Source organism: Rosa chinensis, chromosome 2 (assembly GCF_002994745.2).
Source record: "Rosa chinensis cultivar Old Blush chromosome 2, RchiOBHm-V2, whole genome shotgun sequence".
Classification (NCBI taxonomy): domain Eukaryota; kingdom Viridiplantae; phylum Streptophyta; class Magnoliopsida; order Rosales; family Rosaceae; genus Rosa; species Rosa chinensis.
Genome location: NC_037089.1, coordinates 73,955,455 through 74,027,543, shown reverse-complemented (window position 1 = coordinate 74,027,543; position 72,089 = coordinate 73,955,455). Strand labels below are relative to the sequence as shown.

The 72,089-nt window shown below is 37.2% G+C and overlaps 1 protein-coding gene and 3 long non-coding RNA genes across 5 annotated transcripts; 3 read left to right on the top strand and 1 right to left on the bottom strand.

Moving 5' to 3' along the window:
- The first annotated feature begins 38,276 nt into the window (after nucleotides 1-38,276).
- Nucleotides 38,277-42,679, top strand: LOC112184784 (probable lipid-A-disaccharide synthase, mitochondrial). 2 transcript variants are annotated; one of them, XM_024323026.2, is made up of 9 exons: nucleotides 38,277-38,421; nucleotides 39,000-39,253; nucleotides 39,531-39,630; nucleotides 39,776-39,881; nucleotides 39,964-40,187; nucleotides 40,368-40,440; nucleotides 40,965-41,203; nucleotides 41,841-42,067; nucleotides 42,203-42,679. In XM_024323026.2, exons 2-9 carry the CDS (start codon nucleotides 39,018-39,020, stop codon nucleotides 42,402-42,404), a joined length of 1,407 nt encoding a protein of 468 aa, XP_024178794.1. In that variant the 5' UTR covers nucleotides 38,277-38,421; nucleotides 39,000-39,017; the 3' UTR covers nucleotides 42,405-42,679. The 2 variants fall into 2 exon arrangements, with proteins under 2 accessions (XP_024178794.1, XP_024178795.1); XM_024323027.2 differs by having other exon boundaries at nucleotides 42,215-42,675.
- Nucleotides 42,680-49,158: 6,479 nt separating this feature from the next.
- LOC112184785 lies at nucleotides 49,159-50,566 on the top strand. Its single transcript, XR_005805220.1, has 4 exons — nucleotides 49,159-49,211; nucleotides 49,957-50,037; nucleotides 50,230-50,327; nucleotides 50,525-50,566. It is a non-coding gene; the product is annotated as an uncharacterized LOC112184785 (long non-coding RNA).
- Nucleotides 50,567-62,982: 12,416 nt separating this feature from the next.
- LOC112189395 lies at nucleotides 62,983-65,166 on the top strand. Its single transcript, XR_002931907.2, has 3 exons — nucleotides 62,983-63,212; nucleotides 63,798-63,876; nucleotides 64,800-65,166. It is a non-coding gene; the product is annotated as an uncharacterized LOC112189395 (long non-coding RNA).
- A 492-nt stretch (nucleotides 65,167-65,658) lies between these two features.
- Nucleotides 65,659-67,174, bottom strand: LOC112189441. The gene is made up of 2 exons (XR_002931926.2): nucleotides 66,894-67,174; nucleotides 65,659-66,027 (listed from the first exon to the last, which is right to left on the bottom strand). It is a non-coding gene; the product is annotated as an uncharacterized LOC112189441 (long non-coding RNA).
- Between the last annotated feature and the right edge of the window lie 4,915 nt (nucleotides 67,175-72,089).

Below are 72,089 nucleotides of genomic sequence, written 5' to 3'. Positions count from 1 at the left end.
GACTAACGGGGCTAGTCTGATTTTCATTATAACCAACGGGGCTGGTCTTATCTTCTTAAGAAACGAGATTTCGATTTTACAATATATTTTTCGAATATTGTGACTAGCGAGGCTAGTCGGTTTACCGTTTTGCTAAATGTGTTTTCTAATTGTTGCATGCATCAGTTTTTAAATGAATAATTGCGGGAAAGTATAAACTTTTTTTTTTCCGTTGTGTTTATTTATTTTGTCCACTCACGCTAACGTTTTTATGTACTTTCCCCCTGGGCCATTCAGTTTCAATTGCCCAGATCGCAGTGTTGCTGACCGGCTTAGGAGTTGAGGCTAGCACCAACATTGCCATCTATCCTCAATAGGTTATTTATTAACCTACCTTATGTATCATGTTTAAATTGTGTTCTATAGATTGCTCTGATTACCTTGGAAGGATGGATTTATACATTTGTATAATTATGAGTGTATGGGAGTTGTATAATATTGGAGGAAGTAGAAAGATTTGACTTGCTGGGTTGTAATTTATATAAGTGGTTATGTTTGTGTAGTACGATGTTTATACTTGGAAATTTGCGGATTGTTGCTAGGAAGCAGGGTGGCTTCAAGCATTGAAATTTATTATACCTAGAAGTGTTTTCAACAGGTTTTGGGTTGTCCACTCTTAGGGGAAGTTCTGTCGAATTTTCCTGAAAAGTGGGCCCTGCAGGTCAATCTTGGAGTTAGGAGGGTAATTCCGGGGTGGGTCCTGACAATTTTGGGCTGAAATTGAAGATAGAAGAGCACCTATGCTAGTAATAAAGTTGTAGTAGTGGAAATCGGAACCGGTTCTCTCCCTCTGCGCGCCCCCCTCCTCCTCCTCCCTCCCTCCCTCCTGAGGAGATCCCTGACAAGTTTTCTCCCTCCTCCATGTTTCTCTCACTTGGCTTTCATGGGGATAATGTCTATTTTTCTAGACAGTTTTGTTCTGCCTTGTTAGGCAATGTTTATTTTTCACAGTGTTGTGATGTTGAAGGTTATGTTCGTGTTTTTTTTATTTGCATGGAAAATCAAGTACAGTGACTATGAATGTTTGTTGCGACCAAGTTGTTTACCAGAGGCTATGATTCTCTCCCATCTTAATCGAATTGGTACGGTCATTAACGCAAAATATTTTGTTTTTAGATTTTACGTTGATATCAATTTCACGGTCGGTACTATTGGTTTAGTTTCTTTGTCTGCTACTTATTGCCTTCTTTCTAATTAGATACTCTAATTATACCCATTTCTTTATGTTCTCATGTAACAATGGTGTGTGGGAACGTGACATCGTTTGATTTTCAATCATTTACTACAGAGGAGCAATGGAGCAAATGAATGGTGATCGGCAGTTGTTTGGCTTTCGATGAGATAGTTGGAGTACAAGGATAATGGCTCCACCAACACAGCGGTTATGGATTGGATTCATAGTTCTCCTATCTGCACATTGTCAAGAACTTGAGGAATAATGTACAATAGCATCTTTTTCAGGGGTGGACCCGTCATTCGGTCTGAAGGGGTCCGGACCCCCCCTCTCCCCAAATAGCTTTTCGGCAGATACATATAACTATATATTATTATTAATTAAACTAAGGCATTATGTATGTGTTTCCGCTCTTTTTGCCATCAGAACAAGCAAGCAAGGGATTTTCTATTGTTGGGTTGATTAGAGCATCTTTAGCAATGCTAGTTATTTTTGAGTCAAATTTTAGCCAAAGTAGCTAAAAAGTCATTTTAGCCAAAGTAGCTAAAAAGTCATTTTAGCCAAAGTAGCTAAAAAGTCATTTTAGCTAGTCACTTTATAAATTCATCTGTATCAGTGCTCTATATTTTAGCTAATTTTGAATTTATGTTATTTCTTAAATTAAAATTAAATGGTTTAAAGTATTTCTAAATTTCATAAAACAACTCGAAATGAATGTTTTAAATTATAGAGAGCCTCATCTCGCTCTCTATATTTATGAGCGAGATAGCTAAAAGTTATAATAGAGAGCCACTTAAGAGCATATTTAGCAGACTCTATATTTTAGATATTTTAAAGAGCATGTTAAGCTTTTTATCTATTTTAGCAGCTGCACCAGACTCCTAAGTGGCTCTCCATTATAACTTTTAGCTATCTCGCTCCTAAATATAGAAAGTGAGATGAGGCTCTCTATAATTTAAAACATTCATTTTGAGTTATTTTATATAAATTATAAATACATTTAAATGTTGAAGGATATCGACATAATGTGTGCCTCTACAAACTAGGGTTTAGAGTTGTAATAGGAATGTGTTTTAGGTATTCAATTGTAATCGGATTCTATTACATTTTGGGTACCTTGTAACTCCCTATTTAAAGGGCTCCTATTATCAATGATAACACACAATTCTATTCTCCTACAACACGTTATCAGCACGAGTTCTAACCCTAGCTTCTGAAAAAGAAAAAAACTTTTCTCTCTGCCGCCAACCCAAAAAAAAAAAAAAGGAGAGGCCAAACCTCAGCCTCACCGGCCTCCGAACTGCAGCCCAGCCTCCTGCCGAACCAGCCCAGGCCACCGAGCAGCAACAGAAGCTGCAAACCGCAAGCCTGCAGCACCGACCCGATCTCGACCCGCCTGCAGCACCAGCCCACTCCAGCGCCTCCCCATCTGCCAGCGCCCTGCGACCTTACCTGCAAACCTCCCATCACTGCACCCAGAAGAAGACCAGAAGAAGAAAAGAGAATAAGAAACCGAAAAAGAAGAGGGGAAGACGCGGCCAAAAGAAAAAAAAAAAAAGGAGGGGGGGGGAGGACGGGCTTGGGCCCGAAAAAAAAAAAGAGGAAGAAGAAAAAAAAAAGGAAGGAGAAGGGCTGGGCCCGAAAAAAAAAGAAAGAAAAAAAAGGGGAAGAAGAAGAAAAAAAAAGGAAGGGAGAAGGGCAGCCCACCAACTGCCAATTTTCTGACCAGATTCCAGCAATTCTAATTTAGCTACACGTCTGCATCAACACGCGCGTGTATAAAGAATTGTGAAGCAAAACTTCAAATTATCAAGTAAGTTTTTACGATTAAAGTTCCTGCTTTCTTGTATTTAAATTCCTTTTTATTTTCTGCATAATATTGGAATATATGTTGCCGAATGATTTTGAGTATTTAACAAAGCGGAATTGTGGGAATTCACGCTTAATGAACTAAGAGTGTTCGTATGAACTAAGAGTGTTCATAATTAAACGAACTAAGAGTGTTCGTGTGAACTAAGAGCGTTCACAATGTTCGGACTAAGAGCGTCCGTAAGCATCAAACTGTGACCATATTAAAACATCAATGTTTCGGTCGAAATCTAAATATTCTTGGAAATCGGTTTCCTGGTAGCATTAAGGCTCGGAAACCTTATATTAGTTGTCGTGGAAGTTTTTACTCCGAAACTAATTTGTTCTCCTTCATCTTTGAATGTCGAATGCAAACATGCAAAAACCCGACTTCACTAAACCGGATTCAATTGACATTTGTTATCACCGATGGATAGATAACATCAAGAATCACCTCACTACTAATGATATTCTGTGGAGTAGAGCTCACAGACTATGAATTAATTGAGAAATCCTCTCAACCTTCCCCGTCTCAGCACTAGGCTTGTGTGCAATACTAGATGGATTACGAGGTTTCATCAACTTATGTCATTTACTGAGTAAGTTGACAACATACTTGTGAAAAACCATAATTCAAAGGCCCGTTGGAACTAAGAGCGTTCACGAGGCGAATTATACTAGCGCATCGAAAGAAGGGCGCAAGGCGCGGAACCCTAAAAGTTAGAGGATAACGAAATGGACTTGTGGGTCCATACAAACCGCCCTACAAAGGAAGGAAAACTTCGAGATACGTAGACACGTGGCAACATTGGCCAACGTGGGATCCATGGAGGATGTCCAAATGCACAAGGTGCATCTCAATTAATGGGTGAGGTAATGCTATAGATATGGATCTTCAGAGCATTGGTTTAAGCACTAAAATGCGAGTGACAAAACAAAAGCTGCATAATACAAGGTGTATAAAAGATATGAGAAAGCATGAGGCTCATCTCGCAGCCGAAGGAGATGATGGAGATGACAATGATGTCAATCTCATCATTACGGACTTCAAATCTGGCCAGGAAAACAACAATGTTGATGCCGCAGATTTTGATTAAATAGTCTTTCATTTTCCAAGAATTATGTAATGGCAATTGTGCCTTAATGACATTTGGTTTGAACTCTTTCTCACTAGAATTTGATGTCTAGGAAAGTAATTGAGATTAGTGGTACTTGAGAGAGCCTCGCTCCACCGACATCTCTCTCTACTTCCCTGGTCATATTTGATTGAAATTACCAAAGGGATTGAGTGACTACAATTTGTCTACATTTCATTTTATTTGGATTAGATTTGATCAAGAAACTTTGATGTAATCATTGGCTATTAATAAAGTGTCTATTCTTTAATGTCTTGGACATACCTTAATTCGAACTTTATTATATAAGAGCCAATGATTTTCATGTGGAAACACATTACAAGAATGGACAGAGTTCCTTTGCATCACCTCTAATGACTACGAACATAAACGAGTATTAGAGAAACTTATGTGTCGCTCTAGTGGGTTGTATGCAACCACTATTTGAGTTATTGAATCCAACTATGTCATGAGAGATGACTTATGGGATTTCGACACATATAGGCTTTGACATGATGATCTGTGTATTAAAGACTTTACACGGACATCCATTTTCAGAACGAAGAAAAGTAAGAACCAAGAATTGGTTGGAGGAGATACACATGCGCCTCATGGCGCCATGATTGTGCAAAGATAGGTCATACATGGCCCGTGCCGCCTACCCCCTGCGGCAAATACATGGCATTGACGCCATAAACTCCTCTATCTACTTCTCAAGTATATTGTGACACTATGGCTTCACCAAAACCTTTATTGGTTGATTATAAAGCCCATATTTCGTTCTGTAAAGCCTGTTATTTAGGATTGAGACCATCCTATGCAAAGGAGATGAGGAAATAATTCCATTCTCACAAAGAATCTAAGGGAATTCTATGGATTTGATCAACCAACTTGCGGACCATATAGATGTTTTATGGTGTTGGTTGATACGCAAACACGATGGTCACGTGTTGTGCCATTATCCACTCGTAATGCTGCTTATACTACACTCCTAGCACATAACATATGGCTACGGGCTCACTACCCAGATCATCCCATTCAGTCAATTTGACTTGATAATGCTAGAGAGTTTACATCGACAATTTTTGATGACTATTGCATATCATTGGGTATTGATATCAAGTATCATATTCCCATGTAAACACCCAATTGGTCTCGCGGAAAAGCCACCATTAAACGACTACGATGGTAGCCCGGACATTGGTAATGCGCACCAATATTTCCACTTGGGTTATGCAATAACGCATGCAGCTATGCTAATTCGTCTACGACTCATAGCAGCCACTCAACTTTTATTTGCGTTACAGATAGTGACTGGGTTCGAGTTTAATATCTCGTATTTATGCATATTTGAGTGTGCGGTTTTATGTGCCAATTGCGTCGCCACAGCGCATCAACATGAGTCATTGCAACGAATGCATATATATATTTGTTGGACATGAGTCTCCAACTATAAGTCCGCTATGTAGAACCCTTGACAGGCGATCTCTATTTTGCTGGATTTGCGAATTGTCACTTTGATGAGACAGTCTTCCCGTCGTTAGGGGGAGATTAGAACATCAATGTTCAACAGAAACGACAGGAATTGTCGTGGTCTGTCCCCACTATGTCTCATCTTGATCCCCTAAAAGTGACGAGATCACATATACCTGCTGCAAACATGCCTGCAAGGATTGATGTCCCCACAAGAGGACATGGTGCCACCCAGAGAAGATGGGTACTGCACCACTACTATGGATGGTTGTATGGTGATGCCACAAAGGTGGCATAATGGCGTCATAGGCCATGGGTTCCGCTAGAGAGAGTAGGAGACCCATAGGTTCGATGGATTCTCGCCCTAAAAAGAGAGCGAGTTTGGCACAACTTGATCTATTGATCATTGATACTCATGATCCGTCTCATGAGAATATTTTGGATTGTGGTTATGTCCAAGAGACATCGTTGGGGGACGCCTCAATGTTAGAACCAATTCCTGAAAATATAGAGATCTCTACGAACTACACTAGTGTACATGAGGACGTGGAATTATTGAGACCAATAACATCGAACCTTACTCCGTTGAAGAATGCCAACGTAGAGAAAATTGGCCTAAATGGAAAGATGCGATCCAGGTTGAATTGGATTCACTAACGAAGAGGAATGATTTAGGGCCTGAGATGCCAACACCTCCTAACATAAAACCTATTGACATTAATAGGTCTTCGTTAGATAGCGTGATGAGAAAAAGAGATGGTAATCTCACCTTATGGCGCAAGGTTTCTCACAACGCCCTGGAATCGACTACGAGAAGACATATTCTCTCGTAATGGATGTCATTGCACTCCACTGCCTTGTCAGTTTGGTAGTTTCCAAATAACTGAACATGCAGCTTACGAATGTGGTCACTACGTATCTTTATGGGGATCTAGATACGGAATATAATAAAAGTTCTTGTGGACTTTATTTACCCAAGTCAAGTGGCTCTAGACCACGGAGCGTATTTGCAACGAGATTGAAATGCTCACTAAAATGACTACTTGATGGGGAAGGGATATGATGAACTATGCCCACGCGTTTCCATGACAAGTTCCGGATTTGCAATTGTCGCGGTTTATAATTGGAACCCTTGAGAGTTAAGGGAAACCGATGAACACCTGAAATCCGAGTTTAAGAAGAAGGACCTTGGGAGAACACGGTTTTGTCTAAATTCAAAACTTGTATACCGTGTCAAGAGACATTTTTGATAAAGTCAAAGATGCACCATGGTCGTCCGTAGTCTTGGCCCTAAAAGGGATCCGTTTCATCCCAGGGATGATGACGAAGACGTGTTAATAGCAGAAGTGCTTATTTATGTACAATATGCGCATTATTGTACTTAGCACAATACAAGACCGGACACCTCAATTATTATGAACTTGTTGGCTAGACATAGCCCTGCGCCAACGCAACGCCATTAGATTGGTATAAAGACAATCTTCCGATATTTGAGAGGTACGATTGATATGGGCTTGTTCTATCCCTACAGAGAAAAGAGATGACGGAAGTGTGGGATCGGACCCCACAAGGCAGAGTGCCACCTTCCGTGCTCCTCCTCCCCTCCATCAAAATGACAACAAGCACTTCTAAATACTGAAGTGAACCAAATCCGATAAGAGGATAATGTAGCGGACTTATTTACTAAGTCGTTACCAAAATCCACTTTCGAGAAACATGTGAAGAGCATCGGATTGAGAAAGTTATCCGAACTCCCCTGATTGTAGCAATCAGGGGGGAGATATTGACATCAGGGGGAGGCATGATGTCTACATGTTCGATCTCGAAGAGTGAAGGACGTGTTGTGCTCTTTTTGTCCTTCGACCAGGGTTATTTTTGTCCCACACCTGGCAAGGTTTTTAACGATGCAACAATCAAAGCGTCATCACCAAGTTTAAGCGGCACAAGGGGGAGTGTTGAAGGATATCGACATAATGTGTGCCTCTACAAACTAGGGTTTAGAGTTGTAATAGGAATGTGTTTTAGGTATTCAATTGTAATCGGATTCTATTACCTTTTGGGTACCTTGTAACTCCCTATTTAAAGGGCTCTTATTATCAATGATAACACACAATTCTATTCTCCTCTATTCTCCTACAACATTAAACTATTTAATCTTCATTTAAAAAGTAATATAAATTCAAAATTAGCTAAAATAGAGAGCATTGATACAGAAGTATTTATAAAGTAGCTAGCTAAAATGAATTTTTAACTATTTTAGCTAAAATTTGACTCAAAAATAGCTAGCATTGCTAAAAATGCTCTGAGTCTGGTGCAGCTGCTAAAATAGATAAAAAGCTAAACATGCTCTCTAAAATAGCTAATGAGCTAAAATAAAGAGTCTGCTAAAAATGCTCTTAGATTCTAGAAATTCTGAATAGGCCTTCATGCCTCTGAGTTGGACCTTGATGCTTTCCGAAGTCCCGTGAACAACCGGAGTTAAATTGTTGAAACGGTTGTCATTGCAACTGCTGCGATTGGTTCTTCTGAGTGGTTATGGATGGTTGTGGCATGGCAGTTGTTTGTAATTTGAAACTTGGAATATCAGTTACATGACTATTGTATCTTGGGCCACATATCCATTGCACTCACATGACTATTTTGAGCCTCTTACCTCTCACATGTTTACTCCCATAAAGACGGTGGATGATTCACTATCCAAAATGCTTGAAACCTTACTAGTGGCTGTTTCAAAAATAATTAACGGCTCTTTCTTCGCAAAGGCAAGAGAGTTATACATGATGATCTTGGGATTGCAGGTAGCAAGACAACGTGGTATTACTCACGTTATTTTGGAATCTGATGCAAAAGGAATTGTTTCTGCTATCTAATTTTTGGAGGAAAATTAGCCTGCGTGGAAGGTGTTCCTATTGGAGAAGTTTAGTCTGCTTTGTTTCTTTTGTTTCAGTTCTTGTAATTTTTTCCCACGTGATTATAATCGAGCGGTGCACTTTCTAGCAAGGAATGCGCTTATGGTTCCCGACTTTCATGTTTGGGTCAATAATAGTCCTCATTGACTATCTCGTATTTGTACTCTCTAATGTACGGTAGTTTTTTTTTTTTTTTAAAGGTTGTAAGTAGAGTAACTAATTAGCTATAATCGAATTAAAATTATACAAGAAAAGTACTCGCATTATCATAATGACAAAAAATTTGTCGTCACATTTACAAATGCCTATATGATATACATGTATGTACTCTAAAATTGTTCCCTAAAATAATATATGAGCACTAACAAGATTTCGATTTCCTAATGAGATTGTGGCGTTTCATAATTTAACTCATTGATTACCGACTGTATTATACAGAAAATCACATATGATTATGACGTTAGCTAGATCCAAAACGTCATCGATGCCTATCATTTTTCTATTGTGCCAAATGTTAATTTAGTGGAAATTTACTATATACTAAACGTGAGTTCCATTGTACTACTGTTCATAAAGGGAACAGTAGGGAATACTGCATGTGGTTCGAATTGGAGAGGATTGTATGCACCGACAGTGCACTGTCGGTTATTTTAATCTCTAAAAAAATAACAGTCACTCATCTAATCTACTCCTTTATATATTTTAATATCAAAAAAATTATATCCATTTAAATTGTAAATACCCATACACTGATGGTGCATGAAATACACTCTCGGTTTCTACGACATCTTTCTACACTACCGTCATTCAAAACGTCATCGATGCCTATCATTTTTCAATTTATACAGTTCGGAACTTCGGATCAGCCAAATTCTTTGACATTTTGTTGTCTTAGCCCCACATAAGGCCACAAATGCCATATAAATCGGCAGTACCGAGTACCGACCCGACTGTGGCTTAGCTAGTTAGCTTCCAGGAAACAGCAACTTAACTCGAACAATGACACTGGGTAATGTGTCCTAAACTCGGTAATAACGACCATATATAATATTCTTCTTCTTCTCATCGTCGGCCACCTCTTCATTAATATAATATTTCTTCCTCCTTCATGTCTTTGCTCGATCTATAAAAGCAAAGTAGACTAGGATTCCTTTACCTAGTCCAGGCGATATGACCTTTACTTCTGCTATCACAAAAATGCTCCGGCTACTTCAGAAACTTGGCCCATTTGATGCTCCTCCCGACCCAGAAGCAGTGCTGCCTGATCAAGCACCAAAGCACCAACACTTGGACTGGGCAAAGATACTTGTGGTGTTCAGCTTAGCATCAGCAATTGACATAGCTCTCCTATCCGTCCAGATTCACCCCCAGAAGCTCCCTATAACCTTTTACTTTCTCGAGCTCGCTCTCTTGCTTGCATTTTCTTGTTTCTTCACCAGCAAGTCAGTTCATTCCAGCTCTCCACTAGTCGCTCGAGTGCTCGAGCGATTTGGCATATTTTTTGGAGTGACTGCATTCTTCATATCCATCACTATTCCATTTCCAGCTATGTGGTTCAAATGTATTGCGTGCTTCGTCTACGCAGTTTCTTGGCTTGCAATCTTGTTTTGCAACTCCTCACCATCCTCTGTTCAATAAGATTCGATGAGCTTGGAATCAATGACTTGGCATGCATAGATCCCCACAAGAGCTGGTCGATCATAATATCATTAAACATATTATATATAATATATCTGAAACTTTCCATTATAATGAATTCCATGTCTTTTGTAAGCAATTTTTTTTTTTTTAATGTAGTACAACAGAGATGCTTTTGGTGAGATTTACTTCAGGGTTTAATTTCATTCAAGTGGATTGAAAAATCTTGATGGTTTGATCTTTTTTCTTTTCTTTATGGTTTGATCTTATTATGGTTACAACTTAGAACTAGTACATAAATATCTCAAAGGACAATTCTTAGGAGGGTAAACGGGCATATTCACCCCGTTGTCAATTAACATATTTTTACTCAATAAATTTATAATCCAACAGTCTATATCTTAAATTATATATTCTTTCAAGATCATATCTGTAAAAAAATCAATCGAATCAAAAATCGTTTAATTATCAAATTGAATTAAACAAATGGATGGTTCTAATATGATGAACCGTCCATGTATTTCATAGAAATGAATAACTAAAAGGTTTTCAATTTGATTGATTTTTTACAAAGCTAATCTTTGTATTACGTTATACAACATGAACGGTTAGATTAGAAAATTATAAAGTTATTATGCGTTAATCGCTAGAGACGGTGAATATGTTCATTCATCTTATAAGTAAACCTAAGAATTGTTCTATTTAAAATATGCTTGATTGCCGCAAGACTCAAAAAGAAAAACCAACGTTTGACTTGCAGCTCGAAGTCAAGCTGCAGAGTTTTAGTCTGTGGGCCTTTGACTCAACTCTCCTCTTTCACACGTAGGAATAGAGTCACGTCAATACAGATTTGAAGACTGGAATTCTTAGCTTGCTAAGACTAGCTTCACAAAAAAAAAAAAAAAAAAAAAGGGTTCGATTAATAGGTGCGCAGTTTGAAAAGTCAAACACAAAAGGTCACAAATTCGAAGGACACTGCTCTTTTACACGTTGGAATAGAGTAGCAGAGCTTGAAGACTTGATTCTTAGAAGAGCTTCTCTATTTAAATACCATAGATAAGAGCACCCTCCTTATTTTCTGTGCTGGAGGGTGCAGAGCTCGCTAGAGAGAGCTTGAGTTCCCATAGAAATAAGGACGCAAAGTAGACTAATGTAAATTATTCATTGCATATCATAACATCTTTATATCTTGATTATGTGTTGTCGAGATCCAACTATTTCCACTCAGTCTCAGGCGATATGGCCTTTACTTCAGCTATCACAAAAGTGCTCCGGCTACTTCAGAAACTTAGTCCATTTGATGCTCCTCCCGACCCAGAAGCAGTGCTGCCTGATCAAGCACCAAAGCACCAACACTTGGACTGGGCAAAGATACTTGTGGTGTTCAGTTTAGCATCAGCAATTGACATAGCTCTCCTATCCGTCCAGATTCACTCCCAGGGTTTCATTCAAGTGGATTGAAAATCTTGATGGTTTGATCTTATGTTTTTTGATGGTTTGATCTTATTATGGTTTACAACTTAAAACTAGTAAATAAATATTTCAAATAGGCTTAATTGCCGCAAGACTCAAAAAGTAAAACCAACGTTTGACTTGCAGTTCGAAGTCAAGCCGCAGAGTTTTAGTCTGTGAGCCTATGGGATTTTGTTCCTGACGATCAGAAAAATTGATTAAGCAAAGTCATGATCTTGTGTATGAATGACCTCAGAAGAAATACTATTGCATATATGTGCAAAATTTTAGGACAATAAAAGTGAAAACCTTGATTATCTATAAATCAATTTGTAAGTATATTGTGCTATTGCCCTTCAACACATGTTTTCCCAAAGCTATAAGGAGAACAAGCTCTCCTACCTTACCCGTGATTCAAGTCAATAAAAGAAGATCGCAGAATCGGATCATCAAAGAAAAAATCAAGGAGGATCATTCTCACTGATCTTGAGTACAAGTGGTATTCATTTCATATCATGCTAGATGATTTAAATTGATATGCATGTCGATTAAATTGATTTGGCATTTACATTTGCATTTAAGATTTTTAACATGCATGGCTGATAAATAGGAAGTGTAGATTTCTGTTTTAACATCCTTCCATATTTATCTTATTTGCTAATTAAGAAAAAGATTTGATTGAGGGGGAGTTTTCCTCCCTTATAAAAGGTTTCGAAAACTGAAATTGTAGATGGGTTTTTTTGCATAAAATCGTTCTCTCTTGAACTACTAGTGTTTTTCGTTCAAATCTGTTTTAGAAAACTCTCTACTTGTTTCATGTATTCTATTGCATAATCTCTCACGTTCACAATTCATTCTCAAGGTCAGTGAGACGTGGAGATCAAGGAAGATTGGTTGATTGGCTCTTGTTGAAAGAGTGATGATTAAGTAATAAGTTAGAACAATTAGAAATCAAGTTAGCATTTGTTGCTAAGTGAATGTGTTTGTTATGAACAACACTGCTTGTATACTGTAAACTCATTTGATTCATATTGGATTGATTTCTCGTGTTGGCTACGTTAAAAGCCACGCAGTGAAGTTTCCTCAGTGGAGAGGTTTACACTGCATCAGCAAAAGCTTGTGTTCTTTTTACTTGAGTTGTTTGATTATCTAGTCTTGTTCTTTATTCAAGTCATTGAGTTTTTGTTCCATCTAGTGTTTTCAATTGGCATCAGAGCGGGTTCTAGAACTTTCTAGTGATCCCCGGAAAGATGGAACATTCACGTGATAGGGCTGCTGGTGGATCTATAAATAGTCTTCCATGGTTCGATGGTGGGTGTGAAAAATATACTCAGTGGAAGATATACATGAAATCATATCTCTATGCTCAAGATGAACATGTGTGGAATATTGTAGAAAATGGCTGGACCATACCTATGGTAAAAGCAAAAGGAGAAAGCTCTTCCACTGCTAATCCCAAACCAAGGAAGGACTAGACTGAGGAAGAAGTTCGTGATCTGCAAGCAGATTTCAAGGCTAAGAATAGTATTTTCACAACCCTATCTGAACGGGAAAAACTGAGGATTAGTCACTGTGATACTGCCAAGCAGGCATGGGACCTTCTACAGACTACATATGAAGGGAATAAAAAGGTACGTGCACAGAAATTACAAGCACTGATCTTTGAGTTCGAAACTATGACTATGGGAGATGATGAAACCGTTGATGACTTCCATGGTAGAATTCTTAAAATTTCCGGTCAGTGTCATAGTCTGGGAGCACCTTTCGATGAAGATAAGATTGTCAAAAAAATTCTCAGGGCCTTGCCAGAAAAGTTTCATTCAAAAGTCACTAGTATAGAGGACTCATTTGACATTGATGAGTATCCACTAAATGAGCTCATCGGCAATCTCAAAACCTATGAGATGAGATTAAAACCTGAGAAGAAAAATAAGGGTGTAGCCTTCAAGGCTGTAAAAGGAGTAGAAGAAGAAGAAGAAACACTAGATCTTGCTCTACTGATGAAGGAATTCGAAAGATTTCTCAAAAGCAAGAACTTCTCTAGAAATCCCAATGCTCCTAGGAAAAACACTTACGGAGGAAGCAGTAGCAGCAGTGACTACAACAGCAAGAGTGGAAAAGGAAGCTTCAAGGGAAACCACTCAGGAAAGCTTAAATGTTATGAGTGTGGTGGCTATGGTCATCTCTTTACTGACTGTGGAAATAGGAAGCATGGAAACAGCAACAACAAGTCTCTTCTTTCAACTTGGAGTGATGATGAGTCTCAAGAAGTTGAAAATTTGGCTCTTGTATCATCACTTCCACCTGATTCAAACAGTGATGAGACCTTCTCTGATGATGAAACAAATGTCCGGTACAGACAACTCTACAAAGCTTCAAAGGCAACTCTGCTTAGAAACTTGAATTTGGAAAAAGAAGTAGAATTTCTGAGAACTGAAAAAGAGAAGGTGGAGCATCTATTGGAATCCTCACAATCTGCATGGAAACCAGAGAAAAGCAAACATGTGAGTGATCTACAAGATGACCAAGAGTTATTGACATGGAAGACTGAAAAAGATGAGTATCTCAACAGGATCAAATTACTGGAACTGGATGTTAAAGGACAACAAGCATTGAACTTAGAATTGTTGGCTAAAAATGAGTCTCTGCAAGATGAATTAAAATTGACTCAAGAAAGATTCACCAAGTTTGATGTCAGCTCTAGCTCCATGTCAAAATTGCTCGGATCAGGAAAAGCTCCTCATGACACTTGTGGGTTAATACACTGGAGAGAATTCCAAAAGTACCAAATTCGTAAGAGCATCAAGACCTTCTGTAGAAAAAGAAGAAGTCTCCACTAATGATCATGCCAAGATTGTAAAGGAAAGCAAACCAAACCTAAACTTTTAGGTAAAAATTGACCAAGAGTTCCTCACTGGTCAAAACAGGTACGCAAACTCTAGAACCTTTGTTCCTACTTGTCATCACTGTGGTAAGATAGGCCATATCAGACCTAGGTGTAATGAAAGGCTTTTAAACTCACAGTTTTCTCAAGAAAAATGTACGGTTGAATCCCTACAGTTTGAGCTTAAAGAACAAAAAGAACTCATTAACAGACTAGCTGAAATTGTATCTAAGAAGAACTTTCAAACTGAAAGAAGAAAAGTGGTTTGGACCAAGAAAAATGAAAGTAAGTGTCGTCGGTCTTATGAAACTAATGATACATGTCTTTTCGCGTATGCAAGCAAAGCTCAACAAAGCTCTCACATTAAGGCAACTTGTTTGGTAGCCTTGATTGCATTAGCTGACAAGCGACGAGATTTCTGGTATGTTGACAGTGGTTGCTCTGGACACATGACTGGAGACAAATCTTGGTTTACATCTTTTGAGGATGAAATCACAACTGGATCAGTCATGTTTGAAAATGGAAGGAAAGCAAATATTCTGGCTCGAGGCACAGTAAACACTCCAGGTATACCTAACCGTAAAAATGTTTTATTCGTTGAAGGCTTAACTGCAAATCTAATTAGCGTCAGTCATTTGACTGATGACTATGAAGACGTGTGGTTTAACAAACAAAGATGTTTGGTCTTAAATCAGAAAGGAGAAGGCATCATGGGAGGTAAGAGATCTATTGATAACTGTTATCATATTCAAGCTAATGAATCTTCCAGCTTGCAGTCTTGTTTGTCTGTAAAATCCACAGAGGAGACCTTTGAACTTTGGCACAGGAAGATGGGACATATAAACTATCAGGACTTGCTGAAATTATCTTCCAAGCAATGTGTCAGAGGCTTGCCAAATTTAAGGGGCAAAACTGACAAGATATGTGGGGAATGCAAAATTGGAAAGCAAACAAAGGCACCTCACAGGGTGATGAATTCTACAACAACCATAAAGGTATTGGAGCTATTACATATGGACCTCATGGGACCAGCTTAATCTGAAAGTATTGGAGGTAAGAGCTATATGCTAGTAGTTGTAGATGATTTCTCAAGATACACTTGGGTAAATTTCTTAAAAGACAAGGCTGAAACGTTTGAGTCTTTTAAAAACTTGAGTCAAAAATTGATCGTTGAGAAGCAATCATCTAATACCAGTATAGTGAGAGTAAGGTCAGATAATGATACTGAATTTAAAAATGCCGATTTTTCTAACTATTTTCATGAGCTTGGTGTGTCACATGAATTCTCAGCTCCAATCACTCCACAACAAAATGGCATTGTGGAAAGGAAAAATAGGGTATTGCTAGACATGGCTCGAGTGATGCTACATGCTGCAGGTCTTAGCACAAATTTTTGGGCTGAGGCTGTCAGCACTGTGTGCTATACAATAAATAGAGTCTTTCTCAGACCAGGTACTGCTCAAACAGCGTATGAGCTGTGGAAAGGTAAGAAACCAAATGTGGGATACTTTCATGTTTTTGGAAGTCCTTGCTACATTTTACGAGATAGAGAACACCTCGGTAAATTTGATGCTAGAAGTGATAATGATGTGTTCTTGGGATATTCTCCGAACAGTAGAGCTTATCGGGTTTACAATAAAAGAACTCGAATTGTTATGGAATCCATTAATGTCTCTATTGATGATCAATGTGTGAAACATGAAGAATCATTTGCAGATCCATCTCCCTCTTCTGTCACACAACCACTGAACACAGAACCTCCAATTGAGGAAGAAGGAGAGGGAATCCCTGACAGCATTTTTGAACCGGCTCCAACTCTAAGGAGAGGGTTCAAGCAAGTTCAAAAAGACCACTCCAGTCAAGATATCATCGGAAATCTAACAGATGGAACGACAACTAGGAGAAAAGCTGCAGCACAGGTAAGCCCCTCCAAGGTAAGTCAAGAGAATGTGTTACTGTGTTTTGTTACCAAAAATCTGCTAAGCATGAATATTATATCCCATTTTGGTTTTGTGTCCATTATTGAACCAAAAAATATTAAGGAAGCTTTGTTGGATGATAACTGGATTAGTGCTATGCAGGATGAGCTAAATCAATTTACTAGGAATGATGTGTGGTACTTGGTACCTCGACCTAGTAAGTGCAATGTTATAGGAACCAAGTGGATTTTCAGAAACAAAAGTGATGAAAAAGGGAATGTGATTAGAAATAAAGCCAGACTAGTTGCTCAGGGATACTCTCAGGTTGAAGGTCTTGACTTTGACGAGACCTTTGCTCCTGTAGCTAGACTAGAATCAGTTAGGTTACTTCTTTCTATAGCATGTCATCTCAGGTTCAAATTATTTCAAATGGACGTCAAAACTGCCTTTTTGAATAGGATTCTTCAGGAAGAAGTTTATGTGGAATAACCTCCAGGTTTCAAAGATCCACATAACTTAGATCATGTCTATCGGCTCAAGAAAGCCCTGTATGGACTGAAGCAGGCTCCTAGAGCCTAGTATGAGAGGCTTTCTACTCATCTTGTGGAAAAAGGATATACTAGAGGGTCCATTGATAAAACATTGTTTGTCAAACGAACTAAAAATGATATTATCATTGCCCAAGTGTATGTTGACGATATTGTTTTTGGTTCCACATCCAGATACCTTGTCAAAGAGTTTTAATCCGTCATGGAAAGTGAATTTGAAATGAGCATGTGTGGTGAACTAACTTTCTTTCTTGGATTGCAAGTAAGGTAGATGGATACAGGTTTGTTTCTCTCTTAAACCAAATATGCTGAGAATCTGATCAAGAAATTTAGTCTTGAATCTAAGAAGACAGTGAGCAATCCCATGAGTACCACTACTAAGCTGCACGAAGACCAGGAAGGGAAATCAGTTGATCCAACACTCTTTCGTAGTATGATCGGCAGCTTGCTCTATCTCACGGCTAGCAGACCTGACATTTCCTACAGTGTGGGAGTGTGTGATCAATTTCAATCCAATCCCAAGGAATCACACTTGGAAGCTGTCAAAAGAATCATTCGATATATTTCAGGTACAATTCATTGTGGTATTTTCTATACCTTTGACACTAATGTGGAAATTGTAGGATATTCTGATGCTGACTGGGGCGGAAACTTAAAGGACAGAAAGAGTACCTCTGGGGGGTGCTTCTTCATTGGCAACAATCTAATTGCTTGGCATAGCAAGAAACAAAACTGTATCTCTCTATCTACTGCAGAAGCTGAATGTATTGCAGCTGGAAGTTGCTGCACACAAATGCTCTGGATGAAGCAAATGCTTCATGATTATGGCATCTCTCAAGGTAAGTTGTCTATCTTCTGTGACAATACCAGTGCCATCAACATGACAAAAAATCATGTTCAACATTCTCGAACAAAGCACATTGACCTTCGATATCACTTTATTAGAGATTTGGTTGAGCAAAATATACTTGAGTTAAGCTTTGTGCCCACTGAAAGTCAACTTGCTGATTTGTTCACTAAGCCACTTGACACTGCTAGGTTTGAGAAATTGAGAAATGCTCTGGGGATATGTTCTAAGTGTTAAGGCACTATAATGTATGTCCGCTGTTGGGGGAGAAAGTTGTGATCTTATGAAAATAATTTTAAGTTTTCTATGTCTTTTATGAACTTTAAACAACCAAAACAAGAACAGTTCAAAAAAACAAGATCATACAGAAAACTTAATCAATCAATACTTGCATTCATGTCAGTCTATACAAAAACAATGTTAAGCAACACTTTTGAGCGGAAGCATAACAACCTGGAGTTCTTTATCAATATGTCATGTTTAATGAAAATAAGTTATCCACATCTTTAGACAGAAGAAAAATCTCTAATTATCCGGATTTAGTTTCATCCAGCATGCATACTTCTGTTTTGTATTCTAAAACCACATTTGACCACTTCTTTGGAAGATAAAACTGAAGCATAATTTTAAAACACAAAACACAATTTCAGTTTTGTTATACCATATGTTTTCTGTCAACATCAATGAAGGATGCTTTGTGCATCATAATCACTTATGCCAACAGAAAACCACAAAACATATGAGCTCTTTAACTTTATATTCTATCCAGATTCATCCTTGTAAGAAAATAAGCTCTTGCATCTGTCAATTTTAACAATGTGGAAACAATTTCTGGGAAATTTTTATTCTTTATGCATTGTTACACGATCACATATACAATACTATATTATCAATCAATTCAACATGCATATCAAAACATACAAATTCAAGCACAGACAATTGTTTCGATTCCAAGAAACCACATAACAATCAAAATTGTAAATTTCATCCGGTCAGCATCTACTCTAGACTAACGTACGCCGGAATGCAACTAGGGTTCTTGAGCATAATCAAAAACTTAATAATCATGCTATGAATCAAACCAATTTCACAGAAAAACCTGATTTTGCTTTTTCCCCAATTTGCTGCTAAAAACTCAGTGGAAGCATGAATACGATATCCAGATGCAGCAATAAATTCTCTTGGCGTCTTGATTCACAGCAATTGGGGTTTGAATCCCTTCTAGAGATGAAAACATCTAAAAAACTTCTGAATCCAATCCCATACCCTTTTCTTGATCGAAACTGACCGTTGCAAAGACAACGGTCCTTTGTTCTTAAGGTTTCGGGTCGGGTTTTGGGCCTGGTTTTCATGCTTGCTGTGACTTGGGCCAAAAGATGTTAACAGGCAGTGGCCTGTTAACCCGTAAACCAAAAGAATATATTTTATTTATTTTGTTTGTTTTGCAAAACCCTAAAACGATTTCATGTCAAGCAAAAACTAAAATCATATTTGTGAGCCTATGCTCTGATACCAATTGTAAAAACATATACATGCTCACAATTATATGCATACAAGCTCGACAACAATAACACAAGGATCAAGACTTACCTTCAGCAATTACTGGCATGGATTCCATCTCTATAACTGCACAACAATGATCACTTGAAGATGGTCTTCTGTTACTTACCAACTTGCTTCTCAATTGACAGAACAATATGCAAAATGTGGTAGTAATCTGGGACCAATTCATCTGTGTGTGTGTGTGTCTATATATATATATATATATAGGAGACTTAAACCTCAAGAATCTTCCCATTAAAACAATCCATATCGGTGTTGATTTCCTAGTTAGATTCTTAATGCATCGCATCATTGTAGTCTTTCTTGCAAACCAAGAATTGGATTACTTAACTTAATGAATTGATAAACTCTTTCATTTAGTTACAATATTGATTTACAGTTTGTGTCCATGTTGACATTAAGCTAATTATCAATTTACTATATGTTAATGTGGGACAAGTCCATGTTGATTCTAACAAATTTGCTACCCTTCCATCCTTTGATACTCTAAGCTTTCAAGATTGACCAATTTACTTCCCTAAATTTTTTAAATTAGCCATTTGCTACCTTAGATTTTTTTAAATTAATCCATGTTTGGAAGAAGAAATAGACAAATTAATATGACAAAAATGTAGCAAATTGGCATAAATAATACTTTTTTTTTAAGGGTTTTGGAACCCAGCCTAACTGGAAGGGTTAGCCTCACGCTCGGTTCTATTTATTATATTAATATTAAAATTTTGTAACCCTTGGGGGGGGGGGGGTGACATAAAACTGGAACCCCTTGCTACAATAGAACAATTACAATAATTCTCGTAGAGTACATCCTGAATGATAGCAGGAGTCTCCTCTAACCAAACATCATATATTCCAGCAACACTAGTAAGGTGTGCAAACCTATATATGTGCAACACCATTTGCTTCGTGATAGATATGTTGAATTCTAACTTATTGAAAAACAGTTAAATAAATATTTACAATCATCTAAAACTCGACTTACCTCCGAATAATTCACCTAAAAACTTTTAAGCGCAGCAATCAAAAGGGCAGAGTCACTACCAATATCAATTTCTGTCCAAGAAGAAGAAAAGCTTCACACGCCTGACCTTCTATATTAATCACCGAGTTTGCATGCAGAAAAGGCATCGCAATAGCTGCAACTCCCGTGCCCAATTCATCTTTGACCATCACCCCAATGCCTCGACCTCCACAATCCCCTTTATATGCACCATCAATATTAATTTTCAGCCGGCCGGTAAGAGGACATTCCCACTTAGTCTGGACCCTCTTCTTTTTTCTCGTTGCCTTTGGGTGATATCGTTGGCAATCTTCCAACCTCTGTCTACACCATTTAATCATATGCATGGGTTGGAAATTGTCACCTTTCCGGACCAAATTATTTCTATCACTCCATAATAGCCAAAGAGCCATGAAAAAATAATCACACAAGTCAGCCCCTACCAAGTCCATGACGTCAAACACCCATATGCCCAAATCAGGTGCAGCATGCTCTTTTGGCTTTATCTAAAAGTTCCAGAAGCATTGAATTGCTAAACAATCTTTAAACACATGTTTTGTTGTCCCCACAAAAATGCAGCAAAACACACAACAAAAATAGTCATATGAACAAACAATTGAATAAAAACGTGATGATATTAATTAGTTAGGGGGCTTTGGTCTATAAAATCTTCTAAAGTCGTACCTTTTTCAATTGAGAATGAAAGAATTTGAGAATAAAAATTTAGTTCCACACCATTATATATAGTCGCATATTCACAATAGAGAAATAGAGGCACAAAATTGACAAAATTCTCGCATCCAAAATCATTAAAAATCCTAACATTTATGGCTTACTATGCCTTTTTTTTTTTCTGAACAATTGTTAATTATATATAGTTAACCAATTAATTCAGTAAAATATTTTATAAAAAACAGTCACGTGGACAATGCCTTTTTGTTTATTTCTTTTACCTATCAAGTGGCACGTGGTAGTGTACAATTGGGTGGGGTGGGGTGGGGTGGGAGGGGGGGGGGGGGGGGGTGGTGGTGTCCATGTATTAAATGAAGTGATTTTCTTCTTCTTTTTAGTAGGGCTGGGCGTCTGGACCCGAGAACCCGGCCCGAACCGATCAAAAAAGCCCGATTCGGTTCAGTTTTGTATTGGAAAATACCGGTTCGGTGCAAAACCCGATCCGAATTACAATTTATCTGTCAGTGTCAGACTTGATATTTTTTGGGACCGAAAGACCGATACGAACCTAATCATCCTTCTGCTCTGGTCTTTCTTCACTCCCCTCTTTCTTCACTCCCCTTCTTCCTCTGCTCTCTCTTCTGCTATCCTAGGTTGGATCACCTGCAAAAACTCCTTAAGCTTAGGATCATCAATCTCATCCTCTTCTCTTCCATGCCGCCCCGGCTTTTCCTGATGGCCTCCTGAGCTTGACATTGAAGTAGATCGAAGTTGATTGATGAAGAATGAACTACAAGAAAGAGGAGAGTATTCTGCAGTTGGTGAAAGACGAGGAAGAGGAAGGAACTGAAGAAAGAATATGGGATTATGGGTTTTCGGTGAGGATGATCTAATGGTGTTGATTTGATCAATATATGGTAAATAGAAACTGCATAATGGGAGTTGCTGCAGCTAAGAAAATAAAGGACCGGGTGGAAGTGGAGGAGAAGAAAAGTTGTCTCCCACCACCAAGAAAAGCTGCCTCCCAAGCATTAAACAAAAGAAAAGTTGATGCAGCTACCAAGGAGAAGAAGTAAACAAGGGACAGGTGGAAGGGAGGAGAAGAAAAGATTTTGTCTCCACTTTCTTTGTCTCCGCAACCAAGAAAAGCTGCCTTGGAGGAAATAAATATAAACTTTGCAGGCAAAATGTCGAGAGCGTCTCATGCTCCAGTGGTTGGGAGTAAGGCTTTTGTGTTAGAGGTTGGCGGTTCAAACCTCACCTCTTACCGAATTTTGTGTGTATATTTTGCATATTATTGAACTTGCAGACAAAGCTGGGAATTTGGGCCCGAAAAACCCGAAGACCGAACCGGCCCGTTTGGGATCAGTTTCCATAGGGTTTCACTTTTGAAAAAGCCCGAACCGGCTCGGACCGATTTTTTTGGGCTCGGTCTCGGTTTTACTAAATTTCAGGCCCGGCCCGACCCGAACCCAAGCCTACTTTTTAGTACTGCACCATAGTAGTGAATGAGGATCTTACAAAAACTGGGGGAAGGGGGGAGTTCCACACTGGCAGCTTTCCAGATTGTACCCTGATAATGCCATAAATGACCACCTGCGTTTGTAGAGGATGACAGAGTCTTCTCCTCTATTCTCTATGAATTGGAGTACACATGGTAGCCACTTTTAACGTTATACATCGCTTTGGAATCATAGAGCAATATTACTGAATGTCAACAGCCGGCCTCATAATAAGTGGGATGGTAGTAATTTTTTGTATCTCCACCTCCGTAAAAAGCTCCTCTAGCAGAAAGTCTTTTCAGTGTTTAAGTTTTTAGTGAGAAATTTATTTTCCTCAATAAATATCACATTCTACGAGGAATATTTCGGTTCTTCACTAAATGCTATTATTTTTTCTACGAGGAATATATTTTCCTCACTAATATATCATTTTCTATGACTGACGAAGTGGTGTTAGCTCAATGGTTAGAGCACCCACTATCTAAGATTAAGGTCATGGGTTCGAGTCACCATGGGGGTAGAAGTGAAATCATTTGATCCTCTTTATAAATAAAAAAATCATTTTCTACGACGAATATTTTACTTCATCACTAAAAGTGACCATCAATTGGTCTTCAAAGTGTCATGTTATTAGGGAGGAAATATGAGACTTGGCTGACGAATTTTTTCATTGCAAAAATGATATTCAGCGAGGAAATAACGATTTCGTCGTTATTTTTTTTGCCCAAAATTGTGTAAGACCCACCAAATTCAATAGCGACCAAACTATGATTTCCTCGCTAAAAGTCAGTTTCTACGATGAATTATTTCCTCGTCAAAAGAAGCAATTAGCGAGGAACTAACACTATCTTCGTTATAAGTTTGGTGAAGAATTCTGTAAGACCTGCCAAATTCAATAGCAACAAAATTGTGGTTCCTCGCTAAAAGTTCACATTCTACAAGAAACCATTTCCTCGCTTCGTCGACAACGATTAGCGAGGAAGTAACAGTTTCCTCATTATTAGTTTGGCAAAAAATGTATAAGACCGACCAAATTCAATGGTGACAAAACTATAGTTTCCTTACTAATTGTTTGTGTTTTATGAGGAACCATTTCCTCGTCGAAAGATGCAATTAGCGAGGAAATAATGCTTTCCTCGTTGTTTGGTTGGGGGAAAATTATGTAAGACCCACCAAATTCAACCGACAACAAAAATTATAGTTTTCTCGCTAAAAGCTTGTGTTCTACGAGGAATCATTTCCTCGTCTATAGAAGCAATAGTGAGGAAACAAAGCTTTCCTCGTTATTATTTTGGATGAATATTGTGTATGTCCTACCAAATTCAATGGCGACAAACAATGAGTTTCCTCGAAAAAAGTAAACTTTTAGTCTTTGACCATGAATAATTTTTTCATTAATTGATTATACATTTTGCAAGACACTTATTATGTCATTGTTGAAATTAGTTTTATTTATTTATTAGATAAATATCAAATGTTACAACTAGTTTTTCGTGAGTCGAACTCACAACCTCCCATTTACGAAGGAGAGACTATGCCACTAGATCAAATGGTACTTGGCATTGTTGAGATTAGTTGAAACCCATATTTTATTATTTACCAAAGATTTTTTTATTTTTTATTCTAGACGACAATTTTTTCCCACCCCACCTCTTATGTCAGTGAGATTTGAACTCATGAATAACACTGTTAAAGTTAGGCTAGCTAGCCAATAAGTCTCGGCTCACAAACACCATAAAGATTTCTTTTTAATCCGTTGAAACCCATCATTGTATTATTTATTGTAATAATACCATAATTAATATTTTATTATATATATATATATATTTTTTTTTTTTTTGTGGTGCTATTCACACACCCATTTTCTCTATTCACACTCCCCTTCTTTTTTAATATTACTTTAATTCAATTTATTTTTACAAGTTACCCTAACTACCCTCCCTCTTTTTCTTTTTTTCTATTTGGCAAGTCAATCATGAATCAAAAATCATTTTACAATAAATCAAAAAAAATTTACCTATAAATGAAGGAAAAATAATACATTCACTAAGTGGAATGACCTGTGTTATTAGACAAGGAATATGCATCCCAGGTAATTACGTTCATCCAACTGAATTTAAATTGCAAAGTTTGTCCTTATACAAGTAGGAGGGGTAAGACGCATGCTTTACTTCTTTGTTGTCTCGGGTTTATTGCACCTAGCTTATTAGAGTGTCTTGTCTCTTAAAGATTGGCAATAAGCTATTTTCAAACGTAGTCTGCAAATTTGGGACTAGGTACAAAAATAAAAAAATAAAAAATAAAAAATTGGAGTATAGTTCAAAATGAAATTATTGAACAAGACTTACTTGAGGACCTACACAAATGCAGACACACACATAATCAATGGTATGAAACTCTTAATATAATGTATTCTAGATAACTGTATTGAAAGAAAACACCCACAAATAAAAGTTCAACATTAGGCTGAAAAAAAAAAAAAAACTAGACTTTGGAACATTATTTTCAGTATGTAACAATTAATTAGATTCTATGCAATAACATCTCAAATGTTGCAAAGTAGCATAGTACACTGATCAGCATGGAATCAAAGCATCTTATAGTGAACTAGCCAAAAATCCACAGCCGTATATACATAATGATGAGTATGTAATTGCTAATCTCGCAATAAAAAATAATAAAAATGTATTATGCAAGGCCAGAAAAACAAAAATACGATTGAACATAGTCAACTGCGGGAAAACAAGGAATCACAAAGAGTTTTGAAGTCCTCGTATGTGGGAAAATAAAGGTTTAGGATTTAGGGATCAACTTGCCAAATAGAAGAAAAAAAATTAATAAAAAAAAATTCAAAATTGCAAGGGAGGGTAGTTAGGGTAATTTGTAAAAACAAATTGAATTAAAATAATAGAAAAATAAAGGGGGTGTGTGAATAGAGAAAATAGGTGTGTGAATAGCACCACCCTTTTTTTAAACCGCATTGTATTATTTATTATGTTATGAGTGACTAATTTATATATTAAGTCAATGTAATTGACATCGCTTAAAGTTTTGGTTTGTTTGCTTTGTCTAGAGGCCGAGCCCTAACCATTGTAATTTTGTTTTCAAAACTATATTTTATATAAATACAATGATTGTAATCCAACACTTTCTCATGTGAATGTGGGAATTGGCTTTTTGCATCTCTATGATCATAGGACTACTAGGAATGATTGCTTGGTTAGTTAATTTAACCATTCATCTCTATACTAATTCCATATATATATATATATATATATATATATATGTATACATGTATATAAATATATGTCCCCCCTCCCCCACATATATATATATACACACACACGCACACATACAGATTCTATTCAGAGCGAGGCCTCGCTTTGAAATGGTTAGGGTTTAGGATCACTTTTCGGTCGCATATCCACATCTCAACCGTTCAGTTTCTAGTTACTAATGTATATATCATCTCTGTAAAATTTCAACCAAATTGATGGTTGTTAAGGCATTGATAACTGCCTTAAAGCTAGTACGGTTCAGGTTAGACAGATTCAGTTCGTCTATTGGTTTAAGCGAGTTAGATACCTTAAACACAATCAATTTCGTTGAAATTTTGCAGAGATGATCTATACATTAGTACCTAAAAACTGAACGGTTGAGATGTAGATATGCTACCGAAAAGTGACCGTAAACCCTAACCTCGCTCTGAAATTTCAAAGCGAGGCCTCGCTCTGGATAGGATCCGTATATATATATATATATATATATATATATATATATATATATACCCTTCTAGTGAGGAATCCCCTTTTTTTTTGTCTTTTTTAAGGATAGGACATTAGACCAACTTTTCGATCATATTTTGACATCTTGACAGCTCAGTTTTTATATCCTAATGTGCAGATCACTTCTGCAAATTTTCAACCAAATTTATTATCGTTAAGGTATTTAATACGATGACTGAAAATTATAAGTATGAACGGTTCAAGTTTGACAGATTTAGTTTGTTCATAATTAAGTTTGATACCTTAATGATCACCGATTTGGTTGAAAATTTGCAGAAATGATCTACGAGATGCCGAAATGTGATTGAAAAGTTAGTCTAATACTCTATCCCAAGAAAAGACCAAAAAAAGAGATCCCTTAGTGGAAGGGCCCTCTATATTTGTGTGTGTGTCTATATCTTCACATGTTAATGAATGGCGTATGAAACCAATATTATTGGAGGATCCAAACTGTTACAATATACCAACGAATTCATTGTTACGGACTAGACCATTACCTTTAAGCAGGATAAAATATGCATCGATTCAATTGTTGCAGTATTGCCTACGACATTTACCAAACATGGCTTCCCTCGATGTCACCAAATCTTGCCTTGACTCAATCAGTTACTTTCCTTTCTGGATGAGCTTTCAATTCAATTCAATGATGTTTGTGTTTTGTATTTCAATACCAAATAATCCTGGTTCTCTTTTCTTTTCTGCGTATTGATAGATCATCAATCGATGTATGACGCGGCAAGTTATTAATATTTGCCTGCTTACTTAGCTAGATTAGGGTCGGAGCATGACATTTACAGTCTGCCATTAAGATGCTCCGATTGCACCATCGTCGTCTGTTCATCATTCTTCATGTATTAGCTCTATATTACACGAATTTATGTTCAATTAAAGTTTCTGGGGTCAAGTTTCTCAGATTTGTCAAAAAGGTTTTGGCTTTTTTTCAGTGTTGATGTTGATTTAGGAGAAACCTGTGTGAAATTGGTGTACTAGGGACTTTTGGGGACAATGGTCTTAGATGAATAAAGGGTTGGGTTAGATCTTTGATGCCTTGTGACTGATCAGTTGGGTTTTGATAATGGGTGTTCTATCAATGTCTTAGGCCAATCACACAAACATAATATGGTGTTTCTTGGAGTTGATTATGTTAGATATGGGAATTAGGTTTTTGTGATTTAAATTGTTCTTGCATGTGTGTCTTTGATTGTTACAACTCAAGCTAGAATATAACAGGAAAGACTGCATGTTGAGCATGTTATAGGCAATTGATTGGTTGTGGGTGTTTATCTGGTTGGAAAAGTGTTGAGGATACAATTCAGATTAAGCAACTTGCACGTGTTATATTTAGAGGCTTTGCTCTATAAAAGCAGGAATTAGATTGTATATTAATTCAGTAGTTACTTATAAGAAATCCTAGAATTATCAAAGAGAGGACTTGATTATCTGCATCAAGCGCTCTCTCACGCAAAACCTCTAGTGGTAGGAGACATATAACAATTATTTTTGCATTGCTGGGAAGTTGTGAAGTGAAGATGGTGAAGTTGACAATGATTGCTCGTGTTACTGATGGTCTTCCACTAGCAGAGTGATTGGATGGTGGTCGAGATATTCCAGTATCCTTTTCTCTTTTTGGCTATTCTTCTTAATTGCAATCGAACTGTATTCATTACATTTTTTTTTTTTTTTGGGTTAAACCCGTTTTTGCCCAAAAACACTATGTATTTTGCCCAATTACACAATCTTTAGGGGAAAAAGACTAAGAAGGGTAGTTCCTTTTAGGGTAGTGCCAAATATATCTTATGCTGACTTTTGGGTCTAAAACTCACTTTTTCTTAGAAAAACATGTTCAAACTTCTAAGAAAAACAAAACTAGCCTTCAACATGCCCAAGTTTTTCACCTAACTGTTACTTTAACAGGCGGAATCACTGCTGCTTGTTTCTATCCTAAGCTGAGGCAAATTTTCTTAAGAAACTGAAAATCTGAACTTAAAGGTAGTATAGGATAAAGGCAGAACATAATTAACAACAACATATAATTTGTAGATTTAAACGACTTGATGAAGTGGATGAGCACACTGAAAATATTTATTTAAACATAATTACAAGCACAAGCTAAAAATCCAGAGCCTCATTCTCAGGTAAACAGCTAAAAAGCTGTTTAGCTATCCATAAGAATGATTACAGATACTTACTTGCAATGAAAGCACACTACTTCACACTTCTTGAGAGAAAACTCTTATGCTCAAGTTCCTTATCTAGAACTAATTTAAAGATTTTTCTGATGGTAGGATTTTTCGATGCCTCTACAAATGACGCCTAAAGCTCCTTATATAGGGAGCGGAACTCAAACTGGAATTCAAAACATAAAAATGTACAGAACAACTCCGTGATTATCTGCTTTCGTGAGTGCTCCTGATGATGGAGGTCGTTTGGCTAAAAGCATATTCTCTTAGGTGAAATGTTTTTCACCTTTATCTTTTTGAAAAGTAAAAATAGCTTTTGAGAAAAGTCCAAAATCACTTTTTGGTGCTTTCTACACCTGCTGTTTCACATGTTCTCGTCTGTTTCTGAGTTGTGGCCGAGGACAAAGGAGTTGCTATCCATCCTGGCCATTCTGGCAGTAGTAGCATTTTCTGGGATTCAAGCTTATTCTGGAAATGTTTGAGGTTATGCTCATGTATAAAACTAGCTTCTTCATTTTCACTAGTTTCTTCTTCTTCAGAAGATCCTTCAACAAGTAATTCTTGTTGTTGTTTGATTTGGAGTATCGGTTCAAATTTGGGCGTGTAGGGGGTAAGATCACCACTATTCTGTTGCGATCTCTGATACTGCTTAGTGAAATTTGGACCTACTACACTTTTTGCTTGTGTAAGTCGGTCTGCCCAGAACACTCGTTCTCCTTTTCTGAAGCCTATCGCTTCTTCATCTTGGATGAATCTCTGTTGGAGAATAAAATCATTTCCCAACAAGAAATCAGATCCTTGGCCTTCAGATTGCCAAATGTTGTGGATGATAAACGTTCCTCCACCAATGGTGATGGAACATTTTTTGCTACTTTATTCATTGTAAGGTGGCTTCCGTCAAACGTGACGCCAGTAGCTGTTCTTTTCTTATCTTCTTTCCAGAGTTCTTCTGGAATTGCAAATCTCTTTGCAACAGTGAATCCCGATCCATTATCTACAAATGCATGCATGTGATATTTCTTGTGATCAGAGAATTTTAATCCAATCTCTATGTAGTTGCTGTATCTACTAGTAGAGACGATTTTTAATGGTTGTAGCTCTTTTTCTTGAGCTTGTTCTTGAGGTATGAATGGTTTGCATTCTTCTGGAACAATTTCTGGTGGTTCAACCAGTTCTATATCTTCATCAATTTTTTCTTCCTGTATTTTTGAGGAAGATGGTTCCATGATTTCTTGGAACAGGGTTCTATTTCTTTTTCTTTTTGTTCAGAGAAATATTCTTCATCATATTCTTGTTCAACCAATTGGCCAATAAGACCATGCTTGCTTTTTCTTCTTGCTTCAGCTATGAAGCATTCTTTGTGATAAGTCTTCTTTGACTCTTCACAAAACATAGGAAGTCTATTCTTTTTATGACATAGGCAGTAGTCACAAACGTATGTACCAGGGTTCACCTGATAAGAAGACATTATTGCTTATGTCTTACTTTCGTCCTAGTTTTTGATTTTAAGAACATTCATCTGTCTAGATTCTAAGTACTCTACTTCAGAATCTGTCTCAGAGTCAGATGATTATTCTTTTTCAGACCAGGCAGAGTAGACTAACCCGTCATTTTCTTCGCATCAGAATAGGCTATTTCGTAGCCTTTCATATTTGCTGTTTCTACTATGGGCTCATATTCTTCAAAGAGAGCTTTAGTAGATCTTTTACCCTTTTCCGGGCATTCGTTGGCATAGTGCCCTTCAGCTTTACATAACCAGCATCTGCAAGCTTTCCTGCCTGGTTGCTTATTCTGATAGTTATTTTGATGATTCGTCTTTTTCTTGAAGAATTTCTTTTTTGGATCTTCATCCTATTGTTTCTTGAGGTTGGAAGTTTTCTTGAATTTCCAATTTTTTTTCTTATTACTCTTTCTGAATCTTTTCGAGTAGTATTTTTCTTTTCTTTTCTTATGGACCTTGGATTCATGACATCCCCAGTTGGTTGGCATATCCAATATTTCATAACAGAAATTTTCAACTCCTTTGAGTTGTTTCTTAGCCATCTTTGCTCTAAGATTGGCTTTGCATTGCTCTTTTAGTAATTGCCTGATTCTATCGGCAATTCCTCCAACTGAAAATCTTTCAATTGGTTTTTCAGCTATGCTTTCTCTCACAGCTGTTCTCTATGGTTCGGGGAGTTTCCTGTGCAACAGGTTAACTAGATCAGTATTCTCTAGTTCACCAACCGTACAGTAGTATTCTTGAAATTCGTTCAAGTATTCTTCAAAATATCTCATGTCACAAATTTTGAGCACATAGATATTTGATTTGGCCATTTCTTTATCCTTTTCACTCAGATTTGAAAGGTCTCCACAGAATTGATCGTACAAGAGTACTGCAAAATCATACGGAGATTTCGAAGTTTTGATCTCTTCGAGTCAGTCTTTTCCTCTGGTAGTCTCTTTGAAAGAGAAGTAATACTTTTTTGTTACTCCGGTGAGAGTAGTTTCGCAGTATACCTGAAGATCTGGTGCTTCAAACTTTCCAAGGGTTAGAGCAGAAGCCATCATTAGGCTATGAACCCATTGGTCAAGAGTTTTTCTCTTGTCTAGAGCTTTGTCTAGATTTAACCAGATAACATGAGAGGAAATTGGTAGTCTAGGTATATTGTCCTCTGGGACAATTCTTTGAGAATTTCTTTCTCCATTTTTTCCCGTAGGGGCTTTCTGTATAGGGAGTTTTATTTTTCCCTTTTCTCTTACGATGAAAGTTTTGGAGCTTTCTCCTTCTACCATTTCAATATCCTGATAGGGAAGGAGTTTTCTTTCCTTTTCTGGTTTGAAAATTTTCATTTATTCGATTAGTTTTTCTAATCGTTCAGGATTTTCGCAGGATTCTGCTTCATCATAGAGATCATAGAGCTTTTGTGCTCTAAGCATATTTACTGGTCTGTTCAGATCAGCTTCTAATTCTTCTTCAGTGATGGGCTTTGTTGGTTCTTCAACAGAGAATTTGGTATTACTAATACTAGCTTTTCTAGTGATGTAGCTTCTTCTAAGAAAATTTTTGTTTATCCTGACATTTTCAGGACAGACGTCACTTTTTCTGTGATCGTCGAATTTTAAACTAATATCTCCATTCTTTCTGCTTTCATAAATTGCCGCTTTGCCATTTTCTGCTGGTTTTTTTGGACCAGAAAGTTTCCATTCAATAGGAAAAGTTACTTCATTCCAATTAACCTTGTGAATCTGTTGTAAATGATTCTTCTGGCTAGTGAAGAACCCAGTAGTAAGACCTGGGATGTTTGATATCCTTGTCTTAGGCTCTACTGTGGTACTCATTAATTTATAGTATATTATGTATACTATAGCCAGTTCTTGCATATCTTTTTTCATTGATATGTCATCTATCTTGACTCTCAGTCTTAAACAGTGAGCTGCATCTTTCAAGCTGGTTGAGAAATTTGGAAAGCAGTTGAAATATGCCACTTGATTGCATAAAGATGCTTCAAGTGTTCCCAACAGACTTGCTTGAAAATCTGTTTGTCTATTGTCTTGTAAGACACATAGAACTGAACAGTTTATACCTTCTCGGGCAAGAAGTTTTATGCTTACTTGGACTGCTCCAATATGCATAAATTGATAATTTTTTGTTCTTGCTCTGGACACTTCATCAAGAGTGATCATCAAGAGATATATTTCTCCTGTTGTGGAAGGGGTTGTGAATTCCAACAATTTGAAATGATGGTTGTCCATCAGTTCAAACTTTCCCCTTTTGTAGATTTGTTTAAAATATAGTTTAGGAATCGAGGAGTTTTTCACCTCATGTTCAATTTCATTGTATTTGAACTCTTCAGCATTTAGGAGTTGTACTCCTTTCTTTTTCCAGAAGATGCTCATCATTTTGACATCTTCGTACCGAATACTAGTATGACTAGTAGATGGTTCCAGAGAAATCAAGTTAGGAACATGATTCTTATCTGGTCTTTCTAATAGTTTAAATCCATTAGTTTTCTTTGTTTTTATTGTAGGGACTTTCTTGTCCTTCAATATATTTTTCATAGAATCCAGCGTTTTTTGTTGTTCGTTGATTTTTCTACTAACACTTGTTAGCTTTTCTTCTTCCGTTTTTGGAAGTTCTTTGATATAATCTATTTTGTTTTCCAATTTTTCTAATTGGTAGATTATAGAAGGTAGTTTTTCTAGATGATTTTGACATCTAGACAATTCTTTCTGCAGGTTCTGATGTTTCTCATCAGAGGATATAAGTAGAGAATTCAACTTCTCTAATATTAATTCAGACATTGTCCACATTAGGGATTCCCCTTTTTGAGCTCTTTGCAAGCTCTGATACCAGTGATTGACGGATCTAACTAATGCTCATGTAATCAAGAGGTTTTTGTTCCTCTTTAAGAGTATATAAGAGATTTTCAATATTCTGCTTTGTTTGAAGCCTAAAGATGATATCCCAGTAATCAGGAGTTTCTCTTTTAAGACTTTCTCTATAGTCTTTCAATTTTCGCAACTTTTCTCTTTCTTTCTTCAATTCCTTGCTCGTAATATTACAGATAGCAATTAACTCAAGTCTGTCAACAATCGAAATTATGAATAGTAAAATTTAACTGTTTACCTTTGAATATAGAAGATGAAGTTTAGCTGCAATTATAATCTAGACAAATAAATTCAAGATGGGCCCACCACGTTTCATCAAAAGGAAAAAAAAAAGGAAACAAATTAATAGTAAAAGCAAGAACTAGAGAGAGAGAGAGAGAGAGGGGTACTAATGGTATAAACATTAATGACATATTTACTTAATTGGAATGGAAAATAATCATGAATCGGAGACAAGTGGAATGGGAGAAGAAATGAATCGGTATTGATTCCGGAGGATTGATTCCTAAACCGATCTCCCCCCTTCGTAATCAAGTTCCTGAGTATTCAGGAATCTATTCTTGATAAGGAGGTGGGACCTACATTCATTCCGATTTCTTCATGTGTTAGTAAACGCATGAATTCTTTTACCCGAAATTATTCTGATTCCTTTATGTGTTAGTAAACGCATGAATGCTTTTACCCCGTAATCATTCCCTCCCATTCCAAGTAAGTAAACGTGCCCTAAGTGAAAGGAATAGTAGGGGAAAAAGGAAAAACTTTTGTGTGAATGAGGATAAAAATAAGTTGTTGAAGTGTATGAGGTGTATTTTGGTATTTTGTGGGTAAGTGGTCATAATCCCTTTTTTTTTTTGGAATAGATACAAATACAATATACTAGTTATAGATTCATGTAATCTCTTTATAGTTTCTGTACAGTAATCAGGATCTCAGCACAAAGTGATAGAAATCTCATTATAGTTATAGCTACAACTTTTAGAGTTTCTTCACCTTGTTCATGACTGTTCTTTTTAATGTAGTTGTAGTTGTGACGGAAATAATATGCTTATCTTTGGTTCTCTGAACTTAGATATAGGTGCCTTCATAAAAAAAAGGGTTTTTGTCCATTTACCCCATTTTTAGAGATTTTTTTCCCACTTACCCCATTAAGTTTTTTTAATTCTCTCTTACCCAAAACACTCTAAGGAAGTATTCCCTAATACCCCATTAAGATTTTTTTTTTGTTTTTTAATTTTTTTTAATACCATTTTACCCTCACCCATTTGAAACTTAGAGAAAGAGAGAGAAAATGGAAGAGAGAGAAATCATATGAGACTTCGCCGGAGTCCAGTCATCGACCGTCAGAATCCAGTCACCCGCCGCAGCCCACCGGAATTTGCTGAAAATCTCACCGGAAATATTTTTTTGCTCCCAATAGACATCTATTGCCCCTCAATAGACGTCTATCAGCCATGTATTGCCCCCCAATAGACGACTATCAGCCATGTATTGCCCCCAATAGACGACTATCAACTATGTATTGCCCCCCAATAGACGTCTATTGCCCCATAATACCTATTTGTTTATTAAAATTAGATAAATAAAACTTTGATTAAAGAAAAAAAAAGATTACATCAATTCAAAACGTCTACTGCCCTCCAATAGACGTCTATTGCCCCCCAATAGATCTTTAAGATGCCTCTATTGCCCCAATAGAACATTTTTTCTTTCTTTCTTTCTTTTCATTTTGGGCTTTTGAACCAATTTACAGCAGAAAAAAAAAAAGAATTTGATTTGGGCACCCAGAGAAAAGCTCTAGGCACCAAATCGTGGTTCTCCTCCACCACCGGCATACCAGATCCATGTTCTCCTCTGCCACCTGCCTGTGTCGAGGCCGTAGAGCCTGGGTCGAGCACTAGAGGTCGAGCTCGAGCACCAATTCCCGCCGGAGATGAGCTGCGGTTTTGATTTCATGATCGGCGAAGCCAAGCAACCGGTGACTTCAGTCTTCAGCACGAACTCGCAACCGGTAATGGATGGCGCGAATTCCGAGTTCGCTGCATGAACCGGAACTCCGACCTAGCTGCACGGAGGTGACGTAAAGGAACTCCGAGCTCGCTGCACAAACTCGCCGCCGGCTGTACGATCGATGGCGCCGGTTGCACGAACTCGCCGCCCTCTTCTCAGCTGCACAAACTCGTCGCAGACTGCACGAGGGCCGGCTTCTGGGCTGCACGACTATCGCCGGATGAGTGAGAGAGAGAGAGAGAGAGAGAGAGAGACTCAGATCAGAGGGGGGAGAGGAGAGAGAGTTCGATGGCATATGGTGTAATTTATTAATTTGACTGAGGGTAAAATTGTCTTTTTAATTTAAATTGGGTAGTGGAGAATAAAAATCTATTGCTGGGATAAATCGGATAATTTTGGTTCATTTTGGGGCTTTGGGTCAAGGACCCTAAACAAAAACTTAGATATATGTGCCTAAACTGTACTATTCATGTTACAAAATCATTTTGTGGTTTCCAGTCATTTAGTATATCAGACCCATCAGTCAGACCTACGTTCTAATAACATAGATGCATGGCATATGATATGGCCTGTATGCGTTCTTTTGGTTAATTAGCTTAAGGTCACTAGATCTATTTTTTTCAAGCTTTTATTTTGTAAGTCAGGTAAATGTGAGCTATACATGCAACCTTTATGGTAGTATCTTTTGCACTATGCTAGTATTGGATTTTATGCATATTTTGCTTCTCTGATGTGGCTTTCAATAACATTTTGTTTGTTAGTTCTTGCTTTATTAATGTTGTATTATGATTTTTCTTGTCTGTGGAAGAGCATACATCTATTGGCCTTGCCTTGACCTTTGTTATTAGTTATATAATTGAAGGGCGTGTCTGTTACTTGACAATGTGTGACCAAGCCAATCCAAAGAAACTTGCCTTTCAATATTTTGAAGATCTCAAGAATGAATCTGAGCATATTAATGGAGCCCAGATCGATTGAAATGGCTGCAAGACCATATGCTATCTTTAAATTCTGTAGGTTTACTGTCACAAGTCCATAATTTAAAATCTTTTATATGTCATGTGCAATTCTGTACTTTGCCTTTTGTTTTGGTGCATATTTTTCTGAGTTTGATTTCCTTTTACTATTTATGTTTAAAATATATATTCATACAAAATACCAAGAAATTGTAATACGACACTCGTACTCGGGGGAATATTTCCTAGTGCAAGAGTAGAAGAGATTCCAAGATTTCGGAAAGTGATCAAGAGGATGCCAAAAAAAAAATTGAGGAGTTCACCAATAACCAAATGATTTAGTTACTTCTCTATTGGCTCTTTTGAATAAGTATATTATATTAATATAACTACTTTGAATTAGTACTTATTGTAAGGGAATACTATGAGTTATTACTTTAACTTTAATATATATATATATATATATTTTTGTCTACTCATCTTTATTATCTACATTATTATTCCTCGTTCTAGACAAGAGAATTTAAAATGACAAAAGTAAAATTTCTCGAATTGACTACATTTAGAGAGGAATGGTTTTCCCGCTAAATGGATACATAGTACAAGGAAAATAAAATTTTCTCGTTAAAGATAGCTTATAGCGAGAAAAAACTTCCTCACCCAAAGCTATCTACAACGACAAAATTATTTTAGTCTCAAAAAGTGTATTTTAATTTTTTATTTATTTATAATTTCTAAATTATTACTAATTATTAGCGAGGAAATAATAGTTTAGCGATGAAATTGATTTTATTGGGAAATATATTTAACGATTATTTTCTAGCCTTCAAAATTTTTCAGTGAGGAAAAAGTATGAGTTTTTGTGAGGAAAAAAGTTGTAGCTAAAGAATAACGGTGAGAAAAAAAATATTTTCATTGGGAAACCATCCTACTGCGAGGAATTGACGACCAAAATGTTTTCCTCACAAAAACACTACAGCGAGGAAATTTTGATTTTCAGTGACAAATATTTTTTCTCACAAATTAGCTTTTCTGTTGTAGCGTCAACAACAACCCACTAACCCAGTCCTCTGTACCCTCCATCATAGGAGAGAAAGGCTTGAAGGAAACCGGGGTAGGCATCCACGGGTCATACCACAAAGAAATCGACTTCCCATCACCAACTTGACGCCTAACCCCAGTCCGTAACACCTCCCTACCAAGGTTTTAAGTTTCTCCGAAACTGCCGAAATTTCGTAAATTTGAAGTACCGAAACGAAATTCATATGCTATATCATTTCCGTCAGGAGTTTTCCGAAATTTTCCGTACATTTCCGCGAAATTCTAAATTTCCGAAATATCTACACACACAAAATATATTTAAATATTCAAACCGAAATTTTGTCAGAAATTTCTCTGAAATTTCTGTTAAATTTGTATTTCACAGTTTTCGACTTTTCGCTGACAAAATCTGAAATTTTGATTTTTTTTTTTTTCAATCCTCCTTCATAACACAGAAACTCTCTTTCTATCATGTGTATCATCCACCATATAATTATTAATTAAGAAGCTATGTTGAAGGCTTTACTGTTCTTTTTATTTTTTACTAGTATTTTTTTAGTGCGTGGCTTTTTGACCACCATGACCATAATGATGTCTTTTAACTTTTTCGTAGGCTTGGAGTTCAGTTTTCTCACAACAAAGTTTGAATTTTTCTAATTATTAGTGAAAAAGGCGTGATGGCCAAGCCTCCGACTGGGTTCCAGCCATAAAAAAAAAAAAGTAAATCACATTCATATTATCAATATACAGAACATTTATAATTACATATAGAATTATAGATAGTGTTTAGCAACTTACTACAGTTTTAGTTAATTACTCGTCGTCTCGTCCATATTAAATATCACAATTCTATTATTTATGTATAATTTTAGAGAGTTTACATTGTAAATAGGTTTATTATAGGTTAGTTTAGTCTATGTAAAAGTTTCATTCAAAAATATCATTTTATACATGCAATTAATGTGATTTCTTTATTTTTAACCGAAATTTCCACCGAAATCGAAACTTTCTCCGAAATTTCTTTAAATTTGAAGTACCGAAATCGAAACCGAAACCGAAATTTGAAACCTTGCTCCCTACTAGCCATGATACTACGCCAAGTATACGAAGCACCCTTCTTCAAATCTGCCTCCATGAAAGAACAATTAGGACTTTTCGAAAAAAAAAGAAAAAAAAAGAACAATTAGGAAAGTACTCTGCCTTTAACACACGTGCAATTAAAGGGTCCGACTGTTGTATCAACCTCCATATCCCTCCATCTTTGGGCGACACATCTTCTCCCATGAAACCCAATGTATCTTTCTATCACATTGGCTATAAAACCTTTGGAAAAATAACAGATACACAGTTTCTGATATTGAATATTGGGCAGCTTTTTTTTTTTTTAATCAAATTGGCCCAATGTGTGTGCTAAGCCCAGAAAAAAAAAATATATCGAACAATTTGAGCAGCCAGCCGAGACCTTCTGCTCTCCTTCTTCCAGTCCTTCCCCTACTCAACTGTAAGTGTCTCCTCTGTAACTTTGCAGTCCTTTTCTGCCTTTTAATCTTAGAAGTCTCAGCTTACATGACGAACAATATTACTGGGTCATTTTTGCTTTTGGGTGTTGGGTGTTAGATTCGATATGTAAATCTTACTGCTTGATGAACAGCATGTCTCTGTTGGGTTCTAATGATTACACTTCCGTCTAAATAAGTTCTTATAGAAGCTGAATGCCTCGTGCATATACTGAACTTTTAATTTCCACACCCATAAGCTCAGTTACATTCATTTTGTACTTAGTTTTCTGATTCTGCCTTACCAAGTTCGGTAATTTATAGGTTTGCACTCTGAAAAGTTGCTTTTGGAAAACGGTTAGGATTGGGATTGTTAGTGTAGTGCTTTCACTGCATTTCATTTGACCTGATATCAGTATCGAATGATTGAAGTTAAAGATTATTTACATCAAGGACATGAATTTGATAAGAGAAAGATAAAGAAACTATATTTCAGTTGGATAGTTATGATTCGAGTAACTTTGCGTTTGTGGGCTCATAAGACTGTTGTTAACGAACTTCTTTTCTTGTCGCCATGAACCAGGATGCTTAGATATTCGGTATGTGGTTCAGAAAAATATGGAATGTGGATGGTGGGAATATTGTTGGATGCTCAAGGTTGATGAGAAGATACACATCAGCCTCAAGCAGACGTGTATTAGACATGGCTGCTAAAGATGGGGAGCTGAGGGTCTTCATAGTTTCTGGAGAGGTTTCTGGCGACACCATTGGCTTTCGTCTGATGGCATCTCTAAAGAAGCTCTCTCCTGTTCCAGTCCGCTTTTCTGGTGTTGGAGGGTAAGCTTTCGCTTTCCCTGCAGTCTTATCAAAAGTTAAAAGTGATGCTCTTTGGAGATCCTTTTCATGTGGTTATTTTAGTAGCTTCAATTTAGTTGGTTGAAGATTGGCTTTGTGTTTAATCAACTGTGTCAGTTTCTTTTATTAATTCAAGAAATCTTCATAGAGATGGTACTTGTGCACTTTGTTAAAAACTTTGCTTTTCCTAAATTTTGTTGTTCCACCTCTCTGACTATATTGGAGGTATTTTTTGTCTCACCCTCTCCATATTGTTCAGGACTATGATGTCCAATCAAGGATTAAAATCTGTATTTCCTATGGAGGATATTGCAGTGATGGGATTGTTGGAGTTATTGCCTCATCTAAATAAACTCAGAGTGAGTATGATATAGATATTATCCGAGTGTATTATAATTTGCATCTTTTAATCTTTTTATTTTTCATAGAATCTATTGTTACAAGGATGGGTGCATCCTGGCATCTTACTTGGCCAAGGTTTTAATTCTGGAACATCTTTGTCAGCTGAAGTTGCAGGAGACATTAGAAGCTGCTCTTCTGTTTCAACCTCATGTTGTTGTAACAGTGGATTCCAAGGGATTCTCTTTCCGTCTTCTAAAGCAGTTACGGGGTAATATAAACCACCTTCTTGGAGTTCTAGTCATCCTTTAGTGATATGCATGGTTTGGAAAGTGGGATCATGCTTTTTGCAGCTAGATACAATCAAAAAAGCTTCGAGATTCCAGTACACTTCCATTATGTAGCACCATCATTCTGGGCTTGGAAAGGGGGTGAAGCAAGACTCAGAGGCTTAGCTGGATTTGTGGATCATATTCTGTGTATACTTCCGAATGAAGAAGAAGTTTGCAGATCAAATGGATTGGTTGCAACCTTTGTTGGCCACCCTATTCTAGAGGATGTGTGGGAGTTGAATTTGGTATGCCTTTGTCTTCTTTCTTCTTATGATAAATGTACTGGATGTAGCAGATCCCTTTTTCGATCTTCTCATTGCAAAAGGCTGAGAGGAAAACATAAACAATTAGTATACAACTACAAATGCTGTTCAAGTTAACTTCATTTGTAGATTAGTACTAATACATGATATTGTGTCTGCAAGGATACTTTACCACATGAATGGAAAATAGAAGGAAACTCAGAAATTTTCAGAAGAAATCATGCAATACCTGCAGGTAAGATTTAATGAAGTTAATTTTCATAATAAAGTTTTAATATTGTATGTGATACCTGAGAGTAGTTGAATATGCACAATGCACACTGTCACTGTTGAATTGTTTTTCCTTCTTTTATTCTTCATCTATCCTCTTACATTATTGGCAAACTTGAACATAAGAACAACCCCAACGCCTCCTTCTCCTTTATCACTTGAGAACATGCCCAGGGGCCTTCAAGGTTGACATCTGTTGATACTTGATAGTTTTTTATTTATTTCTTCTTTTAAAAAAAAAAATTATAAGTGTGGAATGAGAAGTTCCATATCATTTTTCAGGAATATATAGTATCAAGAATTCAAGATCATATTCTCAAAAAAAAAAAAAAAAAGGATGAACAAGAAAATTTAAGATCATATCTTGTCTGATAATTTGTTTCTCCATTGACTCTATTTACACACACTTGTATACAGTGAGTGTGGGAGGGGGCTGTATGTCTCTGTCAATATTAAAAACCTAATATTTGTGAATTTTATTTTGCAAAGGAGCCCCAATCATTTCCTTGCTTCCTGGAAGCAGATTACAGGAGGTCACCAGAATGCTTTCTCTCTTTGCAAATACCATCGAACTATTAAAAGTCTCCTTTCCTGAGTTGGTACCAGTGATCCATGTCGCTACAAATCAGCATGTGAAGGACTATGTCACTAGATTTACCAACAAGTGGCCTGTGCCTGCTATATTGATTCCAGGAGGATCTCTGCACCAGAAATATGATGCATTCAGCGTAAGGAAAAACAAATCCTGTGGATGATATAATACTCATTTGTTAAGATATGCATTAACAGTTTGACCTGTTGGTTTCAGTGGATGCAAATCAAAGAATAGCCTTTCCTGTCACATTTTGGTGTAATTTAATAGGTCTAATCTTGGCTTTAGCCAAAACATATGGAAGGATGGTCCTTATAAGAAAATTTGTTTCATGTTTAGAGTGTATAACTGTATAAGTAATCAAGTAGGCAGTAATGTTTGCTGCACCTGATAAATAATTTATTATTAAGAGATTTAAATTAGAAATTATTGATCATCTATACTGGTAATCTGGTACTATCCTTTATAGCAATCAGCTTATGTGTTGGATAAAGAGGTGAGGGGTTTATAACTTTACATATATTGATCATTAGAAATTTAGATATGCTCTTATCTATCTGTGTTTGGGTGGTGGGTGTATTCTCTTACTTCTCCCAGTCTATTGGCAAATGTGAAGTTAGTACTTCTTTTTGGTAACTAGTTATATGCTTAACATGAGCATCCAACAAGGCATGGATCTTGTCTGAAACCAAGTTTTGAGACCCTGTAGTTTGAATTTCTCTATCTTGTTTAAATATGTCTATTCTACATTATTTGAGGTGCAATTTTTGCAGGCAAGTAGTGTTGCATTATGTGCTTCTGGAACAGTTGCTTTGGAGTTGCAGCTTGCACGGCTACCATGTGTAGTTGCTTATCGAGCTCATTTCCTAACTGAGTGGATTATTCGCTATAAAGCCAAGATATCTTACATCTCCCTCCCAAATATCTTGTTGGATTCAGCTATCATACCTGAAGCACTGTTTCAAGTATGCACTCCAGCAAAGCTAGCCTCATTAACATCGTAAGTTTTATTGACATTTCATTCAGAACATATGCCTGACCTCTTTTCTTTGGTTTAAGGTTTGTATTGAAATACTGGGAATCTATAATCTCAGAGGTTCTTATTTTCCATAATACACATATGAACCAAGTTTAGGATCCACCACAGGAAATTGATACATGACGATGGCCTCCGAGAAAAACAAATTGTTGCTGCTGAAAAGGTTACCCGACTTCTGTGTGCTTCACCTGGAAACTTAGATAACTTGGAAGAGCCGCATCAAAGATGGAGGTTTCCCCATTACACACCGAGTATGATAGCAGCATCTGCAATACTGTGCCATCTGAAGCCATATTGAGTTGCCATTTTTGAGTAAAAACATGTTTTTGAAATGTATGGCCAGTGAACTTGGGTGTTGGGTCTTCACTCTAATTCTCCTTTGCAAATATCCTGGGTCATTTCCTTCATTGTTAGGTGTGCAGGGTTGACATGGTATGTACTAAACCTGGTTATACAGCATCCAATTGCAAATTTAAAGTTGACCATCTGACTGTAAAATGAAATAAAAGGCAAATCATAGTGTAATACAATGTATTTATTTATTTTGGAAATTTTGATATTTGATTAGTCTGGACTAGCATTTGATTTGTTTATATAACAAAAATACCATACAAAACTTTTCCACACATTTAAGAAATGAAAGTTGTATGTATATACGTATATGTATGAACACAGCTGACTACCATCATTTTGTAAGATTAGCTTTGGCCTTCTTGGTTTTCTTTTAGTATATGTATGAACACAACTACCTACCGAATCAATGAAACAGAACTTAGCTAGACAATCAGTGTACTGATTCTTCTCATTAGGTTACCGAATTTTATGGACCGTATCTACTTTTTGCTTAAATTTGGTACCAAATCTGAGACAAGTCATGCAAGCATTACATGTCGGCTTTTTGCAAATCCATGATGCACATCACGAGGCTGACATATAGGGCAGTCTTCCCCTTCATATGCAGGCTAAGCCGCAAGACTAGCTCAACTAAAACAAACTTCTCAAGCCCTCAAAGCAAATCACAGCTTATTATAGTAAACAGCACTCTTTAAAATCCCAAACTCCATCACTCCCATTCTACAGTATCAATTTAAACTCATCAAATACTCACCCCGAATCCGAAAGTTTACACACACCTTCCAGCTCAAAAAAGCTTGACGAGCCTCCTTGTTGCACATTAAGAATGGCTGTGTCAAGAGGAGTGCTTCTGTTCTGCCTAGTTACTCTCTTCATCAGCCTGTGCTGTATCAAAGTCACCGAGGCTCACACCGAAGGCTGTGACCATAATGAGCCAAACAAAGGTGACCAATGCCGTGAAGATGCCAGTGATGAATTTGCGGATCACGATGTCGATGACACATACAAGATTGTGAACAAGGTTGCAGTGACTTTCACGCAAAGAAATGAAGCACCAGGTCAAATTGATGAGCAAAATCATGTGGTCGTACTGGGACACTGAGACAATTGGAGCTAGCTAGCTAAGCTGATGCGTGCTTGAATTTTATATATATTTTCCGATCGCATTTAGTTTGTTTCATATATTTTTTGTTTTGTTGTTAGCATTTGCTTTTGTTTATTTGCCCAATTTTATTTTTAGTTTGATTGATTCTAGCTATGTTATCAAATGTGAATGAGAGGGGTCACAGATTTTTAAAAAAAAGTTAGATGGGTCTAGTTGTTATGAAACGTTGTTCCCTCTATTGTTGGTGATGTTTAGTTAGATGTCCTTCATTTTCAACTTATAATGAACTAGATAGCTTTCATGAATGATAATGTAAGAGGTTTTGTTAGAAACTAGCACATAATTAACTTCCTTTTATTACGTAAGTACTAAATTACAATGTTTCTCTAATCCACAAAATTGAAAGCATACTTCTGTGTATTCCTTGACGAGCGTGAGATTCAGTATATATGATCATCCAAAGCAATGTTTATATGCAATGTGAGGCCATGCAATAGGCAAAGGCTCTAGATCATCTTAGCCTAATATTAGACTTTTCGTAACAACAAAACCTAGCAAAGTTCAGGCCATACCAATAGGCAATATCTTAACCTAGCAAATACGTTTCAACCGTGGCGATATATTTAGGATATTGGTAGCAAGAGGTTTCAATCAAGGCCAATAGGCAATAACAAATTTTAAATCTCACTTCTAAATCTTCGATTTGTGCCTATTTTTAGACCAAAGATGTGCTTATATATTAAATTAAAAAAATTAACATTTTTCCATCCATAACTAAAACAAATAGTAAATCATGGCAGTCGTGTTCAAGGCAATAAGTGTTTTGTGCCTAATTATGTTTGTATCAATTCTGGTTGAAGAAGTGCATGGTGAGAAGTATGTAAACTACGAGGATATTAAAAAAAATAAAATTCCTCAAGGAAAGGCAAATGAATACCAAGTAATTGAAGGAGCTGCAAATCGATATCAAAGAGGTTGTAGCCGGATAACGCGATGCAGATCCCCGTAAGCGAAGGTGTAGGAGCAACCAGACGACACCATTATGCACGCAACGGCGGATTTAAGATCAGACAATGATCATAATGTATCAATTACATATATACGATAAGACAAATGGAGAAAGCATGTACTTTATTATAAAGATAGTGTGTAGGCGTACGTGATCGTCAATATACAAGAAACATGTATTATTCTAAACATTTCATTTAAGAACAGGCTGCCTAGCTAGCCTTCTTCTTTTTTTTTAGTAGAAGAGATCATCAATCAGCAAGCAGTACAGAAACGATCCCCTTCTATGGGGGAGGTAGAAAGAACCGTTCCATATAAACTATGTACTACAAAGCCAATCCTAACTAAAAGCGCAAACCAAACTAGTAATCTCCTAGTACATCCACCTTCTAGGATTAAGCCCAAACAGAGACAAGTAGAGCCCCGAAGAATAAAAATAACACCGCGAATAATCAGGAGAAACCTTAGCAGCCTCCACCAAGGTTACCTCCCGACTGCTGGCCATCGAAAATCATGCTGCCTCCACAGTAGCCAACGCCATCGGACGCAGCAGGATCATTAACTGAACCCAGCGCCTACATCGCTTGCCAGATCCAACGGGCACTCAGTGGTATCACTACACCACCACCGCAGGAGACGTCGCCGAGACGAAGGCAGAAAGCCATCCTTACATTCAACTAGTCCATTGGCAGACGCCATAGCCACGGTCAGCAAACCACGTCAAATAGAGGTCATCGCCATTCACACCATCACCAAAGGGAGGAAAGATGCAGCGCGCAAGCCAGGTACCCTCGGTAGCAATGGATGAATCAGAAGCCAAAGGAAAAGGCACCAATCGCGATCCCAGCCGCGATCTAAAGCCATCGATGCTCAGCCCAAGTGATGTAGAGGAAGAAAACGAAGAAGAAAACACGGCAGAAGCCGGCTTTGGTTTACCCAACATCGATGAGGACGGCGGGACAGTGCTCCATGGAGGATGGAGGAAGGTGCAGAGATGCCGGCGCGCTCCCAAACGTAGCAGAGCTCTTCTAGGTCTCATATTCGATAATTACTCCATTGCCTAGCTAGCCATGAATATGACAAAAAAAAACTTGGATGATCAAAAACTTCGTTCCTAGTATAGACTTCTTATTTTCTTGATGAATTTTAATGAAAAAGTATGCATATAAGACGCATATTATAAAAATATTGAAAAAGAAAACTGCAATTTATACATGTCACGTACTTTACAAGCCCCTCGCTCTGGGTATTCTCTTTGGAAGAGATCAGTCGCATCGATCATCTACCCTTCATGGGGTTCTGCTTGATTTCAGACCAGGATCTGAGGCTCCTTACCTCTCTCTTTCTTTTATGCCTCTCACGTTTGGTTTTTTTCATTGTTGGGTCTTTATTTTTTCTGAATCACCATCAATCATCCAAAGCACTTCTTCCTATAGCCTCCCTATTCCAAATCTAAATCTTTCCTTCAGCATTGTTGATTTCAACTACTTTCATCTATGGTCTTCGGCCATTGCCACCATTTTTCGCACTGTAGAGCTCATATTAAGTGGCTACTCGCTAGTGCACAAAGACATGTACCCACAGTGCAACAAGGGCTGTTCAACCTTTAATTTGGTTGCTGTCTTTTGATCCATTTCTGATCCATATCGATCGTTTTCCTTTTCTTTTGGTTTTTCTAGTTTATCTGGTGGTTCTCTGGTGGGGTTGCGAATCAATATTTGACGAATCTCATCTATGTGTATGGACTCCGGAAGTAAGCTCTTTAGGTGCCCTTTGTATAAGATTGTGGTAGTTGTCTCCCAAGCTTCATGGATTGGTTGTCTCGCTGTACTTGCTGGTGCAATGGTGTTCACAGCGGTGATGTCACGATGGTTATGTTTTCTTGGCTAGATTTTTGTTGTTTGAGTTTTTTTTTTTCCCTGTCGTCTTTAATCTCTGGCTTTCTAGGGGAGATTAAGGTTGGAAAAAAAAGGGTTTTTGCTGCCTGTCCGGCGGCGCCCTCTCACTGACGTCGGCTTCCCGCCTAGTCGGTGTATGATGGGTGTGGCCGGACGGGATGGTGTTTGGTTAGTGAAAGTTGGTGGTCGGGTTTTATGGGTAGTATCTGGTTTTCGCTTTCTCTCAGACCGGTTCAATGGTGAAGCGGGGCTGCGATGCAGATGCGTGGGGCCTCGACGCCGGTGGGGGACTGTGTTGTCGACCTGAGTTCCAAGACTTGGAGTCGACCACAAAGTTGTCTGTTGCTCAGTGGCGGACTATAACGAAATTGTTGGAGCAGCGTGGTTTGGTGTTCTCGTTGAGCATACAAGCAGCTGGTTTCGAGATAGCCAACCTTGTAGGTTTCTGACTTCATATGGCGGTTTCCGAGATGCTGGAGTTGAATCTAAGGGACAGGAAAACGGTTCGCGGCAGTCTATTACTTTTCATTGTTAGGTTTTTAACTTTTGGTTTTTGGTTAGGTCTAATAAGTCCTTCCTCATTTGAGCGAGGGTTTGTCTATCTTGGTTTCATGGTTGTGCCATTGTTATGGTGTCATATCCAGGGACTAGTTGTTTTAATGTCGATGTTTTCTTGTTATCAATGTAATGGGGAGATGCCCCTACTCATATACTGGCGGTTTTGGTATATGGAGTTGGAAGGGGATAGTCTATTCTTGAGGTGGGCAATAAGGATGTATCGTGACTCCTGGGATAGGTTGATCGTCTGTAGCCCGGAAGAAAGGGTGATTGTGGTTAGAGTTGAGCCCCTATCGGCTCACGGTATCTGTAACCGCTGGTTGTAATATTTTGGATTAATGAATTTTCTTTTCTTCTAAAAAAAAAATAATCGCTGGCTTTCTTTTTGGGCTATTACTGTTGTTGTTCTCCGATTAAGGAATTAATGTTTTTTTTTTTAATCGAATAAGGTCAGCCAATTTTATAATTCAGCAAGCAGTACCAGAAACGACACACCCCTGAGGGGCCGACAGAAAGAGCTGTCCTTTAAGACATACAAATGACATATTCTAATAAAACAGAACCTCGCACTCCCAGGTACACCTACCTTTTAAGGAAATTTACGCACTTTTATTCTAACAAAACCTAAAAGCTCAAAAGCAAGTTATATAAATGTAACTACTAGATTTTGCGACCCAAATGAAATTAAGAAAAATTTGGGTTAGAGGATGACAAATCATCCATCACTCCCCTAACTAAAGAGGCCCAGGACCCAAAACACTAAGTCCAACCCACCCAAGCACAGCCTAGAGGCCAAAACAAAGCCCAGATGGCCCAAGTAGTAATTGCTAAGGGCACCCCACCCTCCTCCCGTTCACCAACAACACCAACATGGGCAACACCACTGCCGCAACAGCCCCCTCCACCGAGAGGACCAAACCAGTTAACGACACCGCTTGCATACAAAGATCGAAGGACACCACAACCACCAGCATCCTCGTCTTTCAACCACAACCTAACACCATCATTCATAGCCAGCGTCACCGATGAAAGAGCTAACGCAGCTGAGCTGCTCCCCCTCACACCTAGACCAGTATGAGAATCCAAGGGTGAGGCTCAAGTCCCGACACCAGCCGCACGAGACCAGAAGCCTGTCATAGTCTCCTCCACCTTTGCACGACCATCATCACCAAAATCATCAATCTCACCACCAGCAGGCTCACCCAAGATATCCCCACCACGTCCGTCCTCGTCTTTGTACATCGGTTCGCAAAATCAGAGGTCATAAGGCAGGTTTGGTCGAAATCCATCGATCCACTTCACCGATGCAGGCGGTGACCAAAACAGTGCCGGAGACGGTCCTACTGTCAAGTCGACAGCGTATGCCAAGAGGAAGCAAGCAGCCACAAGACCAGGAATGGCATTAGCTATCAAGTTTGGATGATTTGAAAGATTTTGTCAAAGAAATGTTTTCAACAGAGAGCAGCTAGGTCAGAATATGTTTATTTGACAATAGACAAAAGAAGAAGAATTTTTTTTTCCCTTATCTATGTACATAGTGTAGAATCATAACATTGTTCCCTCTATTCACTACTAGAAATTTTCCCAATAGCACCTGCTTAGCCACTATTCTTTATTGGCCACCATAAATCATCAGTGGTGTTTGGAATAGGATCACACCGTTGCAATTTATCAGTGGGAGATTTTGTGGTCTCACTCTGATAACAGTGGCTATGAAGCACAGTACACATCTCTTTTGTATATTTAATTCAGTTAATTCCTCAAACCCACTAAAACAGTGTGAAATATGAAGATAAAATAAGTAATAAACTCATGGCATGGGTCCCCGTTTGATATAGTATTAATATCATAATAAAATTAGTGTTTTTTAATTTTATTATTCCCTTAAAAAGGATACTGTGTTCCTCACTTACTCAGCCGTCAGCCCTAGAAGAAATAGGGCGTCGGGGTGGTTAGAGAGGCGTATTACAGAAACGAAGAGAAAAAAGAGAAGAGGCGATCTGATAGATCCAGAGCCTATCCCGCAGATCCATAAACTAGCAGCTCTAAGCGACAAGATCGGTGGAGATCGGCTTAGAGCTAGTCGTTTATGGATCGGTGGAGATGGCGGGGGCAGTGCGGAAAGACGATTGGTCAAAAGCAAATCTGTCCAAGTCCTGTACGGGCTCTTCGTCTTCCACTGGTATGCAAATTAGTTAGGGTTTAGCTTCTGTTTCCACCAACTTGTTGATCTTGTCTCTATGTTTTTAAAGCTTCAGTCTTTAAGCTTGCATGTTCCAGATCTTGAATTTTAATTCTAATGGAATTTTGTTTATGCGTTTTTGAGAAACCTGGGTGTTGTATGATTTGGGATTACGGTAAATTGAAGTTTTGATTTACTTGATTTTGGAGGAGAAAGCAGCATCGATCGGATTGTAATGTTTACTTCTATTTTCTTTTAAGTATTGTTTTTCAAAACCATTCATTGTTTCTGGACCACTTGTGCTGCTAGTTTGGTCTTTTGAGAGAACTCTATTTGGTCTTAGGTTGCAGGTCATTAAGTTTAGTGTTGTGTTTGTATGTTGCTCATCCTTATTAATGGGTACAAAGGTGAAATATTACTTCATTTGATTGATTGGATTGGTCTGCTAGTGCAAAGAATGCATTTGTAGCTCGGGTGAATATCACCCTCCCATGTTGATCATGCCATATAAGTTATATGGTTAAACATAATTAGAGATGATATTTTTCATTAATTTTACTTCTTTTTCTTATAGTTGGAGTTTTGTTAGAAAAGATTAAAGAGGGGAGGGCAAGGAAGACTGTAATTTGAAATTCAGTTCTCTAGAAACCTCATTCAAGGGTTCCTGAAGGTTGTGTTTTGTAGGAACACTAACTTAGTTCCTACTCTGTTATTTTCTTATCCCTTTCCTATTCATTCTTTTCAGGGCTACTAAAGCTAAATTGGGAGAGGGTTATGTCTCTATTCATGGCCTATATTTGACTCAGTAGTGGTACTAAGTGTTCGAGTTAGTAATAATGGTACAAGTCATTCCATTTTTTTTAACTCTGGTTAATGCAAAGTTTGATTTTGATTTTAGCAATCCTTAAGTAAAGGGAATTCTAGATTAGTGTGCAATCTAATTGGTACTAAATAGTGCTTTTTTCCCCCTTCCCTGTAAAGAGGTATAATGACTTTATTTTCAATTGGTTATGAGCAGATGGCACCATGGCTAGGCATTTCAAACACTGGAGCTGGAAATTTTGGGATTCACTTGCAATAATTGCATATTTTGTGAAACTCTTCGTTTGCTACACTGTAAGTGCAATGCTTTTTGTATTTGTTGTGCCATTCTAGCTCCATGTCATTCTCTATGATTACTATATGGTACCATACTTGCACTTATACCGTACTACATGCTGAAATAATGTTTTATGTTCCTCCTTGCCATTCTATAGTTTTCACAATTATTTTGAAGTTTTTCTCCTAATAGTATTTGCTATGCCTTTTTCCAGATAACTACCAAAGTGAATGAAATTCAAGTTTTGCAGGGGACTACATTCTAGATGGTCCGGACCATGAGGCTTGCCTTTATGACTTGATGCATATGCTCTCACAAGCGTACGAATCATATCAAGTAAAGGAAGTATTTGGACCTTAGTTTATCGTACCTCGGGGATTAGGTGTTGGACATAACCAAGATAATTGGCGGTAGGATACTAAAAGCACACAAGAAAAAAAAAAGTAAAATAAAAACTATAAAGAATCAAGGCACCAAGCCTTGGCAATGCTCGGCTTAGCTCACACCAAGCCTATTCAAAGTCACTAACTTGTAGCCTCAAGATGGGTATACACAAATGAGTCGATTGATTTAATGTTTGAGAGTTGATTTGAACTTAACAAAAAGTAATAAAATGCAAAGCAATTAATAAAAATGCAAGGAAATTGAACTAGAAAAATGTGAACAATATAATGAGAATGTCGGGTGCTAGGGAGGTTCCTTCACCCAAATCTCATGTATCGGAATCTAATCTAATGTAGATGCAAATTTCCTACTTTGGCGGTAGTCGTATCCAAGGCGGTTCAAGGCTCAAGGACTGAAATTCCCTTTCATGGTATTCCTACTCTGGTTCAAGGGTCGTAGGAACTGACTTGGCATGAATTAGAGCCGGTTCAAGGGTCTCTAATTCACATCAAGAGGCCTAAGGATCGAGCAATTAGACTACTAAGCAACCCGCCCGAGCATTCACGCAACGGGTGTAAATTACCATGCTTATAACCCCTCGAATACGAAATTGAAGGTTTCTAGCTTAGGAATTAGAGATGGTCAAGCCTCTAACTCCATCATAGACATGCTCAAAATACAAACCCTAGAGTTGACTAGGCTCCTAAACATGCATTTTAACCCAACAAAAATATATATAAGCATCCATCATATGAAAATTGCATCATTACATTAAAATAAGCATCTTTTACATAAGATTTGGACTAGGGCACACAACCCTAGCCCCCAACAACAAATCTACTCACTACCCATCATTAAACAAACATCAATATACATAATTTAAAAAGGAACAAAGTGAAGAAAAGTAGGAGTAACGAGAACAAGCCACAAATTGCTATAAAGCAATTATGGCTAGACTTGAATTATGGCTCCCCACTTTTACCCAAATTTGATTTGATGAAGATTTTGATGCTTGGGCTTCCCTTTGAATCTTGTGAAATTGATGATAATTAGTGGTGGAGTAGTGAAGAAATTATAGAAAATGGGTTGGTGGTGGTGAGTTTCAGTGGGAAGAAGAAGAGATGAATATGGGGTGGTTGGTTTGGTGTTAGAGAGAAAGGGGATGGGTGCGGCGCTGTTGCTATGTTCTCCCCCCCAAGGAGAATAGGTCGTGGGATATATATATATATATATATATATATATATATGTGTGTGTGTGTGTGATATGTGTGTGTGTGTTGTGTGTGTGTTGAAGAGAGAAGAGAGTATAATTGATAATGGGTGGCAGCCAAAGCAAGATAAGTGGATAGCTGTCCACGTGTTAAGGCTCCAATGGATGATTGTGAAGAAGGAAAACTATTCACGTGCTATATGTGTGAACAAAAAGGAAGAGAGTGAAAGCAAATTATGGCTGCACAATTTTTTTGATTAATTATGTTAATTAATCACTTGATTAATTAAGCAATTAATCACTTGATTAATTAAGCAATTAATCACTTAATTAAGATGCATTACTTTTGTCGACTTTACAATTCTTTCCGTTTCTTCTCACTCTTTTCCATGCATTTCCGCACGTAGTATCGGAGGTAATTGGATCCCGTTCCTTTGATGGCATTTACTACAGTTGACTCGCCTCGGCTATTTTGTCCTTTTGTCAGAAACTCCAATTTGCTCAATTTTCTCCCGATTTCCGCAACTCCGCTTATTACCTGCAAATAAATAAAAATAGATTAATTACATAATAATTGACTTAAAGATTACCTTAATTCTAGTATTTAGAGTACAATTACGTGCATAAAAATGCATGTAATTACTTTACACTTATAATTCTTAATCCATTTAAACAGTACAGTCCACCTGATAAAATTTTACTATTTATAAAATGGTTGATCTGATGGTGTTGTATAGTTTTGTCACTTTACTATCTGCTAATGTCAATAATCCATATTTGATACTGCCATTTTCTTTTTAGATGATGGACTATTGTTATAAATGAATACTTGAAGAATGTCTTTCCATATTTACTTTTGACTTAATTGCTTTTCATGAAGTGTAATGTCAATAATGATATGATTTCATTATGTGTACTAATGCTTTCATTAAAATGTATATCTCAATCTATTCTTTCTTATTTCAGCAGGTTCTACACTTCATCCCCCAAGTTCCTTGATGCCATTTCTCTAGAGGATTGTGTTCCTCCTATATTTCTCAATTATGACATCTTTGCCTTCAGTGGTTGTCAGTGGCAATATCAAGCCTGACCAAGAATTCTAAAACCACTCCACAAATTTTATTCTTCCAAAAAGGTATTATTAGTCTAGGCTTGATTTCATTTCACTTCTGTCAATTAATTCTGCCTTGTGTCAGTTTACATATCTTATTAAAGACAATATCTTCAGTTTCTTGCTTCGAATTTAAATATGGGTACTTCTTTATAGCTAAATCAATGCAATATTTGCTATTTTCAAATCATGAAATTAGTGTTTTACAGTGAAGTAGAAGACATATTTCAATTTCAGTACTAACATCCAGAGATATTAAACTAGAATCTAATTTTTGTATCTCAGGGTGGGATTGCAACGTTCTCAGAAAAGTTACGAGATTGACAGAAAGCATAGAAAACTTGCTCGAGGTAGCAGATGCAGCCATGGAGAGGAACATGAAGATATTTAAGTTTTTTTATGTTGTATTTTATTTGAAATTGTATATGAATTGTACAATACATTTTAGAAATACAGGGTTGTAGCTAGACCAAATTGTTATTTTTTATATATATATACTCCCAATTTTGCCACTGATATTGGTGGCATTGAGAATACACACTGATTCAGAAATAGTGGGAAAGAAAAAGGTATCTTGCTGCATTGGGTTTTGGGATGTCACTGATGTTTTATCAGTGTGGATTGTCCCAATAGCACCTGTAATAGAGGGGACTGTTTCCTCATTAGTGGCTGCATAGTGGGTAATGTCTTTAGCCACTGTTATCAATGTGTATTGAGACAAAGAGGACTAATTTCTATCAGTGTGGAATGGGGAAATTTCTAGTAGTGATTGTTGGTGATGTTTAATTAGATGTCCTTCATTTTCTAACTTATTAGCTTTCATGAATGATAATATAAGAGGTCTTGTTAGAAACTAGCACATAATTAACTTCCTTTTATGCACACTAAAGTCAATTGGTGGACTTGAACTCTCATATTCCCAGCCGCTCCACAGAAAACTCAGAAACCCTAGAGTGAGAGAGAGAGCAGCTCAAAATGCCGGCTGGACATGGTCTCCGATCACGAACCAGAGACTTGTTCTCTAGGGCCTTCAGGAAGAAGGGTTACATCCCACTCTCGACTTACCTGAAGACCTACCGGATCGGCTATTTCGTCGACGTCAAGGTCAATGGCGCCATCCACAACGGTATGCCGATTAAGGTGCAGTTATGGAAACTGTTACTCCGATTCCTTATGATGTTGTCAATGATCTTAAGGGAGGTTACTAGGTCTACATTTGCTTGGCTTTGCTCACCATCAGGAATAATTGGATGTCTCTTTAGTCTGTCCTCTTATAAATTTTTGAGATATTTTTATTTGCTGCAGAAGTACTGCTCTAGTTTAATTAATGTGTTTTGACACGTGATGTTTTGAAGTACAATCTTGTGCGAATCTGGAAATTTTTTTGCTTAGGTCAATGTTTTTGAAATAAAAATAAATAAAATAAAAAATTAGAGGACTTGGATTTAAAGACTTTGTTTTATTCAATCAAACAATGGTTGGCAAACAGGCATGGAAGTTGTTTGAAAATCCTCACTCTTTGGTTAGCAGAATGCTTAAAGCGATACTTCCTAGGGATGACAAAAATCTCCAGTGGGGCGGAGCTCCATTGGATACCCGCCCCTAATGGGGGGAGAATTCGGGGACAAATGGGGAATGGGGATGAGGATCCCCAATCCCCGCTATATAAGATTGGGGCATCCCCGGGGATGGTATTGTGATCCCCATCCCCAAATCCGCCCCAAAAATATATACATATATTTAGCTTATATATATTTTAATTTATTTTTTATAATATAAATCACAAATATATACATTTACTACTTTACTTTAATGGCTACACTTTTACTTTAATGGTGTTTTGACTTTTGCACTCACTGAATTATGATTTACGAATTTAATCATGGTTTAAATTTATTTGTTATAGATTTTGATTTTTAAAAAGACAATATGAGAAAAAATTATTTTATTTATTAAATTCTTATTGGGGATATGGGGCGGGTTTGGAGGTTTAGTCCCCAATGGGGATGGGGACGGAAAATCCCTAATATATTTTTATTGGGGATTGGGGCGGGGATGGGGGTAGATAATGACCTCGGGGATGGGGATGGTATTGTGATCCCCATCCCCAACCTGCCCCATTGCCATCTCTAATACTTCCTTCATATAGATTTTGTTAAAATTTATGGCTTTGATACCACTGTTGGAATTTGGTGAGGAAGCTTTTAGTAGTCGACTAGTAGTGATCTAGGACAATATGTTTAAGACTTTAGTTTTGGGAGCAAAGTTAAGAGGAGATGGTCGAGTAGTTAAAACAGAGGAGGTGTTTTGTACGAATTAGAACAGAGGAGTTTTTGATAATTGATGGTTCATTTTAATTGATGGTACATTCATTAATTAACATCTCTTCATGCAAATATATAGAACAAGTCCACCGACCTTCCTCACCTTCCTCGTGACACTTCTAGATTCAGATTTTCTTAATTACATGGTGCTTATGTGGTTAATTGTTAACCACACAATTATACACTACACTAAAACTTACTAGATAACATGATTAGTCTAGATTAATCTAGCTAGATTTGTGCAAGTTCTAGATTAATCTAGCTAGATTTGTATAAGTTCTAGATTAATCTAGATAACTAGATTATCAATGTGCATTACTGTTTTAACAGATTTCTTGTAGCGGAGTCTATTCTTTGGGGAAGAGATTTGTTATTGTTAATCTGGAGTTGCGGGTGGTAATTCGATCCATATTCATATTGATCGATGGGTGCCTCGACCAATGAATTTCAAACTATTTATTTCACAATGTTTGCCTCATGATGCTACTGTAAGTAAGTTGTTAACTTATACGGGGAGTTGGGACGTGGCAAAGGTTCGTCAAATTTTTTTACCCATTGATGCAGATGTCATACATGCTCTCTGTCCCGGTTTGTGGTGCCAGGTATGTTGATAAACTTGTTTGGTTCGTTGAGAAAAATGGTAGATACTCAGTGCGTTCATCTTATTATTTAGCTATACAAGTTTATGAGTTGGAGTTGGGAGAGGCAAGTAGTGCAAGTTTCACTTTGTCTGATGGTATCTGGAAACAAATTTGGCATCTCCAAGTTCCAAATAAAATTTGACACTTCTTGTGGTGTGCTATTCAGTATTTCAGTATTCAAGATGTGACTCCATGTGCGTTCAACTTATACCAGCGGAGAATTTCCCGATCTACTATGTGTTTTCGCTGTGGAAAACAAATGGAATCTCTGGTTCATGCAATCTGGGAATGTAAACACTAAATAAGTAAAGCAGTATGGTCTATTTCTTTCATGAATCATCTACAAGGATTGCATTAGTTTTCTTTCGCTGATCTTTTTTCTCAAGCAATGCAAACGCTGCCAGTGGATGATTTGGAGCGGTTTAGCTATATTTTTCGGTATTTATAGGGTGTGAGGAATGATATGCTGCAGGAAAGAAAGGTCGGCGAATCTGTTTCACTGTTGGAGCGTTGTTTGGAATTGCCTCAGGAGTTCAAGGTGGCAAACATGACAAGAGATAGTCTGCATGCAGCGAGCTAGGCATCAAAGGACACAGGGGAGTCCACCTGAAGTGGGGTTTTAGAAGTTGAATGTAGACGGGGGAGTAAGAGAAAATGAGGATAGAAGGGGTATCCGCTCTGTGTTACGTAATAATTAGTTGGGAAAATTAATGGGTGCTGGTGCTAAATTAACATTTGGCCTTTTCTTACATTTGGTTACGGAGTTGATTGCAATGAAGGAAGGATTGAAGTTTGCAATTGATGCACAGATTCTGCCAGTAATATTTGAAAGTGATTGGTTGGAGGCAATTAATCTAATCTGGTAAATGATCGATAATAATGAATGTTCGGAATTGGTGGGTGGTTTTTTTGAGGAGGTGAAAATGTTGGTTTGTGTAGTGGGAGAGATTAAAGTTTTATTCCAACATGGGGCAAGCAATATTGTGGCACATAATTTAGCTCAATCAGGTCCTAAATGGTAAAGATTGTTTTCATTGTTTGGAAGAAGGTCCTCCATGGCTTATGGATTTACTTATGTATGATTCTCATTTAATTTGTTGTATCTTAGGGTGTGTGGTACTCTTCTTCTGCATAGAGTTTTTTCCACACGGTTTACCTAAAAAAGGTTTAATGAGATCACTACATGTATACTCATAGATCTTATATGTTATATGTTTATGGAGTGTTCGCCCAATAATAATATTATACTTTGATAAAAAAAAGAAAAAAAGAGAAAAAATTCCTTTGATTACGCAAGTTACAATGTTTCTCTAATGCACAATATTGAAAGCATAATTCTATTCCTTGAAGCGTGAGATTCACTATGTGACCTAAATCAGTGTGTTCATACTATATGATTCTTAAAGAACTACTCACTCTTTCAAAAAAAAAATTTAAAGATCACAGAGCTCCACTTTTCGCGGAGCATCATACCGAAACCCTAGGTTTCGTGAAGCAAGGCTGCGGCGACCCGACAGGTTCTCTGACTACTACAAGGGCCCTCCAGCGTCGGTTCTTGCAGGCGAGCCAAGTAGGAGGGCAGATCTGTGTCTCCTCGAGGTGGCGGAGGTGCTTTGACGCACGGTGGTTTGGGCTCTATGTCGGCGTCAGGTTCTTGGATTGGATTGGCGTGTTAGCGTGATCTCCACTGCATGAGTGCTGTCGCAGCGGTGGCGTCTCTGTGGTGGTGAAATGTGCTTGGATTATTTAAGCTTTTCCTCCAAGGCGACGGGTCAGATCATCTCCGGTTGCGGTCGCTGGTTCTCAGTCACACCAGCAAGTTTGGTGGAAGGGATATGGCTGCCTCAGGGAGGCCACCAGACTAACTTGGTGGTAGGCTGGTAGCAGCGGCTCCGGTGAGCTCACTAGGGCTCCGGTGCTCGCCGGTCCGAGTTGTAGAGTGATGGAAGTGGGTGTTGGGCTGGGCTATTTGGTTTAAGCCCACTTTTCCTCCTCTCTCTGGTTTGGGCTGGAGTTGGGCCAGGTCTCTTGGCAGGCTTGTTGTGGGGTGATCGAACTCAACATGACCCTAAATTGAGGTTGTTCACTGCAATGACTGGTGGAGGGGTCATCAAGAGACTAGGCCCCAAACTAATTAAGGCAAATGCAGAGGGTTAGGGTTGTATTTAGAATAAATTTAGTTATTAGTTTTCTTTGGATTTTTCTTTTGGATTTTAGTTTGTGCAATTTCCTTTTTGGATTTTAGTTTTTTGCATCTTCCTTTTGGATGTTTGTTTGACTATTTGTGCAGTCAGTTAAGTAACAAATGTAATGAGTGATTTTCAGGTCCCCTAGATTAACCTAATCACCCTTTCAAGTTCCAAGATCACCTTTACCTAGATTTGAGTAACAACATAATCTAGAATAGCTAACCTCATGTCAATACTCTATCTTAGCCTACCAAAAATGTTCCAAACGTAGTGATATATTCGGAAGCGGATTCTATGCACCGTCAGTGTTTTTACACTGACGCACACGTGGCATTATTCTTCTTTAAATAATAACTCATATGTAATCTGAGCCATTCAACTCATCCAGCCATCCAGATGGCACTTACATCTATACTAACGCCCGTTAACAGAACTGAAACCCAAAAAAGTTCGGTCAACATGGTAGAAACACATGAGATGGGTAAATATTCAAATTTTCTGATTAAACCAGGTAAAATTTGGAAGTAGGAAAAGCGGAGCATGCCGCTCTCGCAATCGAGCATGAGGTTTTCTGATTATGGGCTTAATCTGATCGGATCTCAAAGGAAAAGGGGAGGAGGGAATTGAGGATTTCGAGTCTTCATTCTCATCTCCACGGCTCCAATCGCCACCTCCTCCGCTGGCGTCTCGTCGGTCGGCACCGCTGCTTCCATTGCCACCGGAAAATGAAAGGTCGGGCCTTCCTTCCCAAATGAGTTTAGGGCCGAAGCATAGAGCCATCAATAGATTTGAAAACTGAGGTATCTGAAGGAGGTCGAACAAGAATGGAAGAATCGATCCATCACTAGAAGCAAATCTGGGATTCTAGATTTCTGGGTTCTGATCCCTAACTATAATATAAATAAAGAACCAGTAGAAAGATTATCACCGGCAGTGCTTGGAACAGCGGCAAAGGCATAGGATTATAACAAGAGTTATGTGGGTTCGACCCCTGCCATTGTGTGTTTTTTCTTGGTTTTTATTTACTTTTTGTCTTTTCTTCATTACATCAATAATACTTAAAAAAAAAAAAACAAAATTGGCACATATTTTGTTTATAGAAGGTTGAAGTAAAAATATCTTCGTAGACATTTTATTTAATTTTGAATATCATTTTCGCTCTTTTTATAATAGGTTTTTGTTAATAAATTACATTATTTATGTTAAATATTATTTTTTATTTTAATCTATACAATTAATTTTTTTTAATGAAATTTATACTATTATTAAAAGAAAAGGATTTATTAGCCAACACCAAAATTTTGACATAAAATAACCCTAAGAAATTAAAAAACTTTGAGAATAAATTAAATAATAAGGGTGAATATGACAATTAGAATATAGGTTTTTATTAAAAAAAAAATCTCACAACCCACTTTTCTCTCCTACTATATTCTTCCAATAATTGTTTTATTCCATTCTTTTTCTTTTTCATTTTCATAAAAAAATATGTCACACATGCAGAGTATGCATGGAGGAATGCTAGTTATTAGTAAAAAAATAAGTTCACTAAAAAAGGCTCGACCTAGTTTTTTTTTTTTTTTAATTTTTCTTTAGAAACCTATATTACTTAAATATAATTTTGATTACGAGCATTTGAGTTTAATAAAATATAATTGATCATGTGGATCAAGACTTAAACGAATACTAATAGGGTAAATGTTTCAGCATAGCTATTTTAGCCCGCAATGATCACATCAAACAGTCAAATTAGCAAATTGCTTTTTCCTCCACATTGTAGGTATCGAAAGATATACGTTTGTATATAGCCAATTGAAAAGTTTGACCACACTAGTAGGCATGTAGAGATTTCGTGCATTTTGAGACATCAATAATGAGAAATAAAGGATTCGACATTGCTTGTACATTTACTCCATAGTAATATGATCCGTGTGAAAAAAAAATTAGCCTTGTCTATGATTGTTTAGGCCTTGGTCAAGACAGACAACTGTTAATTACAACTGTCTACAAAATAACTTATTTTCTAAAACGATATTAATGAATCATTCAAACAGTTTGTGAGCACATGCTTTAATGCCCAAGCTTCAACTATTATTGTATAAATTTTTCAACTCAGGAGCTCTTCTTAATTAAATTGCTCTTTGAGAAATTTAATGAACAAATACGAAGGAATAATATATATTTGGTTGACCACGTGGATCGAGGACGGATGTGGCTAAATTTTTTACCATATGCATATAGTATTCTGATCATCACATGTAACGGTCGATCTGACCAATTTCTTTTTGGTCAGCCACGTTGATATTGAAATGTGGGCCTCATCAACAAACCTGCAGATCAAGTGGGCCGATGGAGACCCGCAGGACCAAAAGCCCAGCCCGACCCTTCAAAAAGCCAGCAAAAACCCGGCCCGGCCCTCCAAAAACCCTCTAGGCCCTGCCCGTAAAAGTCCGTAAACTATTATATATATGTGTTATATATATATATATATATAAACACACACACATATATATCTCCCTCTCTTGATCTCGACTACCATTCTTCCAATCTCCCTAAACTATATAATAACCAAATGACGTACCGGAGACATGGACTTCATCTCCAAGAATTAATTTTTTCTTGCATGGTTTGATTGATTCTAGTTTTGTATTTGTTCTTCAATCATATAAATATATATATATATATATATATGGCCTTTCCACTGAGGGATCCATTTTTTAGGTATTTTCTAGGGATAGGGCATTAGATCAACTTTTTTTTCTTCTTTTTATCACATTTTGGCATCTCAACCGTTCAGTTTTTAGATCATAATGTGTAGATCACTTCTGCACATTTTCAGCCAAATCGGTGATCGTTAAGATATCAAACTAGATTAAATCAATGGACGAATCAAATATGTCAAACCTGAACTGTTTATACTTATGATCTTAAATCACTATTTTGAATGCCTTAATGATAATTAATTTGGCTGAAATTTTGCATAAGTGATCTACATATTATGACCTAAAAACTGAATGGTTGAGATGCCAAAATATGATTGCAAAGTTGGTATAATGTCCTATCCCTATAAAAGACCAAAAAATGGATCCCTTATTAGAAGGGCCCTGTATATATATATATATATATATATATATATATAAGAATGTGTGTGTGTGTGTGTTTATATATGTGTGTGGAAGTTCTCATATTTCTATATAGAATATGTGCATATATATTCTACATATCATGACGATGGTTGACCAATTTGATCGGATTCGGAAATATAGTGAAATTGGCTAAATTTTTTACCATACTCATAATTTATTATAATAATTTCATGCAACGGTCGGTTTTTCCATTTTCTTTGAATTAATAGGGGTTTCTCTTTGGAATAAATATAGGTTTATAAAAGTAACTAAGTTTGACCTAGTTGATCGAATTCGAAACGAGAACCAAATTGACTGTATTTTTTACAACCACCATAAAACATTACAATCTCTCCATCGAGCGGTTGGTTTCTCTAAATTCATTTTCCACTTCATGGTTGCTTTAGAATGAACCTCAACAATTTAAATGCAATGTATAAGTCATACAACTTTAGAAGGCAAATTGGTATAGGCCAACGTCTTTGTAATTAAAATTGAAATTTTTATCTTATGTACACTCACATCCATCGATTGGATATTTAAAGACGTAATGTAAAAAAATAAGCACGTTTCGCGGTCGTCACACCATCGGTCAATCAAGAAGACATACAAATGACAACGGTTGACCAATTCGATCGGATTCGAAAATATGGTGAAACTGGCTAAGTTTTTTACCACACTCATAATTTATTGTAATAATCACATCCAACAGTCGGTTTTCCCATTTTCTTTGAATTGATAGAGGTTGCTATTTAGAGTGTATGATATATAAATATAGGTTTATAAAAAATTAGTATCTTTAAAGATTATTATTATTATTATTTTGAAACGTAGTATCTTTAAAGATTTATTTGTAAATAAAGTCCAGCCCGAAAAAACCCCCAAGGCCCGCTTTATATGGATGGGTTTGGATAATTCGATTTACAATAAAGCCCGCCACGAATGGGCCGGGTCGGGTTAATGAGGCGTATTGAAATGTATACATTTCTATATAACCAATGAAGAAGTTAGACAAGAGGTTCGTGACTTCACTCTCACATGGCCTATATCCATCTACCCGCGACTGCACTCTCAATTAAATTGTTCTTCAAAAATTTTCATGAATAAATATAGGATTATAAATGTGAATAAATTTTTTATCGTATGCATATAACATCTAAAATATCGCATCCAATGGTCGGGTTTTGACCGTATATATTCATTATCATTGACCGTGTCCATATTTAATGGTATACATTTATCTATAACCAATGAATAACTTAGACAAGGTTAGTAGACACATCTTTATTTTGTGATTTTGCGAAAATTCAAAACTGCATAAACATTAGATTCGACTCCATTTATGTATTAGTCGCATAGTAATATGTATTGTGAAAAAAATTAGCCTCGTTTGTCGTCAATTAAGACAATTGCTAAAATGTATTTCTCATTAAAACGATTATACATAACATTCAGAATTTAAAATTTTGAGATTTTTAGAATTTAGAATTGACACAAAAATTTTACTCGAAAGTTTGTCACGAGATGTCAAGTTTAGGGTTGCCTCCTTGGCTCCTTAGGATTGGAATATTAGGCGGGATATTCAAATTTTTATTTTTTTGGGGGGCCATTTCAATTTTTTAAAAATACCGAGGTTAGGGATGGAACGACATCGTTTGAGAGGATATATAAACAAAATTTAGCAGTAGGGCTTTCATTTCCTCTTGCTGGTGTTGTTCGTCCCCGACTGCCGACCTAGAAATTTCAGTTCAGAAACCCATCTCTGTTTCTTTCGCCTCTCTTCTGTGATGAGAATCAAACACATTCGCACCTCTCTGTGTGCTGAGAGAGACTAGATGCTGATCAAAACGCTGCGTTTCGTCGGCGATCGTCGAAATCCGTATCGGAATGCAATCAAACGTATCTTCAACGACCTCAGGTTTGCAAACCCATATTCAATATGCTCAAATTCAGTTTTGAGAATCATAAATTTAATTTTTAAGAAAAAAAAATTAAGTTGATGTTAATGGTTAATTAGAGCAGTCGGGCTATTGAGTTTGCTAGATATTTGCTTCGATTGAGTTGATTGTACTGATACGGTGTAGTCAATTTAGATTAGAGAATCCAAATTATGGAGCAAAGTGGATTCCTTTTTGCGTTGTTGATGGTTTTTGAGGACATAGAATCCTATCGGGACATTTCAATTTTTTTCATATACCGAGGGCATAGTCTATGCTCTGTTTGTTCATTCGTGCAAATAGGATTGCATAATTACATCTCTGTATTCCAATGATTTTGATTTCCTGTTCCAACTCTCCTCATTTCATCTTGTTTTTTTTATTACATAGACTGTAACCAAAGGTTTCTATTGGTTGTGGCAACTTCCTCATGTTTAGCACAATAGAGTAAATGGTCACTTGGAGTAGTTTACATGCAAAATATACTCTAGACTCAAGAAATCATCTAAAATATGGCTTCTGGATAGAGATGAGTTTTGTATTGAAAGTGCTATTTTCTTGGGCAGGGAACTTATGTTGAATGAATCAAAGCGGAAGTTGTGTAGTCTCCTGCTCGTGCTCTTTCCTTGATAGCAACCGTACAAGGTATAGAAACTTTTATCTACACCTTTTAGTTTATCTATATATTATTTTGCCTTTTTGTTTCTCACTTTGGTTCTATCTAAAAGTTTTCTGGAAGAGTGTGGGTAGTGGGTGCTCTTTGTTGCTGGGAGAACTTGTGTTTAAAGAGAGAAGAAAATTAGACTTTTCTCGTGTGGTGATGAGGGATCCTTTGAGCCAGTATGGTGGGAGAGAGAGACAACTTGAGAGTTTGGTTTGACTATTGACGAGAGGAAGAAGATTGGGTTTTTATCAGAGTTCTAAGGTCGATTTCTTTCAATCTAATTTCTTTTCCTTATTTCCTTTTGGGAGGATCGGAACTATGCTGACATTCATTTCCGGGTTCCGTTAGTTTAATTTCTGAGTTGGTTAAATCCCTATTAAGTACCTTTCAACATACCCTTAAGTTGTTTGAGAATTGTTTTTGAAAGAATTTCTATTGAGCAGATCCTTAGGATGCAGCGTATGGAATGAGTGCAGAGTTCATAGAGTTTTAATTTTGCCACTCTTCCTTTTAGTTTCTGTGTTACTATTTACTAACCTACTATCTTCTAAACCTTTTGGGTCTGATCCCTTCGGTGCAAGGGATTTGTGAATGTGTTCTTTTGAAATCTGTATCTTCTATATTTGTATGGTAGAAACATACTAGACTTTTGAAAGAAGTAATAGTTTGGTTCCAACTTCCAAATTGAATTTCTTTAAATGCAGGTTTTTTTCTTTTCTTCTGCTTTTCCTTTTCTGTGTAGTTCTCTATGTCATAATGTTGGGATTGGGGAGTGACAAGCTACGCATACATATAGGGTGTTTAAACCTTAACATTGTTTGGGTTCATATCTTCAATGTTCGATTATGTTTGTAATTTAAATCAATTTACTTTCAGTCATATAATTTATTATATTTTTCTACAGGTTGCTTTCCAAAGTTTAGGAGATGGTTCGGTCAGGATTGACAAGTGGTCAGGGGTCAGTTTCTGAAAAACCTGTAATCATCAGTTGTTTTGGTGGACACACGTTACTGTTCCAGTAACTGAACAATATGGATGTGTAGTTCTAGGATAGTTTCTATCAAGGACAATGGGTTTTATGGAAATACTATTGGCCTTTTGAATTCACTGTTGTATCATGTTACCTCTTGGGTGTGCATTGATTAGTAGCCTTTCTATTCAAAACTGCATACTAATGAAATCTTGTGGACAATGGATTTTGTGTTTCCATTGAATCATTGGTACTAATGTTCTTGTGCTTTTGATTTATAGTTGCCATGTTTTCAGTCGTATATCGATCTACTTGTGGTTTATTAAATTGGCCTTATCATTTTGGCTTTTTACTCTGTCAAATCGATCCCACTAAATATTAGCTTCTCATTTCCTCCCTCAATTCCATACATCTTGCACATTCCATGGCATATTTAGATTTCTTTGTTTACTTCAACTAGAAGATTACTTCAGAAATTTTGTTTTACTGCTTGTGTTGCTCCTGGTGATCAGTATGCATTTGAGAACTAGTAATCTTCCACCTGGTGATCACTGTGTATTTATGAAAGCCTTTGATAGAAGGTTTGACATGTAAGAATTCTTCAGTTGACCTAGCTATTAACAAAAAGATCTCTGATTGACCTCGCCAAACTCCTACTTGTCGTTGGCTTTAATCTAAATCAAAATTAAGTCCTCATTTTCCCTCAGTACAGTACTTGTTTTGCTTTAATTTATATAGTTTTTGTTTACATTTGCTGTGAGGTCGCCCTTCTGTGAAATTTTAAAGACTCGGGTGGTATTCAGGAAATCATAGTAGAAAGGGAAAACAATGCACACTAAGTGAGATTAAGCTAATCAAATACATGTCACAAACTTTAAAAGAGCATCTGGCTTAGTACAAAAACAAATTAAAGGACTCGATACTGTTGTTGCTAATCATTTAGCGTGTTATGACACATACAATAGGAGCCTCATGCCTATGTTGAATCATGTGATCTCGGCGCAGCAACTTCCGGCGTATTCACCCTAGTATGCCCATAAGTCTATCATACAATACTGCTGAGGAGATTGGGTACCCTTCTTCCTCTCCGGCCACGGGCAATGACTCCATTAATCAGCACCATGAGATTGCTCAGAAGCAAAAGCCATACTGAAGGAAACACCTGAAAGTTGGGAATGAGGCATAGCCTCTAAACCATATCAACAACAGCAAGGCTTATCCTAAGCAGGAATTCAACTCAAAAGGTCAGTAGTTGAGCACCCACCTAAGATGAAGGCATAACTTAGAATCCCCTAGAGAGAGAGCATAAACCTATCATACTAAGCAAACAAATTCCATCAAAGAGAAATCTAACAACCTTGACAACGAAAATTCAGAGCATGTAATCCCAATGCAGATGAATTTAGTGCCACAAAAGATGAAGATAAAGGGAATCAACCCAACACATTGACAAAATTGAGACTGTAGACATCATAATACAGATTCAAAATAAACACTGATCAAGTCAAGAACTTATCCGGGATGGGATTAAAACCACCTAATTCTATAGCCGAATAACCTCATATGTCTGTAAAAGGGAAACCCATATGTATCCCACAATGCGCAGGAAAGAAAAACTATACTAAATACCATGGATTTAACAAAAAAAGATTAAAGTTTGCCTTTAAAATGGTCCTCATAAAAATAAAAACTGGATATAACAACCTACCTAAGCAAATTCAAAGTGAGAGTAAGTTAATCAAAATCCACAACTAACCAATATGGATATATATCATGATGCATTGATTCAATTAACTTGATAGGATATATATCATCAACTGTTGGAGAAGTAAGGTAATAAAATCTAAGATGGGAGATGAACATCAGAACTCAGAAGTACGGAAATAGAGAGACTCCAAGAAAATACGAGTAAATAAAATCACAACAAAAAATTCAGAAAATTGAGGCGTCCTCCTGCAATATCTCCGCCTGTGAATACAAACAAACCCACACAAACCCATAACTGCTTTTGGTTAACTAATTCGTTACCTACAAACTGCCGCAATGAATTGGGTTTCGATGATTTTCGACTTCCAAGTGTTACTCAGATTGGGATCCCATATCAGAACAAACTTGGGCCGCCCGACTATGAACGATCAATTAACGGTGCCGACAATTCAAATACATGCTGCAATTCAAAATATTCTTCTCTCGTCTCAGATTTGAGAAAACCGGAGTCGGCGGCAACCTTGGAGGCTTAGAAGTTACTCCCACGAGCACCGCGTCTGGGGACGGTAAAATTTTCATCTTACTGCCTTTCACCTGTTTTTGTGGTCAGACGTCAATCTTGACTAACCAAATCTAAGCTAACGGAGGCTTTTAAAACGTTAGGCACGTGGTCACGTGCTGTCAGTGCCCAAACACTGTAGGTGCACTGAATACACTCCCGATATATTCAGGGTATATGTAGCAGGAGGTTTCAACCAATTCCAAACGTAGTGATATATTTAGGGTATATGTAGCAAGAGGTTTCAACCAACGCCAATAGGCAATAACAAATTATAACTCGCACTTCTAAGTCTTCGATTTGTGTCTATTTTTAGACCAAAGATGTGCTTATAAATTACAAAAAGTTCATTTACATTATGTCATCCATAACTAAAACAATAGTGAATCATGGCATCAGTTGTGTTCAAGGTAATAAGTGTTTTGTGCCTAACTATGTTTGTATCAGTTTTGCTGATTGAAGAAGTAGATGGCAATAAGTATATAGACTACGGAGCTATTAAAGGAGATGAAATTCCGGGATGCAGCGCTAAGCATCCAGAAAATTGTTACCCAAAAAGGGCAAATCGATATCAAAGAGGTTGTAACCCGGAAACGCGATGCAGACAAGTCCATACCACAACAGCACCCAAAGGCGAAAGTGTAGGAGCAACCAAATGACACTACTACGCATACAATGACAGATTTAATAACATACATATATTTAAATTAATGCGAGCATATAATAATTAATAATGTGTCAAATACACAGACATATGTCCATTTATTTAGACCTCTTTTAACATATAGATTGAAGAAATTCTTACATGGGATCAACGTACCACGTGGCGGTTGGCTATCCAGTCAAATGCCTGAAAATTTTAAATGTGTTCCCAAATTATCCTTACTTTATTAAATTAAAATTTCAAAACACCCTACTGCATATGCACTGATTAGTCAGCCCTATCTGACACGTGGTACGTCTGCCCTACGTAACAATCTCTCAATTGGGAGAAATGACATCCCTTTTTTACTTAAGGGATATTGTCAATGACAATTTGTTCGACTCTCAACTTTGAGCTTCTGGTTGTTCATCATCCTAACTAATTCTTAATCTTCACGTATTTGGAAACGAGAAATTGTCCATGATTGTAGCTACAACTGCCCATGCTCATCAACCAAATATATGACTCTTAATTAGCTTTACTAAAACATTTGCAGTGGGAAACCCGAAACCCTCTAGCTAGAATCGTCTTCTCATATAAATATGTGAGGCTGCAGAGGTCTGCAAGTTATCTAATATTGTGCATACCAATATTAGCAAACCATCTTTAACCGATCCCTAGGCATGGTTAAGTTTTGTACAAGCATGCCTATTTCTGGACAAGGAACTTGCAAATTGATCATCTTCTTATAAATTCCAGAAAGCTGAACAGGCATACAGACCATTTACAATTTACCCTAGCATTTGTCCAAAAAACTTACCCTAATAGCAATGATCAGGAGGAGCACTTCTGCTGGTTTCTGGATGTGCTTGGCCGTTATCGTGATTATGTGTGCCGTTTGGGTTAAAGAAGTAGAGGGATATTCAGACCTTAGTCCATGTGGACTTAGTACAAAAGGTGGCGTGAATGATCCGACCTGCTTCTGGGGGAAGGGCGGCCGAAAGATTGTGAAGAAGCTTGAAGTGTCTTCCGCGGGAAGAAATAAAGTCGAACCACACGAACCAGAAGCAAATTGACAAGGCACCGGATGCGCCAGCCAAGGCCAATGTTAAGAAGGCTCAAGACCTCTCTTGCTTCATAAGATCACATTATTTGATCGATACTAGCGCATATTTCAATTCTTGTATATACTGTGAGTTGCATACAATGTTCATCTAGTAATAAGGGATGACACAATATAGAGTCGTCGAATAATATTGTTCATCAATAACTTTAGGGTTTAGCTTGCTAGTTGATTATCAAATATGCGTGAGATGATTAATTCTCATTATCATGATCGATGTAATTTGTAATTCTTTCCGCTAGCTAGCTAGTTGGTTCATTCATTGGAAGTTCTTCGTTTTCAACTTTATGATGAACGTACGTAATATGTCATTCCAATGGTTAATTAGAAAACCCTGTAGGAAAATGCTTCTGAATTGCAAGGCTATATATGGCATGCCATTTGATAAATGAACATATATTTATGTGTGTGTGTGTATGAAAGCGAATTTCAAATATTTTCAACTCCAATTTCTGGTTAACTATACATATTAATGATGAACTAATTAATAAGAAACAAATAAAGCATCGACATCCGTGTGTCTTTTTAGAATTAAGCAATGATTAGGCCAAAATCAATCCAATGATTTGATTAATAGGAGGACTTTGTATGCGATTCAGATCGATCATATGAAAAACAAATAAGACTTGACAGCATGAAGCATGGTGTGGGAGCTAGAAAAACACTGCAGTGAGAGAATTGGAGGATTGTTGGATTTGGGGTTTCTGAAAAATTGGTTTGAATGAGGGTTTGGAAAATGGTTGAAAGCTATACTTATGCTTGAAGGCTTGTTTAGGTGTTTCTAAGTTTTCTGGGTTTTGCTCCATGACAATTCCATTTCCAAGGAATGGCGTAGCCAGACACAAGATTAGACTAACTTTTTCATTACATATCAGCTTCTTGACCGTTCAACTATTAGGTCTATATCAATAGATCACTTCTGAAAATTTTTAGCCAAATTGATAATCGTGAAGGCATTCACAACTGTGATTTACAATTATAAATATAAATGGTTCTGATTGGACAGATTTAGTTCGTCTATTGATTTAATTTAATTCGATACCTTAACGGTCATCAATTTATCTGAAAATTTGCATGAATGATTTATTCATAGAGTTCTAAGAATTGAACAGTCGAAATATAGAAATGTGATCAAAAAATGAATCCCACAAAAGATCTCTTAAAATGATTGGGGAAAAAAAATTCCCTTTAGTGAAAGGGGAGAGCCCTATATATATAAATATATATTTACTTCAACAACCAAATATAGCACTTACTAATTCTCACTTTACATGATATATTCTAAATATAAGAGCTACGCCAGAACCGTGGGCCCCTAATTAAAACTAGGTAGATTATTTCAATCACCCTAGCACTAGTTCAATTTTATTCTAAAAAATAAAATAATGAGTGTGAATTGTAAATTTAAGGGTGTAAAATATATATATATATATATATATATATATTCAATGATATTAATTTTTATTTTCACTATAAGTCTGTGTCAAAAAAAAATATCAGGTTTCTATAAATCTACGCCACAATCTCTTGTTTGCTTGGGGCCATAATCTCTTTTCAAATTGTTCGACTCTCATCTTATTGGGCTTCTGGTTGGTCACCTTAATTAAGTCTCTCCCTCCCAATATTTGACTCATGAACAGAATTACTAAAACATGTGCAGTGAGTAACCCTCTAGCTAGAAACCTTCTCTCATATAAAATGTGAGGGCATATAGGGTATGCAAGTTGTCTAATTTTGAGCATGCCAATAAAAGCAAAGCATCCCTAGCCCTAGGCCTAATTAAGTGTTGCGCAAGCATGCCTATATTTGGAAATGTAACTTCAATGTTCTTATAAATTCCAGAAAGTTAAATGCAGACCATTTACATTTTACCCCAGCAAAGCAATGGCAATGATCAGGAGGAGTACTGCTGCTGGTTTCTGGGTAAGCACGGCCGTCGTCATTATTCTGTTTGCCGTTTGGGTTGAAGAAGTAGAGGGATGGACAGACCTTGGGCCCTGTGGACGTAGAACAAGAGGTGGCATGAATGATCCAACCTGCTTCTGGGGGAAGTCCGGCAAGGGCAGCCGAAAGATTGTGAAGAAGCTTGCAGTGTTTGGAAGAACTGAAGTCAGTGTCGATCCAGAAGTCGACGAGAAGCCGGATGGGCCTGCCGACGAATTAGATGATGAGAACATAAATAATAATGTGGTCATAGTTGGACACTGACCGAGGCAATGGGGTTAGCTAGCTGATGCTTTTATATTTTTTGCACTTGATCAGTACTATTTTTTTTAGATACTGGCACATATCTATTAATTAATTTTTGGGGCCGTGACCACTTACTCAATTTCAGTTTCAAAATTGTCTACTTACAACACTAAGAATTTTTTAATCTCATTTACCCAATTCAGTGTTAAATGACAATTTCAACCTTCAATTAATTAGAAAATTACAGGTTCACTCTCTCTCTCCTCTATCTCTCTCTGCAGCTGCTGACCGATCTCTCTCTCTCTCTCATCTCTTTTTGGCGAGGAACATCCCCATCGATTTTGCCTGCGCAGGTTCGGATCCTGATGGCGATAGAGATAGCGGCAACACGATGAGGCTTAGGTACATGTGCTTTTCGCAAATACACTTGGAAGCATTTGTGATAGAGAGAACAAAAAAAAATTGTGTACAATGGAAAACGTATTTGTAATCTAAAAAGATAAAGTAAAACAATTTAGCTACTTTTTCCGATGATTGCCGGATATATTTTAGAGCAATGAGATTCTTGAATTAGGAAGAGTATAATCAAATTATCTTTAAAAAATATATATAACAATATTACACGCATTTATAGTACAATTACCACTCAAAACTTATACGATTATCTATTTTACTCCTAATTAATCTTATTTAATTATCTTAACAAATATTTTGTATTGGTTTTTACGTAGGGTGGTCCTGGGTTTTTACGAATAAGTTAGGGCGGACTTTGGTCCATACCCCTAACATTGTCTTGGTTACTTTAGTTACTGACTTACTGGAGCTTCATCCTAAGATAGCTGCATTTAGGTTGCTCTCGGGTAGCCTTGCATGGCTCAATATTGGTGTCGCCTGCGAGGGTGGGTCACGTTTTGTAATTACCTACATTCTTGATTATTAATGGCTTGACATGCATCCCTTCCTTCGAGGAAAAAAAATCTTAGAAATCAATTTAAAAAATTT

Excerpts from the sequence above, each read along its gene's own strand:
- LOC112184784 (XM_024323026.2), top strand. The coding sequence starts at position 39,018 with ATGTGGTTCAGAAAAATATGGAATGTGGATGGTGGGAATATTGTTGGA. Across the intron at positions 39,631-39,775 it reads CTCATCTAAATAAACTCAGA|CTGAAGTTGCAGGAGACATT; the intron begins GTGAGTATGATA and ends CATCTTTGTCAG. Across the intron at positions 41,204-41,840 it reads AGAAATATGATGCATTCAGC|GCAAGTAGTGTTGCATTATG; the intron begins GTAAGGAAAAAC and ends CAATTTTTGCAG.